We start from the raw sequence: 72,089 nt of genomic DNA on the forward strand, positions 1-72,089 counted from the left end.
CCTGGATACACGTGATCTCCTTCGGTTGGCGGTGTCGATTACGCAACGAGGACGACGATGCTAGTGAAACAGATAGGGTGGCTGCCTCCGTAGGCCCATCTGGCAGTCAACGCAGCGCACGCGAGCGTGGTGTCTTGGTACGCGACGGAGAGAGGCTGAGGCGTGGGGTGAATTGGGCCGGCGAGGTGAGAGGGTACGGTGGGCCAAGGAGGTAGTTTCGGCCTAGAGCAACCTTTTCTTTTTCATTTATGTTTTTTCTGTTTTTTATTTTCTATTTTAAATTTCAAATCCAAATTCACATTCAAGTATGGTTTTGAATTTCAAACTTCAAAGTAGATGCAACAACAAAAGAATTCCAGCATTGATGGACCAGAAGCGTTGGGATGGGAGGGAAGTTACTCCTGCTTTGTCGCTCTTGTTTATTTTTGTCGATGTGGAAACAATTATGTTGTCGAACCTAATGACTATGCACGACTGGCGTTTATTTTACTACCTTGATGTTGATCCGTGCTGGCATTTTGCCTTGCATTTTATCTGGTTTTCCCTTTACCATCTTCGGATTTCTTGGGGTGAGCACCACTTGAAGCCTTGTTCAGTTATTTCCGTTACATATGGATTGAATGTGATTGAAAAAATTAAGAAAGAGTTTGACTTATTTGAGATTTAAACTCATCCAATCTCACTCAATCCACATGGATTGAGAGCGAACCGAACAAAAATGTGTCATTCATGTGCGGGATGGTTTATGCTACCAAATATTGGTGTGAATGGATCACAATTCAAGAAGCTGGAATGTGTTGAACTAGAATATCAAGGGGCTGAACGATGATTCTAGGCTGCGTTTGGTTGCAATGACATGACAGGATGGGACGAGACGATCTCTCAAATAAGGTTGTTTGGTTCAGGGTCAAGTGTTGGGACAGGACTATCCTAGTGTTGTCTTCAATTATCCCTCAAAATTGGAGGGACGAGAGAGGACACCAGAGGACGTCTCTGTCCTATCTGTCCCGCAACCAAACACATAATAAATGTCTCGCGGTTAGGCAAAAAATTGATGAGAGCTGCTGTTCAATTTTTTCCATCCAAGAAACTAAACTGGAAAGTGTTACCCTTATCCTTTTGAACAAAATTGCTCCCGAACAATTTAACAAATTCGCTTTTATTCCATCCAGGGGTGCTTCGGGTGGAATTCTAGTTGCTTGGATGGATTCTCTTTTCCAAGGATCCATTTGTGAGATTAACCCCTTCTAAGTCACAATTGAATCCCGGAGGTTGGATTCTACTTACCAGGGCCCTGCTACATAGAAATTCGCTAATTGGCTTCGCAATATGTAACACCTCAAATCCATCAATTAAAATAATATATTAATAGTCATTTAAAACTTAGGAGAGAGTAAAGTAAAATTTAAATCTAGTACTTGATCTCATTTATCTTTAGAGAATGATTTTTGTTTGCCCATAATTGATTGATGATTTTATTCATAAAATAATTTTTCCTTTGTGTGGAACCCAATTAATTAACATGGTAACTTTGGTCCAAAAATAAATACTTTAATGATAAATATTTTTGGTATAATTATTATGAATTTATAGAAATATCTAAAAATATATTTATTTATTTTTATGGGATATAAGGATAAAAGAAAAAGAAAAAAAATGAAACCCTAGCTAGAGGGCCGAACTGGTGCATTAACCAGCCCAGCTGCAATCCCACTCTCTCTCTCTCACTTCCACGCGGACCCCACATGCGGCCCCTTCCCCTACCTCTAGTCGCGTCCGCGCCTGGCGGACCGTCCGCGCGCGCCCGCGCCGTGCACCCACGCTGGCCGAGCCACCCGACACGCTCGTGCCTCCTCGCCTCCCTCGGACCCAAAACCGACGGCCACCCCTCCCTCTTCCTCTCCCCCACTCACTCTCCACTCACTCCAAGTAACGACCACCATTAATGGCCGTTGATGGCCGCCAACCTCTCCTCTCCCCGGCTCTTCCCCTCCCCCTCTCTCCTTCTATAAAAGTCGGCCCCTGTCGGAGCTCTCTCCCTCCCCTCGTCCACTCTCTCCCTCTCTTCGTCTCACTCGTCGTTCGTCGCCGTGATCTTGCCCAGCCGCGCTGTGCCCCGCCGGACCGTCCGACCATCCGCGCCCTCCCAGCCACGCCCCACCTCGCCGTGACCGAATCCCTCCGTTCATCGTAAGGTTGAAGACAAACCAACTATTTTTATTAATATCTTCAAAATCATGTTTTGAATTAGTTAATGAATTTTGTAATTATTTGTTTTATTTTGGGAATATTATGATTTAGAATTCATGTGTATGTAAACGATTGATTTTGAGTATATATGCGATGAATTAGTAAAGTATTACCAGTCATGATATTAGTTTACAATTACTTTAAAATTCGGGATTAGAAAGAAGGATGGTAGAATTTGGTAGACCATGTGTTAGTGATGAAAACTGAAAGTCGCCTCGAGGGGGGGGGGGTGAATAGGGCGAATCTAAAATTTATAAACTTAAGCACAACTACAAGCCGGGTTAGCGTTAGAAATATGAACGAGTCCGAGAGAGAGGGTGAAAAACAAATCACAAGCAAATAAAGAGTGAGACACAAGGATTTGTTTTACCGAGGTTCGGTTCTTGCAAACCTACTCCCCGTTGAGGTGGTCACAAAGACCGGGTCTCTTTCAACCCTTTCCCTCTCTCAAACGGTCACTTAGACCGAGTGAGCTTCTCTTCTCAATCAAACGGGACACTAAGTACCCGCAAGGACCACCACACAATTGGTGTCTCTTGCCTCGGTTACAATTGAGTTTGATCACAAGAAAGAATGAGAAAAAGAAGCAATCCAAGCGCAAGAGCTCAAATGAACACAAGTCACTCTCTCACTAGTCACTATTGAATTGGGAATGATCTATGGACTTGGGAGATGATTTGATCTCTTTGGTGTGTCTTGTATTGAATGCTATAGCTCTTGTAAGGTGTGGGAAGTTGGAAAACTTGGATGCAATGAATGGTGGGTGGTTAGGAGTATTTATAGCCCCAACCACCAAACTAGCCATTTGGTGAAGGCTGATGTAGCATGGCGCACCGGACACTGTCCGGTGTGCCTGCCACGTCACCAAATCGTTGGATTCAGACCGTTGGAGCTTCTGTCTTCTGGGCCACCGGACAGTCCGGTGGTGCACCGGACAGGCACTGTTCAGTGTCCGGTGCGCCATCTGCCTCTGCTCTGACTCTGGCGCGCACTGTAGCGCATTTAATGCCTTCTGTAGACGACCGTTGGCGCGAAGTAGCCGTTGCTCTGCTGACACACCGGACAGTCCGGTGCGTCACCGGACACTGTCCGGTGTTTCACCGGACAGTCCGGTGAATTATAGCGGAGAGCCTCCCAGAATTCCCTAAGGTGAGCAGTTCGGAGTTGGAGTCCCTGGTGCACCGGACACTGTCCAGTGGCACACCGGACAGTCCGGTGCGCCAGACCAGGGCACACTTTGGCTGACTTAACTCCCTTGTATTTGAATCCTTTTTCGGTCCTTTTATTGGTTTGTTGTGAACCTTTGGCACCTGTAGAACTCATAATCTAGAGCAAACTAGTTAGTCCAATTATTTGTGTTGGCCAATTCAACCACCAAAATCAATTAGGAAAAGGTGTAAGCCTATTTCCCTTTCAGTCTCCCCCTTTTTGGTGATTGATGCCAACACAAACCAAAGCAAATATAGAAGTGCATAATTGAACTAGTTTGCATAATGTAAGTGCAAAGGTTACTAAGAATTGAACCAATAAATCCTCATAAGATGTGCATGGATTGATTTCTTTATTTTTAACATTTTGGACCACGCTTGCACCACATGTTTTGTTTTTGCAAATTCTTTTCAAAGTCCTTTTGCAAATAGTCAAAGGTAAATGAATAATATTTTGAGAAGCATTTTTGAGATTTGGAAATTTTCTCCCCCTATTTCAAATGCTTTTCCTTTGACTAAACAAAACTCCCCTCAATCAAATCCTCCTCTTAGTATTCAAGAGGGTTTTAGATATTAGTTTTGAAAGGGTTGTACCAATATTAAATTTTATTAAAAATAAGATATCGATTGAAAAATCTTTTCTTAACTCAAATTTTTGAAATTTTTTGAAAATTGGTGGTGCGGTCCTTTTGCTTTGGGCTAATACTTTCTCCCCTTTTGGCATGAATCGCCAAAAACGGATGCTTGAGTTAAATATAAGCCCTTATATAACTACTTTCTCCCCTTTGGCAAACAAAATATGAGTGAAGATTATACCAAAGACGGAGAGCGGCGTAGAGCAACGGCGAAGGGTGAGTAATTCAATGGAGTGGAGTGGAAGCCTTTGTCTTCGCCAAAGACTCCAATTCCCTTTCAATCTATGACTTAGTTTTAAAATGCACTTGAAAACACATTAGTCATAGCACATGAAAGAGATATGATCAAAGGTATATTAATGAGCTATGTGTGCAAAACATCAAAAGAAATTCCTAGAATCAAGAATATTTAGCTCATGCCTAAGTTTGGTAAATGTTTGTTCATCTAATGGCTTGGTAAAGATATCGGATAATTGTTCTTTGGTGTTAATATATGCAATCTTGATATCCCCCTTTTGTTGGTGATCCCTTAAGAAATGATATTGAATGGCTATGTGTTTAGTGCGGCTATGCTCAACGGGATTATCCGCCATGCGGATTGCACTCTCATTATCACATAGAAGAGGAACTTTGGTTAATTTGTAACCATAGTCCCTGAGGGTTTGCCTCATCCAAAGCAATTGCGTGCAACAATGTCCTGCGACAATATACTCGGCTTCGACGGTAGAAAGAGCTACAGAATTATGCTTCTTTGAAGCCCAAGACACCAGAGACCTTCCCAAGAACTGGCAAGTCCTCGATGTGCTCTTTCTATTAATCTTACACCCCGCCCAATCAGCATCGGAATAACCAATTAAATCAAATGTGGATCCCCTGGGGTACCAAAGGCCAAACTTAGGAGTATAAACTAAATATCTCAAGATTCGTTTTATGGCCCTAAGGTGAGCTTCCTTAGGATCGGCTTGGAATCTTGCACACATGCATACGGAAAGCATAATCTCCGGTCGAGATGCACATAAATAGAGTAAGGAACCTATCATCGACCGATATACCTTTTGATCTATGGATTTTCCTCCCGTGTCGCGGTCGAGATGCCCATTGGTTCCCATGGGTGTCTTGATGGGCTTGGCATCTGAAAGGGAATTAGGCTTACACCTAGTTCCTAAATAATTTTGGTGGTTGAATTGCCCAACACAAATAATCGGACTAACTAGTTTGCCCAAGTGTATAGATTATACAGGTGTAAAAGGTTCACACTCAGCCGATAAAAAGACCAAGTTTTGGATTCAACAAAGGAGCAAAAGGTGCAACCGAAGGCACCCCTGGTCTGGCACACCGGACTGTCCGGTGCGCCACCGGACATGTCCGGTGCACCAGGGCGACTCAGTCTCAAACTCGCCACCTTCGGGAATTCCCTGAGGCGACTCGGCTATAATTCACCGGACTGTCCGGTGTACACCGGACAGTGTCCGGTGCGCCAAAGGAGGTCAGCCTCAGGAACTCGCCTGCTTCGGGAAACTCCAACGGCTAGTCCGCTAAAATTCACCGGACTGTCCGGTGTGCACCGGACTGTCCGGTGCGACTCCGGAGCAACGGTCATCTCCGCGCCAACGGCTCTCTGCCGCGCATTTAATGCGCGCTCTGCGCGCGCAGGAGTCAGAATCGCCCATGCTGGCACACCGGACAGCAAACAGTACATGTCCGGTGTGCACCGGACACCCAGGCGGGCCCACAAGTCAGAAGCTCCAACGGTCAGAATCCAACGGCAGTGATGACGTGGCAGGGGGCACCGGACTGTCCGGTGTGCACCGGACTGTCCGGTGCGCCATCGAGCAGACAGCCTCCCAACGGCCACTTTTGGTGGTTGGGGCTATAAATACCCCAACCACCCCACCATTCATTGCATCCAAGTTTTCCCACTTCTCAACCACTTACAAGAGCTAGGCATTCAATTCTAGACACATTCAAAGAGATCAAATCCTCTCCAATTCCACACAAAACCATAGTGACTAGTGAGAGTGATTTGCCGTGTTCATTTGAGCTCTTGCGCTTGGATTGCTTCTTTTCTTTCTCACTTGTTCTTGTGATCAAAACTCCATTGTAATCAAGGCAAGAGGCACCAATTGTGTGGTGGCCCTTGCGGGGAAGTTTTGTTCCCGGCTTTGATTTGAGAAGAGAAGCTCACTCGGTCCGAGGGACCGTTTGGGAGAGGGAAGGGTTGAAAGAGACCCGGCCTTTGTGGCCTCCTCAACGGGGAGTAGGTTTGAGAGAACCGAACCTCGGTAAAACAAATCCGTGTGTCACACTTCATTATTTGCTCGCGATTTGTTTTGCGCCCTCTCTCGCGGACTCGTTTATATTTCTAACGCTAACCCGGCTTGCAGTTGTGTTTATATTTGTAAATTTCAGTTTCGCCCTATTCACCCCCCCTCTAGGCGACTATCAATTGGTATCAAAGCCCGGTGCTTCATTAGAGCCTAACCGCTCGAAGTGATGTCGGGAGATCACGCCAAGAAGGAGATGGAGACCGGCGAAAAGCCCACTACAAGCCACGGGAGCACTTCATCGGAAGAGTCCCGCACCAAGAGGAAGGAGAAGAAGAAGGACTCCTCCAAACGGAAGGAGAAAAAGTCTTCCTCTTCTCACCACAAAGAGAAGAAGGAAAAATCTTCTTCCCACAAGCCGCATCGGAAAGGCGACAAGCACAAGAGGATGAGGAAAGTGGTCTACTACGAGACCGACACTTCATCAACATCGACCTCCGACTCCGATGCGCCCTCCGTCACTTCTAAGCGCCAAGAGTGCAAGAAGTATAGTAAGATCCCCCTACACTACGCTCGCATTTCCAAACATACACCTTTACTTTCCGTCCCATTAGGCAAACCACCAACTTTTGATGGTGAAGATTACACTAGGTGGAGCGATTTAATGCGATTTCATCTAACCTCGCTCCACAAAAGTATATGGGATGTTGTTGAGTTTGGTGCACAGGTACCGTCGGTAGGGGATGAGGACTATGATGAGGATGAGGTGGCCCAAATCGAGCACTTCAACTCTCAGGCAACAACAATACTCCTCGCCTCTCTAAGTAGAGAGGAGTATAACAAAGTACAAGGGTTGAAGAGCGCCAAGGAGATTTGGGATGTGCTCAAAACCGCGCACGAAGGAGACGAGCTCACCAAGATCACCAAGCGGGAAACGATCGAGGGGGAGCTCGGTCGGTTCCGGCTTCGCAAAGGGGAGGAGCCACAACACATGTACAACCGGCTCAAGACCTTGGTGAATCAAGTGCGCAACCTCGGGAGCGTAAAGTGGGATGACCACGAGATGGTTAAGGTTATTCTAAGATCTCTTATTTTCCTTAACCCTACTCAAGTTCAATTAATCCGTGGTAATCCTAGATATACTAAAATGACCCCCGAGGAAGTTATCGGGAATTTTGTGAGTTTTGAGTGCATGATCGAAGGCTCGAGGAAGATCAACGAGCTTGATGATGCCACCACATCCGAAGCTCAACCCGTTGCATTCAAGGCAACAGAGGAGAAGAAGGAGGAGTCTACACCAAGTCGACAACCAATAGACGCCTCCAAGCTCGATAATGAGGAAATGGCGCTCGTCATCAAGAGCTTCCGCCAAATCCTCAAGCAAAGGAGGGGGAAGGATTACAAGTCCCGCTCCAAGAAGGTTTGCTACAAGTGTGGTAAGCCCGGTCATTTTATTGCTAAATGTCCTATATCTAGTGACAGTGACCGAGGTGACGACAAGAAGGGGAGGCGAAAGGAGAAGAAGAGATACTACAAGAAGAAGGGCGGCGATGCACATGTTTGTCGGGAGTGGGACTCCGACGAAAGCTCAAGCGACTCCTCCGACGACGAGGACGCCGCCAACATCGCCGTCACCAAGGGACTTCTCTTCCCCAACGTCAGCCACAAGTGCCTCATGGCAAAGGACGGCAAAAAGAAGAAGGTTAAATCCAACTCCTCCACTAAATATGAGTCTTCCAGTGATGATAATGCTGGTGGTGAGGAAGATAATTTGCGTACTCTTTTTGCCAACCTTAACATGGAACAAAAGGAGAAACTAAATGAACTAATTAGTGCTATTCATGAAAAGGATGATCTTTTGGATTCCCAAGAGGATTGTCTAATTAAAGAAAACAAGAAACATGTTAAGGTTAAAAAGGCTTATGCTCTAGAAATTGAGAAATGTGAAAAATTATCTAGTGAGCTAAGCACTTGCCGTGAGATGATTGACAACCTTAGAAATGAAAATGCTAATTTAAATGCTAAGGTTGATTCTCATGTTTGTAATGTTTCAATTCCCAATCATAGAGATAATAATGATGATTTACTTGCTAGGATTGAAGAATTAAACATTTCCCTTGCTAGCCTTAGATTAGAGAATGAAAATTTGATTGCTAAGGCTAAAGATTTTGATGTTTGCAAAGTTACAATTACCAATCTTAGAGATAAGAATGATATACTTCGTGCTAAGATTGTTGAACTTAATTCTTGCAAACCATCTACATCTACCATTGAACATGTCACTATTTGTACTAGATGTAGAAATGTTGATATTGATGCTATTCATGATCACATGATTTTAATTAAGCAACAAAATGATCATATAGCTAAACTAGATGCTAAAATTGCCGAGCACAACTTAGAAAATGAGAAATTTAAATTTGCTCGTAGCATGCTTTATAATGGGAGACGCCCTGGCATCAAGGATGGCATTGGCTTCCAAAGGGGAGACAATGTCAAACTTAATGCCCCTCCAAAGAACTTATCCAACTTTGTTAAGGGCAAGGCTCCCATGCCTCAGGATAACGAGGGTTACATTTTGTACCCAGCCGGCTATCCTGAGAGCAAAATTAGGAAAATTCCTTCTAGGAAGTCTCACTCTGGCCCTAATCATGCTTATATGTATAAGGGTGAGACATCTAGTTCTAGGCAACCAACCAATGCTAAGTTGCCTAAGAAGAAAATTCCTAATGCATCAAATGAACATAGCATTTCATTTAAAACTTTTGATGCATCCTATGTTTTGACTAACAAATCCGGCAAGGTCGTTGCCAAGTTTGTTGGGGGCAAACACAAGGGGTCAAAGACTTGTGTTTGGGTACCCAAAGTTCTTGTTTCTAATGCCAAAGGACCCAAAACTGTTTGGGTACCTAAAGTCAAGAACTAAATTTGTTTTGTAGGTTTATGCATCCGGGGGCTCAAGTTGGATACTCGACAGCGGGTGCACAAACCACATGACAGGGGAGAAGAAGATGTTCTCCTCATATGAGAAAAACCAAGATCCCCAACGAGCTATCACATTCGGGGATGGAAATCAAAGTTTGGTCAAAGGATTGGGTAAAATTGCTATATCTCCTGACCATTCTATTTCCAATGTTTTTCTTGTAGATTCTTTAGATTACAATTTGCTTTCCGTTTCTCAATTATGTCAAATGGGCTACAACTGTCTATTCAATGATGTAGGTGTCACTGTCTTTAGAAGAAGTGATGATTCAATAGCATTTAAGGGAGTGTTAGAGGGTCAGCTATACTTGGTAGATTTTGATAGAGCTGAACTCGACACTTGCTTAATTGCTAAGACTAACATGGGTTGGCTCTGGCACCGCCGACTAGCCCATGTTGGGATGAAGAATCTTCACAAGCTTCTAAAGGGAGAACACATTTTAGGATTAACAAATGTTCATTTTGAGAAAGACAGGGTTTGTAGCGCATGCCAGGCGGGAAAGCAAGTTGGAGTTCATCATCCACACAAGAACATCATGACGACCGAAAGGCCGCTTGAGCTACTCCACATGGATCTATTCGGCCCGATTGCTTACATCAGCATCGGCGGGAGTAAGTATTGTCTTGTAATAGTGGATGATTATTCTCGCTTCACTTGGGTATTCTTCTTACAGGAAAAATCTCAAACCCAAGAAACCTTAAAGGGATTCTTGAGACGGGCTCAAAATGAGTTCGGCTTAAGGATCAAGAAAATAAGAAGCGACAACGGGACGGAGTTCAAGAACTCTCAAATTGAAGGCTTTCTTGAGGAGGAGGGCATCAAGCATGAGTTCTCTTCTCCCTACACCCCTCAACAAAATGGTGTAGTGGAGAGGAAAAATCGAACTCTATTGGACATGGCAAGGACCATGCTTGATGAGTACAAGACTTCGGACCGGTTTTGGGCCGAAGCGGTCAACACCGCCTGCTACGCCATCAACCGGTTATATCTTCACCGAATCCTCAAGAAGACATCATATGAACTCCTAACCGGTAAAAAGCCCAACATTTCATACTTTAGAGTTTTTGGTAGCAAATGCTTTATTCTTGTTAAAAGAGGTAGAAAATCTAAATTTGCTCCTAAAACTGTAGAAGGCTTTTTACTTGGTTATGACTCAAACACAAGGGCATATAGGGTCTTTAACAAGTCCACTGGACTAGTTGAAGTCTCATGTGACGTTGTGTTTGATGAAACTAACGGCTCTCAAGTAGAGCAAGTTGATCTTGATGAGATAGGTGAAGAACAGGCTCCATGCATAGCGCTAAGGAACATGTCCATTGGGGATGTGTGTCCTAAGGAATCCGAAGAGCCTCCACATGCACAAGATCAACCATCCTCCTCCACGCAAGCATCTCCACCAACTCAAAATAAGGAAGAGGCTCAAGTTGATGAAGTAGAAGATCAAGCAAATGAGCCACCTCAAGATGATGGCAATAATCAAGGGGGAGATGCAAATGATCAAGACAAGGAGGATGAAGAGCAAAGACCGCCACACCCAAGAGTCCACCAAGCAATCCAACGAGATCACCCCGTCGACACTATCCTCGGCGACATTCATAAGGGGGTAACTACTAGATCTCGGGTTGCTCATTTTTGTGAACATTACTCTTTTGTTTCCTCTATTGAGCCACACAGGGTAGAGGAAGCTCTCCAAGATTCGGATTGGGTGGTGGCGATGCAAGAGGAGCTCAACAACTTCACTAGAAATGAGGTATGGCATTTAGTTCCACGTCCTAACCAAAATGTTGTAGGAACCAAATGGGTCTTCCGCAACAAGCAAGATGAGCATGGTGTGGTGACAAGGAACAAAGCTCGACTTGTGGCCAAGGGATACTCCCAAGTCGAAGGATTGGATTTCGGTGAAACCTATGCACCCGTAGCTAGGCTTGAGTCAATTCGCATATTATTAGCCTATGCTACTTACCATGGCTTTAAGCTTTATCAAATGGACGTGAAAAGTGCCTTCCTCAATGGACCAATCAAGGAAGAGGTCTATGTTGAGCAACCTCCCGGCTTTGAAGACAGTAAGTATCCTAACCATGTTTATAGGCTCTCTAAGGCGCTTTATGGGCTCAAGCAAGCCCCAAGAGCATGGTATGAATGCCTTAGAGATTTCCTTATTGCAAATGGCTTCAAAGTCGGTAAGGCCGATCCTACTTTGTTCACTAAAACTCTTGACAATGATTTGTTCGTATGCCAAATTTATGTTGATGATATCATATTTGGGTCTACTAATGAATCTACATGTGAAGAATTTAGTAGGATCATGACAAAGAAATTTGAGATGTCTATGATGGGGGAGTTGAAGTACTTTCTAGGATTCCAAGTAAAGCAACTCCAAGAGGGCACTTTCATTAGCCAAACAAAGTATACTCAAGACATTCTAAGCAAGTTTGGAATGAAGGATGCCAAGCCCATCAAGACACCCATGGGAACAAATGGACATCTCGACCTCGACACGGGAGGTAAGTCCGTGGATCAAAAGGTATACCGGTCGATGATTGGTTCATTGCTTTATTTATGTGCATCTCGACCGGACATTATGCTTTCCGTATGCATGTGTGCAAGATTCCAATCCGACCCTAAGGAATCCCACCTTACGGCCGTAAAACGAATCTTGAGATATTTGGCTTATACTCCTAAGTTTGGGCTTTGGTACCCTCGGGGATCCACTTTTGATTTAATTGGTTATTCGGATGCCGATTGGGCGGGGTGCAAAATTAATAGGAAGAGCACATCGGGGACTTGCCAGTTCTTGGGAAGATCCTTGGTGTCTTGGGCTTCAAAGAAGCAAAATTCGGTCGCTCTTTCCACCGCCGAAGCCGAGTACATTGCCGCAGGCATTGTTGCGCGCAATTGCTTTGGATGAGGCAAACCCTGCGGGACTACGGCTACAAATTAACCAAAGTCCCTTTGCTATGTGATAATGAGAGTGCAATCAAAATGGCCGACAACCCCGTCGAGCATAGCCGCACTAAGCACATAGCCATACGGTATCATTTTCTTAGGGATCACCAACAAAAGGGAGATATCGAGATTTCTTATATTAACACTAAAGATCAATTAGCCGATATCTTTACCAAGCCTCTTGATGAACAAACTTTTACCAAACTTAGGCATGAGCTCAATATTCTTGATTCGCGCAATTTCTTTTGCTAGATTGCACATAGCTCTTTGATATACCTTTGATCATATCTCTTTCATATGCTATGACTAATGTGTTCTCAAGTCTATTTCAAACCAAGTCATAGGTGTATTGAAAGGAAATTGGAGTCTTCGGCGAAGACAAAGGCTTCCACTACGTAACTCATACTTCGCCATCACTCCAAGCAACTCTCTATTCTTTGGGGAGAAATGAGCATTAAAGAAAAGGACTTCGTCTTTGGTATAATCTTAACTCATTTACTTATGACCAAAGGGGAAGAAATTACTTTGAGGGCTCTAATGATTCCGTTTTTGGCGATTCATGCCAAAAAGGGGGAGAAATGAGAGCCCAAAGCAAAAGGACCGCACCACCACCAATTTCAAAAACTTAGTACTTTCCAAAAGTATTTTTCAATTGGTATCCTATTGTGTTCAAAAGGGGGAGAAAGTAGTATTTCAAAAATGGTATATCAAAACCCTCTTGAACACTAAGAGGAGTATCTCATTTAGGGGGAGTTTTGTTAAGTCAAAGGAAAAGCATTTGAAACGAGGGGAGAAAATTTCAAATCTTGAAAATGCTTTGCAAACTCTTATTCATTTACCTTTGACTATTTGCAAAAGATCTTTGAAATGGATTTACAAAAGGATTTGCAAAAACAAAACATGTGGTGCAAACGTGGTCCAAAATGCTAAATATAGAAAGAAACATTCCATGCATATCTTGTAAGTAGTTTTATTGGCTCAATTCCAAGCAACCTTTACACTTACATTATGCAAACTAGTTCAATTATGCACTTCTATATTTGCTTTGGTTTGTGTTGGCATCAATCACCAAAAAGGGGGAGATTGAAAGGGAATTAGGCTTACACCTAGTTCCTAAATAATTTTGGTGGTTGAATTGCCCAACACAAATAATCGGACTAACTAGTTTGCCCAAGTGTATAGATTATACAGGTGTAAAAGGTTCACACTCAGCCGATAAAAAGACCAAGTTTTGGATTCAACAAAGGAGCAAAAGGTGCAACCGAAGGCACCCCTGGTCTGGCGCACCGGACTGTCCGGTGCGCCACCGGACATGTCCGGTGCACCAGGGCGACTCAGTCTCAAACTCGCCACCTTCGGGAATTCCCTGAGGCGACTCGGCTATAATTCACCGGACTGTCCGGTGTACACCAGACAGTGTCCGGTGCGCCAAAGGAGGTCGGCCTCAGGAACTCGCCTGCTTCGGGAAACTCCAACGGCTAGTCCGCTAAAATTCACCGGACTGTCCGGTGTGCACCGGACTGTCCGGTGCGACTCCGGAGCAACGGTCATCTCCGCGCCAACGGCTCTCTGCCGCGCATTTAATGCGCGCTCTGCGCGCGCAGGAGTCAGAATCGCCCATGCTGGCACACCGGACAGCAAACAGTACATGTCCGGTGTGCACCGGACACCCAGGCGGGCCCACAAGTCAGAAGCTCCAACGGTCAGAATCCAACGGCAGTGATGACGTGGCAGGGGGCACCGGACTGTCCGGTGTGCACCGGACTGTCCGGTGCGCCATCGAGCAGACAGCCTCCCAACGGCCACTTTTGGTGGTTGGGGCTATAAATACCCCAACCACCCCACCATTCATTGCATCCAAGTTTTCCCACTTCTCAACCACTTACAAGAGCTAGGCATTCAATTCTAGACACATTCAAAGAGATCAAATCCTCTCCAATTCCACACAAAACCATAGTGACTAGTGAGAGTGATTTGCCGTGTTCATTTGAGCTCTTGCGCTTGGATTGCTTCTTTTCTTTCTCACTTGTTCTTGTGATCAAAACTCCATTGTAATCAAGGCAAGAGGCACCAATTGTGTGGTGGCCCTTGCGGGGAAGTTTTGTTCCCGGCTTTGATTTGAGAAGAGAAGCTCACTCGGTCCGAGGGACCGTTTGGGAGAGGGAAGGGTTGAAAGAGACCCGGCCTTTGTGGCCTCCTCAACGGGGAGTAGGTTTGAGAGAACCGACCCTCGGTAAAACAAATCCGTGTGTCACACTTCATTATTTGCTCGCGATTTGTTTTGCGCCCTCTCTCGCGGACTCGTTTATATTTCTAACGCTAACCCGGCTTGCAGTTGTGTTTATATTTGTAAATTTCAGTTTCGCCCTATTCACCCCCCCCTCTAGGCGACTATCAGCATCCTTCATCCCAAACTTGTTGAGTATATCTTGAATGTACTTGGTTTGGCTAATGAAGGTGCCCTCTTGGAGTTGCTTCACTTGAAATCCTAAGAAGTACTTCAACTCCCCCATCATCGACATCTCGAATTTCTGTGTCTTGATCCTACTAAATTCCTCACATGTAGATTCGTTAGTAGACCCAAATATAATATCATCAACATAAATTTGGCATACAAACAAATCATTTGCAAGTGTTTTAGTAAATAAAGTAGGATCGACTTTTCCGACTTTGAAGCCATTAGTGATAAGAAAATCTCTTAGGCATTCATACCATGCTCTTGGGGCTTGCTTGAGCCCATAAAGCGCCTTAGAGAGTTTGTAAACATAGTTAGGGTACTCACTATCTTCAAAGCCGGGAGGTTGCTCAACATAGACCTCCTCCTTGATCGGTCCATTGAGGAAGGCACTCTTCACGTCCATTTGGTAAAGCTTGAAGCCATGGTAAGTAGCATAGGCAAGTAATATGCGAATTGACTCAAGCCTAGCTACGGATGCATAGGTTTCACCGAAATCCAAACCTTCGACTTGTGAGTATCCCTTGGCCACAAGTCGGGCTTTGTTCCTTGTCACCACACCATGCTCATCTTGCTTGTTGCGGAAGACCCACTTGGTTCCTACAACATTTTGGTTAGGATGTGGAACTAAATGCCATACCTCATTCCTAGTGAAGTTGTTGAGCTCCTCTTGCATCGCCACCACCCAATCCAAATCTTGAAGTGCTTCCTCTACCTTGTGTGGCTCAATAAAGGAAACAAAAGAGTAATGTTCACAAAAGTGAGCAACACGAGATCGAGTAGTTACCCCCTTTTGAATATAGCAAAGGATGGTGTTCACGGGGTGATCTCGTTGTATTGCTTGGTGGACTCTTGGGTGTGGCGGTCTTGGGACTTGTTTATCTTCCTCATCTTGATCATGAGCATCTCCCCCTTGATCATTGCCCTCCTCTTGAGGTGGCTCATCTTCTTGATCTTCCTTTTCATCATCTTGAGCCTCAACCTCATCTTGAGTTAGTGGAGATGCTTGCATCGAGGAAGATGGTTGATCTTGTGCTTGTGGAGGCTCTTCGAATTCTTTAGGACACACATCCCCAATGGACATGTTCCTTAGCGCGACGCACAGAGCCTCTTCATCATCTAGCTCATCAAGATCAACTTGCTCTACTTGAGAGCCGTTAGTCTCATCAAACACAATGTCACAAGAAACTTCAACTAGTCCAGAGGACTTGTTAAAGACTCTATATGCCCTTGTATTTGAATCATATCCTAGTAAAACGCCTTCTATAGCCTTAGGAGCAAATTTGGATTTTCTACCTCTTTTAACAAGAATAAAGCATTTGCTACCAAAGACTCTAAAATATGAAACATTGGGCTTTTTACTGGTTAGGAGTTCATACGATGTCTTCTTGAGGATTCGGTGTAGATACAACCGGTTGATGGCGTAGCATGCGGTGTTGACCGCCTCCGCCCAAAACCGATCTGAAGTCTTGTACTCATCAAGCATGGTCCTTGCCATGTCCAATAGAGTTCTATTCTTCCTCTCCACTACACCATTTTGTTGTGGCGTGTAGGGAGAAGAGAACTCATGCTTGATGCCCTCCTCCTCAAGGAAGCCTTTGATTTGTGAGTTCTTGAACTCCGTTCCGTTATCGTCTAATCTTTTTGATCCTTAAGCCGAACTCATTTTGAGCCCGTCTCAAGAATCCCTTTAAGGTCTCTTGGGTATGAAATTTTTCCTGCAAAAAGAACACCCAAGTGAAGCGAGAATAATCATCCACAATAACCAGACAGTACTTACTCCCGCCGATGCTTATGTAAGCTATCGGGCCGAATAGATCCATGTGTAGGAGCTCGAGTGGCCTGTTAGTCGTCATGATGTTCTTATGTGGATGATGAACACCAACTTGCTTCCCTGCCTGACATGCGCTACAAATCCTGTCTTTCTCAAAATGAACATTTGTTAGTCCCAAAATGTGCTCTCCCTTTAGAAGCTTATGAAGATTCTTCATCCCAACATGGGCTAGTCGACGGTGCCAGAGCCAACCCATGTTAGTCTTAGCAATTAAGCAAGTGTCGAGTTCAGCTCTATCAAAATCTACCAAGTATAGCTGACCCTCTAACACTCCTTTAAATGCTATTGAATCATCACTTCTTCTAAAGACAGCGACACCTGTATCCGTAAAAAGACAGTTGTAGCCCATTTTACATAATTGAGAAACAGAAAGCAAATTGTAATCTAAAGAATCTACAAGAAAAACATTGGAAATGGAATGGTCAGGTGATATAACAATTTTACCCAATCCTTTGACCAAACCTTGATTTCCATCCCTGAATGTGATAGCTCTTTGGGAATCTTGGTTTTTCTCGTAGGAGGAGAACATCTTCTTCTCCCCTGTCATGTGGTTTGTGCACCCGCTGTCGATGATCCAACTTGAGCCCCCAGATGCATAAACCTATAAAACAAATTTAGTTCTTGATTTTAGGTACCCAAACGGTTTTGGGCCTTTGACATTAGATACAAGAACTTTGGGTACCCAAACACAAGTCTTTGACCCCTTGTGTTTGCCCCCAACATACTTGGCAACTACTTTGCCGGATTTGTTAGTCAAAACATAAGATGCATCAAAAGTTTTAAATGAAATGTTAGAATCATTTGATGCAATAGGAGTTTTCTTCTTAGGCAATTTGGCACGGGTTGATTGCCTAGAGCTAGATGTCTCACCCTTATACATAAAAGCATGATTAGGGCCAGAGTGAGACTTCCTAGAGTGAATTCTCCTAATTTTGTGCTCGGGATAACCGACAGGGTACAAAATGTAACCCTCGTTATCCTGAGGCATGGGAGCCTTGCCCTTAAAAAAGTTAGACAATCTTTTAGGAGGGGCATTAAGTTTGACATTCTCTCCCTTTTGGAAGCCAATGCCATCCTTGATGCCAGGGCGTCTCCCACTGTAGAGCATGCTTCTAGCAAATTTAAATTTTTCATTTTCTAAGTCATGCTCATTAATTTTGGCATTAAGTTGAGCTATGTGATCATTTTGTTTTTAACTAAAGCTATGTGATCATGAATAGCATCAACATTAATGTCTCTACATCTAGTGCAAATAGAAACATGCTCAACGGTAGATGTAGAGGGTTTGCAAGATTTTAGTTCAACAATCTTAGCATGTAAAATGTCATTTTCACTCCTAAGATTGGAAATGGAAGCATTACAAACATCTAAGTCTTTAGCCTTAGCAATCAATTTCTCATTTTCAATCCTAAGGCTAGTAAGAGAAGCATTCAATTTTTCAATCTTAGCAAGTAAATTAGCATTATCATCTCTAAGATTGGAAATTGAATCATCAAATACATTTGAATAAACCTTAGCAATTAATCTAGCATTCTCATATATAAGGTTGGCAATGATATCATGACAAGTGCTTAGCTCACTAGTTAATTTCTCACATTTTTCAACTTCTAGAGCGTAAGCATTTTTAACCTTAACATGTTTCTTGTTTTCCTTAATTAGAAAGTCCTCTTGGCTATCCAAGAGTTCATCCTTCTCATGAATAGCACTAATTAATTCATTCAACTTTTCCTTTTGTTGCATGTTTAGGTTGGCAAAAAGGGTGCGCAAATTATCCTCCTCATCACTAGAATTATCTTCATCACTAGAGGATGCATATTTAGTGGAGGATCTTGATTTTACCTTCTTCCTTTTGCCGTCCTTGGCCATAAGGCACTTGTGGCCGACGTTTGGGAAGAGGAGCCCTTTGTTGACGGCGATGTTGGCGGCGTCCTCATCGGAGGAGGAGTCGGTGGAGCTCTCGTCGGAGTCTCATTCCCGGCAAACATGGGCATCGCCGCCCTTCTTCTTGTAGTACCTCTTCTTCTCCTTTCTTCTCCCCTTCTTGTCGTCGCCCCTGTCACTGTCACTAGATAGTAGACATTTTGCAATAAAATGACCGGGCTTACCACACTTGTAGCAAACTTTCTTGGAGCGGGGCTTGTAATCCTTCCCCCTCCTTTGCTTGAGGATTTGGCGGAAGATCTTGATGATGAGCGCCATTTCCTTGTTGTCGAGCTTGGAGGCGTCGATGGGTATTCTACTTGGAGTAGAATCTTCTTTCTTCTCCTCCGTTGCTTTGAATGCAACGGGTTGTGCTTCGGGCATGGAGGAGTCGCCTTGCTCGATGATCTTTTTGGAGCCTTTGATCATTAGCTCAAAGCTCACAAATTTACCTATGACTTCCTCGGGAGACATTAGCGTGTATCTAGGATCACCTCGAATTAATTGAACTTGCGTAGGGTTAAGGAAAATGAGTGATCTTAGAATAACCTTGACCATCTCATGGTCATCCCATTTGGTGCTCCCGAGGTTGCGCACTTGGTTCACCAAGGTCTTCAAGCGGTTGTACATGGCTTGTGGGTCCTCCTCTTGGTGAAGTCTAAATCGACCGAGCTCCCCCTCGATCGTCTCCCTCTTGGCGATCTTGGTCACCTCGTCTCCTTCGTGCGCGGTCTTGAGCACGTCCCAAATCTCCTTGGCACTCTTTAACCCTTGCACCTTGTTATACTCCTCTAGACTTAGAGAGGCGAGGAGTATAGTGGTGGCTTGGGAGTTGAAGTGTCGGATTTGGGCGACCTTGTCCGAATCATAGTCTTCATCCCCCGGTGATGGTACCTGTACTCCAATCTCAACAACATCCCAAATGCTAGTGTGGAGTGAGGTTAGATGATGCCTCATTTTATCACTCCATATATTATAATCTTCACCATCAAACATAGGTGGTTTGCCTAATGGGACAGAAAGTAATGGAGTACGTTTGGAAATGCGAGGGTAGCGTAGGGGGATCTTACTAAACTTCTTGCGCTTATGGCGCTTAGAAGTTACGGATGGCGTGTCGGAGCCGGAGGTGGATGGTGACGAAGAGTCGGTCTCGTAGTAGACCACCTTCTTCATCTTCTTCTTCTTGTCACCGCTTCGACGTGACTTGTCGTGTGAAGGGGATCCCTTCACCTTGTTGGCGGACTCCCTGGATGGAGCCTTTCCATGGCTTGTGGCGGGCTTCTCGCCGGTCCCGATCTCCCTCTTGGCGGATGCTCCCGACATCACTTCGAGCGGTTAGGCTCTACTGAAGCATCGGGCTTCGATACCAATTGAAAGTCGCCTAGAGGGGGGTGAATAGGGCGAATATGAAATTTATAAACTTAAGCACAACTACAAGGCGGGTTAGCGTTCGAAATATGAACGAGTCCGAGAGAGAGGGTGAAAAACAAATCGCAAGCAAATAAAGAGTGAGACACAAGGATTTGTTTTACCTAGGTTTGGTTCTTGCAAACCTACTCCCCGTTGAGGTGGTCACAAAGACCGGATCTCTTTCAACCCTTTCCCTCTCTCAAACGGTCACTTAGACCGAGTGAGCTTCTCTTCTCAATCAAATGGGACACTAAGTCCCCGCAAGGACCACCACACAATTGGTGTCTCTTGCCTCGGTTACAATTGAGTTTGATCACAAGAAAGAATGAGAAAAAGAAGCAATCCAAGCGCAAGAGCTCAAATGAACACAAGTCACTCTCTCACTAGTCACTATTGAATTGGGAATGATCTATGGACTTGGGAGAGGATTTGATCTCTTTGGTGTGTCTTGTATTGAATGCTATAACTCTTGTAAGGTGTGGGAAGTTGGAAAACTTGGATGCAATGAATGGTGGGTGGTTGGGGGTATTTATAGCCCCAACCACCAAACTAGCCGTTTGGTGAAGGCTGCTGTCGCATGGCGCACCGAACAGTCCGGTGCGCCATCGGACACTGTCCGGTGCGCCTGCCACGTCACCAAACCGTTGGATTCAGACCGTTGGAGCTTCTGTCTTCTAGGCCACCGGACATGCACTGTTCAGTGTCCGGTGCGCCATCTGCCTCTGCTCTGACTCTGGCGCGCACTGTAGCGCATTTAATGCCTTCTGCAGACGACCGTTGGCGCGAAGTAGCTGTTGCTCTGCTGACACATCGGACAGTCCGGTGCATCACCGGACACTGTCCGGTGCTTCACCGGACAATCCGGTGAATTATAGCGGAGAGCCTCCCAGAATTCCCGAAGGTGAGCAGTTCGGAGTTGGAGTCCCTGGTGCACCGGACACTGTCTGGTGGCACACCGGACAGTCCGGTGCGCCAGACCAGGGCACACTTTGGCTGACTTAACTCCCTTGTATTTGAATCCTTTTTCGGTCCTTTTATTGGTTTGTTGTGAACCTTTGGCACCAGTAGAACTCATAATCTAGAGCAAACTAGTTAGTCCAATTATTTGTGTTGGCCAATTCAACCACCAAAATCAATTAGGAAAAGGTGTAAGCCTATTTCTTTTTCAAAAACACTAGATAAGTAATTTCATGGTTAACTTTGTTTATGATGAATTTTAGAATCTATACTACTCTATAAGACAGTAGTGTAGACGTCCACACCCGTGGTGCACGGTTCTGCCCCTCTGCTCCCCGATCCTCCCCTCCCCCGCATCGCGTGTTGCCCGCCGTGACTCCCGCCGGCGTGATGGCCATGCTTGCCCTCAGCTCCTTCGTACCGCGATTCTAGGACCCGCCATCAGCTCCTTCCTACTGCGATTTCAGCAGTCAGATGCATGGTGCCTTCCAAACCTAACGCCTTCTATCGCCGAGGTTCCATCCCTCCCCGTCTTGCTCCCCCAGGCTTCGGCCTCCCGAATATCAAACCCTAACCCTGAATTGCTCGAGTGAGGGGTGGGGTTTCGGCGCCCGTTGCTTGAGGATGGAGGAGAGGCCATCGCCCGAGGCAAGCGCGGGCAACTCGAGGGCCGAGGATGACTTCAGGAGCTGCTGCGGGGACGAGGAAGAGTGGGAGGACACGGAGGAGTCGTTCACGGCCGGCGTCGCCAAGGGGGAGCTGGACGAGGCCTCGGTGCGCCTCTTCTTCAAGGGCGTGTCGAGCCCTGAGGCGGAGGGGAAGAAACTGTCTAGCATCGGAGTCAGAATCGTCCCCGGGGTGCCTGTTCTGCCTCGGTCCCCACCATCAACGCCCGCGGATCCGCCCCCGCCATCCTCCCCACCGCCCGTCATGGAAGGCGTTGCGGATCCACCGTGCCCCTGCCCTGGCGCCTCCGGCCTCCACCTGCGCGTCCGCGCCCGAGCCCTGAAATCTCGCATCCACATCAATGGAAGGTCCGCGCGTCCGTGCCCCTACGCCACCTCCTCCTCCTCCTCCTCCTCCTCTCCCCCTCACTGTGCCGCCTGCCCTCCACCGCGTCCGCGTCGTCCATGTCCATAGAATCGATCCACCCCTTCCGCCCCTCTCTTTTGGCGGATCCAATAATGAGCCCCCTTGCACTATCAGATCTTCCTGCCCTCGATCTTCTCTCTAACGGCTGCGTGGATTGGGCAAATCACGCGCTATGATTCACGTCCATCGTATGGTAGACTTGGGGTGAGCTCCGAGCGGAATGATCAACGGTTGGCGATTCTGCAGGTGGTGAAGGAAGTGGGTGCGAAGGAAGTTGGGGCTCGAGTTCGGAAAGCTTTTCAGCCTCTCTTCGCCAAGAAGGAGATTTCGATTTTTGGCTCCCACACGCATGTTGTACAATGGCTTGTTCGTTCTGGTACGCATGGATTTGATTGAGTTCGGTTAGTCGGCTCCTATTTTAGACTCAGTTAATTGGTTTGTTCATTTGGTGATGATTTTGGAGCCAGTTGCAGTATCTTATTCTTGCGGTTTCGGAATGTAATCCAGCTCTGATTCAAGATTTATTAGGTATGGCTTCTTGTTTAATGAGAATTACCTTGCCATATATGAATAGTGAATATTATACTCAAGGATATTGAAGTATGAATGTAATTACTTCTGGTTTGTTTGTTTCTATATATGTGAATTTGCTTACAAATAATTGCTACTCCAGTGGATGATACTGTAATGTGCAGCTTAGGTGGAATTTTGTTGGCATTGTAATTCCAAAATTTCTTTTTTGGATTAATTTGATAGCTTTTGAGATTATTTTATCGTAATATTGTATTGGTGAGCCATGGTTGTATGGTCAAACAACTTGTCCAATGGATCAAATTATAGAAATGAAGTTGTGCTCTAAATGTATGCAAGCATATTGTTTGTACAAACCATCATTTCATTCAAATGGTTATTGGTTTCTACCTTTCAATGCTTCTTGGGTATTTGGATTGGCAAGCTGGATCATTTATGCAGATAATACCACTCATTGCCTTTTTTAGCACCCAACTCTTGCCGCACTTTAAAAAGCTACATGTGGCTACACAAAGCTTATTCTGTTAAATTTTAGCTTACAACTAGAATGAGTTGATGCCTGAACCATATATTTCTTTTTCTTCGAATGACTGCCATTTCTATTCTTTTTGTACTAATTGTTGATAACAACATTCCCTACATATCTCTTCTTCATCATTAGCTTAACACTCTCATATTTTTATTAACATTTCCTAGGCTGGAGAGATTATTTCTCGCTTTGAGAAGACAAAGTTTTTGTTGAAATGCTAAAAACTTTTCCAGTGCACCAAAGACTTGGCTCAGGTTTGCTTTCCAAAACACATCAATACAATTTCTTTGAAGGAATAGAAATGAAGTTGTGCTCTCCTTTAACTGGAGAGATTATTTCTCGCTTTGAGAAGACAAAGTTTTTGTTGAAATGCTAAAAACTTTTCCAGTGCACCAAAGACTTGGCTCAGGTTTGCTTTCCAAAACACATCAATACAATTTCTTTGAAGGAATAGAATGTATATAATCTATGCAATATATTGCCCTTGAGATTAAGTTGGTATTATCACAACTCCAAAACCCTACTCCCCATAATCTAGGTACCATTATCCTAAAACGTTTACTACACCTTATACTAGGCTGCGGGCAAGCATTTATTTACCAAATTGTAGGCATGATATATGGTGCACCTGTGTTGATCAGTTAACAATTCAAATGCTTGACATTTTTTACTGAAAGATAAAAACAAGGAATGAAACATATACTACTCAAACATACAAACAAGGAATGAAACTAATACTGTTATATTGGGAAATATTGAAATAGAGTTTATTTTTCTCATATGCGATGATAAAGGTGTTCATTATTAAAAATAGTTCCATTGTCATATGCAAGAGGTTTGGTATCCTCACAGTTAGTAGCAGTGGGAGATGATTAAAGGAGATGCAGTTGATGACCTTAACCATTCTAGATCCTATATCAGTCTTGATATCCTCAGTTAGCCATTTTCTAAATTGCACTATGCAAATAGGTTAACTATTATTTTCTAAATTGCAATATGTTATTTCTATTTTTTTCATCCTATGTTAGTTCAGAAGCAGCTGCACAGTCAGCTACTACTACCACCCGAGGGATTTGGGGTCACTTCAGTTGCTTTTGATTCGACTCATGGAGTATCAATTATTACAGTTGTAATAGTTGAAGGTGAGAGTACAACTTTATTTAGGAGTTTCTGGTGCTATATGTTTTCGTGTGTTAAGTCATAGTAATAACATATTTTTTGTGAAAGATGACATAAATGTGATATCATTAGTGTTCTCCTACATATCATGTCTACCCTAACCAAACATGGTTGAGGTAAAAGGCTTTGTTGTTCTTGTATATCATTGATAACAAGATATCTCAGTGACATCTAACATACAAGTTTAATACAACAGAGACTTTTCGATATATCTAAAAAGATTAGATTAGTGTACAAGGTGTCGGCATTTGTTTATGATTAAACATTCTATATTTACTCTTTATAAATAATTTATGTGATATTGATAATGTTTTTTGACCAAGAAATGTCAGATTGTTCGATGACTGTTCAGTGACTACTTCTCTTCCCAGATTTATGTGGTACTAGATGGGAATGGATGTTTCTAACAGTCTGTTAACCCTCCTCTTCAGTTCAAGATTGTGATGATTTGTAGTACTGAATTGGAGGCTTTAATCCCCTGCAATTTATGTGGTACAAGTAAGGGTGTTGTGTGATAATGCGAAAGAGATTCTAATGAAGGAAAGAAATGTTCAGGTTTGCTATTTTGATCACTTTGACTTAAAATTATCAGCAATTCCATTCTATGACCATTTGAGATAGCATCTTGTTTGGGTCCGCCTAACATTCCTTCTATTAGACTGGCAATTATATTTTTGTACTGACAATCCAGTATATTTTTGTACTGGATAAATCCTTCTATTAGCCTGGCAATTATAATTACTGGGATGGTACTGGTATATTTTTCTTCCTTTCAAAATTCATATGTTGTTAGTATCTAATAATGGATAAATCTGACCTTCTGCTATTTATTTTGTAGGATAGTTCTGACATCATTGCCATAGTGCTGGTTTACTGCATGGTAAGGCATCAGTCGATTATGAACCTTTTGCTATGCATGAATAATTTTCAATTTGTCTTGACAATATTTTTCAGGCTAATAACAACATTATTCGTTTCCATCCCACAAGAAGGAATATCAATGGTCTTCTACGAAGGTAGAGTTTACCACATTTTGTACACAAAAATTGGCACTGATTACAATAAGCCTATACTAGATTGGCTTGAGAATTCCAATGATGAGGTATCAGAGAAGTGTGATGCCATAACATCTGGTGTTCTGAAAGAAGCGGCAAAAGAACTTGCTAGCCGTTTGAGTATTTCTAACGTGCTTGAATTTTAATCTAAAAAATGCAAATCAGAGACAAGGCTGCTACTATGAGGGATAAGTGAGTCATTCATATCTTACTTACTCACACAACATGGTATTCTTTGCAGAAATCTCATCTTTGCATGGATCATATGTGTATCTAATTTGGATCGTCACTTAGAAGTTTTAGACATCTCTGTGTTCGTCCGAGCCTCTTAATCTATTATGTTCATTGTGCCATGCACTTGGAGTTCTTATGGGCAGACTTGTGAAAGCTGCAGATTCAGTTTCGGTATGTTACAATTTTCAGAGCACTATGCTTAGCTACACTGCTCAGTACTTACATATGAATGGAATACAAACACATGTATGGTGATGCTTCTATTTCTCTTTGAAACTGAAACTTCAGATGTGCCTATCTAAAGGTTTAGGTGTCCCTATTGGATTCAAAGGCTCTTGTTGACAAGGTCTATCCATGTGTGTTTCTAAGTCTAAATTGTAGTGTTGTATTACTGCAAAATGAAAAGAACTGTATATTATAATGGAAATATGACCAATACCTTCAGACCAAAAAATCTTCGAAAGATCCTAGGTGGTGGAATGAGGCAGGTTGGATTTCTGTGTGCTGGTGCTCATACAATATGGGAAAGCTTGCTGGTGAGGATAGAAAGGCTAAAGTTGTGGCAGGTTTATTTTTTCCCTCTTTTCTAAAAAATTTAGAATTGGTTGTATGTTATTTAAGGCAAAATGTTTTTCTATTGTCTAAAAAATGATTAATTTTTTCCCAGAATATTTATTTCCTAGCTTTTTATCCTACTTAAAACAAATCGAAACTGTCATTGGCTTGAAGTCCTGAACTTGTCACTCTTGTCCATTTTCCTAGAAGGGCCAAATAGAATTGAACAGTTCACAGTGGATTCAACTTTAGTCGTGCCCAATATGGTTAGCCTCCTACATTTATTTTCTCATTGTCTACTATATGTGTAACTATAAATGTCCCATTTGTAACATACCTATACTTTCTAAGTCATTCTTGGATATTGTGGATTCACACATATCATATGACAAGCTGTGCCAAGTCTTGGGAACACACAATGTGCTTGCAAGGAGTTCAAAAACATGAAGCTCCTTTGATGTTCAATAAGATTTAGCATGTTAAGTAATTTTCTAATAACATTTAGCATGTTGAAAAAGGTGAAGTTCCACACAGTAGTTTAGGATTTAGCGTCTACATTATTTTTAAAATGTGATTTGACATTTTCAATATCCTTGTTGATGCTACCTTATTATCATTCTTCTAGACTTTCTGGAGTATTACCATTACTAACTTAACTAAGGCTACCAAAATTAGCAATGCCAGTTTTTTTTGAACCTAGACAACATCATTATACTATATCCATTCTAGCTGTTCATATGACCTCCTTTACTTACGCAGTGTGAGGCTTGTCCTTCATTGCCAAATTTTAGATACCGATGTTGAATATGAAGTGGCACCGTTTTTTACTATTATTGTTCGGGCTCGTGTAACAAAGGTATGCAGTAATGGTACACAAGGCATTACATCTTCATTCTTCTTTAAGTATGCAATAATGGTGTTTGACATTTGCTCTTCATTATTATTGAAGTTACCACAACTATTGTCTGACTGAAATATGCTACAGACACAATTTTGAAGAAATATTCGTCAACTCTTGCCACAATATTGACTGGTCTAGCTTCTGCTGTATTTTTGGGACATTCCTTGACCATTAATTTTCTCCTAGGCATATCAGTGGTGTTTATTTCAATGCACCAGGTAAACTGACCTTTTTATTAGTATTTATTTTGTTGAACAAGTTTTGTTGTATTTCATGTATCTTACCATTGTATGTCCTTAGTTCTTCTCTCCACTTGCAAAAGTCGAAGATGACAAATCAGCCGACTCAATAGAGTTGGAAGACACAAAATGACCGGTAAGTTTTTATCATGCTTCAAACGGTATTGAAATGTTACTTGGCTTAGGTTCCACTTAGCTTTAGCCTTTGAAGAAGTGTTGTTTTGCAATGCGTCCATGATCTCATTTCCGCCCTTTATAGCTCTAGCATGTGCCTTGGGATGACTGTTAATGTTGTTATAGAAATAGCGCACTATTTATTAAGTTCCTTTTAATGTGTGGCCTCATGGTGCTTTTTACAGTCCATCTGAATCTTCTTTTGTAAATATAACTGTTGGTGCTGCTGATGATGTAAGTATCTCATCTTCCATTTTAGATTTGTACATCATGAAGCTATTTGCTAAATGTTAGGATAGTTTATCTGTACATCATGAAGCCATTTGCTCAATCAGCTTTCTTAAAAGAATCTACAAGTTTTTCAGCTTCACTAAATGTGTCGCGAATGGCTTAGTTTATTTGTAAGTTGGAAAGCTAAACAATGTTGTAAAAAATAATCTGCAAGTTTTTTTAGCTTCACTAAATGTTAGGATAGTTTATCTGTACATCATGAAGCCATTTGCTGAATCAGCTTTCGTAGGGTGAGAATGAGATGTTATTTACTTGACATTGTTGTGCCAATGGTTGTACCATCTTTATAGTAAAAACATCATCTCTCTATTTTCTCTCATTACTGATTTTTATGTCTTCACTTTGTTCAGGAGTTTGACACATGGACAAATACCTAACAGTCGGTGGATTTTTACTCACCTGCTAACTCTGATGTGGAGTCTAAACTGAGAACTGCTTGAGTTGGGAAGCGACAAAATTTTAGGAATACAAGTAGGACCAACCTGATAATCTATGATTCAACTACGCTTGCAGAATTATGTACAAAATATAGTAGTTGTGTGTAACACTTACATTTGTTTCTTCCCTAGGTCTGCGCTTATAAAGATGGAAATGTCATAATAGATATTGCTGTCGGTATGTTGGGGAAGTATGATTGCCGACCTGTTCAACTTGATTCTCTCTTTCCTATTTTCTCAGTGACTAAGGCCCTAGAAATTAGATTCTCAGTTTCTTAAAAACCATTTCTTAAAAACCAAGAAGCTGGCCTCTCCTAGCTAAAAAATAAAAATTGGTTTCTTAAAAAGCTTCCAAACAGGGCTTAAGGGTATCCCTTATGGGATGGTATATTGGCTTGTGGACAAAGGGTGAGTATTAATTTAGTGTCAGGGTTCTTTTAACCTTGCCAGTTTAAATGTGTTTAAATGTCAGCATGATATTAGTATACACTATATTATAGGATTTAGTGTGCTCATAAATTGTTTCTCACCTTTACATATACCATTGTCATGGATTTTTACCTTACGGGAGGGGGCTGTAACATCATATCATTTCACTCCTTTATAACACCCAACTGGTTTGTTCGTTTTTTATATGCTTAGATGGAAAATTGCTCGCTCAATGTACCTAGGACTATTTTAAGAAAAATGGTCAAACAACCATTTCTAACTTGTTTGTTGTTGTGAGTGTAATGGAGACTTGCCAAAATAGATGTAAGAATTCTAACTGTGCATTTTAACTACCTTTATGTTTGTTATTATTGTAGGTTGCCAATAAATTTGTGAGATATGGACCTTTTAGATTTGTCGTATACTTAGCACGAGCACCTTATTATATGATTTATGTCATCGCGACGTATAGGCATTGTACTCACTTCGTAGACTTAGTTTTTTTTCTAATATTCACATTGTAGTATAAATTGATTTGTATCAGATTAGTTCTATATTGGTTGTTGCCAACGAAAATGAGAGACATTCAGGTCAATAATATATATAGTGCCTGTTTTTCTGTAATCGTTGTGCACTAATATTCTGTTCAATATTTTGTATGTCGTTGCAACGCACGAGCACCTAAAAGAACCCACTCACCTAAATTCAGTTGGGAAGTTTTGTCCTTATGCCTTCACTAATTGAGTAGGTTCCAACGCGAGTAGAACTCGACTAGGTGAGTGCTCATGCGTTGCAACGGGGACATATAATATCACAATAACTTATGTATTATATGTCTCCGTTGCAACGCACGGGCACTCACCTAGTTAGTCTAGAAGTTTATAATCATAGGTTCATTTAGACCCACTAAATAAATATTAAAATCTTTATTAACATTGAAGTGATAAGTAGTACCCGTGTTCATAATAATTCAAATATTGTAGGCCAATCAGTGGTTTAATTTAATATTAAAATGATTTGACCTCTAATTATCACAATGACATTTCCTTTTAGAAAGAAAAGATAAAACAAAAAAATGAGACCCATGTTCATAGTAGAAATAATTAATTAATGATTAATTTATTTCTGTAGAATTGGTTAAATCATTACATCTAAGTTATGTTATGCAAAACACTTTCGTAGTCGAATGTCCATATAACTTTCACTAGTGACAATCCAAAGTAGAGTTATAGTTTATAGATGTCAATACGTGTGGACTAATAAAATGAATATGAAATAGGTTTTATTCTCGGCACTATTATAAGTATGGTTTGTATGGTGTATTTTTGTTCATGTAATGTTGAATGTTATTCATGTAATGGTGTATGTTTATTTATTTGGTGAATGTTTTCTTTTGTATGTAGGATATGCGAATCTATATTAGAAGCTGATTTCATGGTAGAAGACCAAAATATGTTTAAAGACGATCCACATGACACCTTTGAGCAAGGCAAGTGTATTCTCCCTCTGCATTTCTGTTTGTACCCAAATAATGCATATAATAATTGTTGGGGACCTTCGGCATCCGAAGGTCCTCAAAAACAGGATTTAACAGTATTTCTGGAGTACAATGTGTGAACAGGTATCTTCGGACTAAAGTCGGCATTGCTGTAGACCGGAATAATACGAAGGTCGATACAGAGCCGAAGGTGCGAGCAGGAAAGCTTCGGCGTGACAGCAAAGAGTGGAACCGACTTAAAGATGAAAAGGCTATTCAGACCTCGATAGACTACTACAGAATTATTATCAAATGTAAAGGGCATGTATGTAATTTTGTAAGGGCTGTGTCCCGTGCCTATAAATAGGTGAACAGTATCCCCGTACTGTTCACGCTGACTGGGCATTCACCTTTTGCGTCACGCTTATATTGTCATCTTCTCTCGATTGAAGGTACACTTATAATTCAATAATATTTCTATTTATGCCTGATAATAATATATAATCGTTCATATTGTCTTTTATATCCTTTACATTTTCTCCTTCGTCATCGTTTAATGATTTTATGGAGTACTTGAGAACAAGTCCCCAACATTGGCGCCCACCTCCGGTGAACTCACTTCCATTTCTTGAGCTTTTCAACACCTTCGGCAAGCATCACCTTCGTCATGCCGCCGAAGAAGGCTTCAGCACCAGGGGCTGGCACGCTGCAGCCGCTGGACCCCAATCAAGACGTCCTTTCTCTTAGAGAGGCACGAAGCCAGAAGAGGAAGGCTACCAGTCCAACACCTCCGGAGGATGATCTAGATCAGGAGATTCAAAATCTGGAAATCCTTCAGCAGCAGGTTCAACGCAAGAAGGAAAAGATGGCCAGGCTAGCTGAACTGCAGAGGCAGATAGACGAAGCCTCTGAAGAAGTTCGTCATCTTGCTCAGGATGAGCAACACCGAAGGCCTCAGCATCAAGACCTTCATCAGGAGGGTTTTCCCAATGAAGATGACTGGTATGACAATTTCCATCATGGGAATTTTGTTTTTGATGATGCTTCTCCTCTGTCCGCTGAGCTGCAGGCTACACCTTGGCCCCCGTCCTACAAGCCGCCTCAGCTCCCCGTATTCGATGGCCACTCAGACCCGAAGCAGTTTTTGATGAGCTACGAAGCAACAGTGTCTTCGTATGGTGGCAATGCTTCAGTCATGGCCAAATCTTTCGTCATGGCTGTCAGAAGTGTTGCTCAAACCTGGTATTCCTCCCTTCGACCAGGAACGATCACTTCATGGCAGAAGCTGAAGGATTTGTTGTTAACCAGCTTTCAAGGATTTCAGACGAAGCCGGTCACTGCTCAGGCTCTGTTCCAGTGCACTCAGGATCACGAAGAATACCTTCAGGCATATGTCCGAAGGTTCTTGCGTTTAAGGGCACAGGCACCAACGGTGCCCAATGAAATTGTCATCGAGGCCATGATCAAGGGGCTTCGGCCAGGTCCGTCAGCTCAGTACTTCGCCAGGAAGCCTCCTCAAACTTTGGAAAAGCTTCTCCAAAAAATGGATGAATACATTCGGGCCGACAATGATTTTCGCCAAAGAAGGGAGGAGGCTTTCAGGTTTTCTGAAATGACCAGGGGCTTCGGAGGGAGGTTTTACCCGAGGCATGTGAGATCAATTCACAATTCTACACAAAATGATGACAGAGGAAGCCAACAGCAAAGGCCACAATGCTCCTCACAGACTTCTGGACAACAGCAAAGCTCCTTCCGACCACCAGCTCCAAGAGGCAGAGGCGCCAGGGGCTTCGGAGGAAGATTTGGTGATCAACCGAGAAGAATCTTTTGCTTATTCTGCGGTGAGAACAAAGGCCATACTACCAGGATGTGCCATGTTACTATTCAGAAGCAAAAGGAAATAGCTGAAGCAGCAGCACAACAAGCCCAGCCGAAGCAGGTCATGCATACAGCTTCGTATCATTCGCCCTACATCCTAGAATATGTGGGCAACCATCCTGCAGTCTCTGCTGCTTCGGCGAGTCAGCCTCAAGTTTCCTGGCAACAGCCTCCGCCTCCACCTCCGTTGCAACAAGGCCAGCAGCCAGAAGGGAGCCAATATGCTCCGCATCAAAGGGACTTCAGAGAACAGTCCGAAGCTCGCACGGTCAAACAGCACTGTGCCAGAATCAAAGCACATCTATTGACAAATATCCTACCTTGATAGTAATCTTTTTCATTCAGTTTTATTTTTTGTGTAATAAAGGACATTGTTTAGATTTCATGAAAATAGTTCCCACAAGGAAAATATATTTTCTTCACAGGCTTCAATTGTTGAAGTTTAAGGATTTGTCATAATAAAGAGGACCTTCGGATTATCGAAAAAGTTCTTCGAAGCAACGAAAAGTCGTTCCAAGGAACGCAGAGTAAGTTTGACGAAGTCACAAAAAGTCGTTCCGAAGGGAGCGCAGTGTAAGTTTTCTGCTCCAAAGTCGTTCCAAAGGGAATGCAGAGCTTACAGCGAAAAGTCAACGCTGATACCGCCTAAGTAAAAGGCGAAGAAGCTCCAAAGACGTTCCTAAGGGAATGCAGAGCTTACAGCAAAAAGTCAACGCTGATACCGCCTAAGTAAAAGGCGAAGAAGCTCCAAAGACGTTCCTAAGGGAATGCAGAGCTTACAGCGAAAAGTCAACACTGATTCCGCTGAAGTAAAAGGCGAAGAAGCTCCTAAGGGAGGCTTATAGCGAAAAGTTAACGCTGATTCACAAAAAGATTGTGTTTTATCGCGCAGATATACGTGTATCTTCGGAATATCACCTTACATAGCATAACATCATCACATCATCTTTGCATAACATAAGCATCATACATCATACTGCATGTGGCATAAGAAAGAAATATGATATCAATCTTCGGGAAAACGCTTTGAAAAAGGGGCAAATCATGCCAAGTCACAAGGAGAAACAATATTGACCTCTGAAGTATAGCCTTGACGAATGTTTCTACAAAGCTTCAACACTTTTCAGGATACTTCGGATATTATTGTGATAAATGGTAATTCTTCTTCACGAAGCATGAAAAGAAGGGAAGGTGTTTTTTTCGTCAAAGACTCAAAAACGGTACGTATGTAAAGTTTCATGCATCGTAAAGAATTGAACCATAAAGAAAAATAAAACAAATATATTACATACAGGATTACAAGATATTACACATGCTACATTTAAAATGTTTTTACAATAGCATTTAGTCTTCCCTAAGTACCACTTCTGCAGCTTCGTTCAACAGTCGATCGACAACTTCATCCATAATAGCTTCAGCCATCTTTTTAATCTCATCGTCACCCTTAGGCCGTGCACCCGGAGATACTTCAGTAGGATCTGAGGAAGAACAGGACACGGCTACATTGCTATTACAAATCGCAAACAAATTTTAAAGCCTAAGATTACAACACGATAAAAACCATTATTTAATACCTAATTGACCTTCGGCCCCTGCGCTCTTTTCAGCAGCCTCAGCTACTTCTCTAGCATCATGAATCCCCTTTTCACTTCTTCGAATAATTTCTCCGGCCAATTCTCGGCCACTATTATCCCAGATATCGGTAAAAAACTTTCCACCAATTATGCTAGCTTCGGCCGAAGGATCTCTTGTATTTTCAAAAGACAAGGCAGCTTCGGACTGTGCTAAAATTTTTATATGTTCACAGCCCTTCTTCTCTAAGATGGTGGCAATCCCCCTGGCGCCAGAGAAGGCACATATATCTCCTCGGCTATTTAAAATTTCTTCGAAGGCTTCAGCTTCGTGGCCAATCCATTCGATAACACCTTCGGGATTGCCTCTCGAAAAGTTTTCTTCGCTTGAGAACGCTCCAACCTTGGCAAAGCTAGCCTTTAATTTCTTAACACAATCTATAGATTTGTTGTAGCATCTCTTTTTGGACGAACGAAGCTCTTCAACAGTCACTTCTAGGTGATCTGCCCATTGATCGCTGAGTTCACGTTTTGTTTCTTCAAGTATGCGTTCTTCCTTGGCTCTGACCAGTTGTTTCCGAAGGTCTTCAATTTCGCGTTTCTGAACTTCAGCTTGACTTTTAAAAGCAGCTTCGTCTTCCTTTATTTTATTTATCAATGAGTATAATATTTTATCTTTTTCGAGACCTTCGTTCCTCAGTTCAATTACTTCGGAACGAAGGTTGCTCAGGGCTATAGTACATCCTTCGTCCTCAGCATCCTTCTGCGCCCTGAGGGCATTGCTGAGTATCAGGCCCTGCAAAGAGGAATATGTCTGTGTCAATAGGTTTAAACAAATAAAAAATTTTGAAAAAAATACAAGAATTTCATTTGTCGCACCTTTAAGCTATTGTAAGCTAGGCTGTCAGCCAGATCGTTCTTTGACAGCACCGAAAGTCCGTCTTCTAAAGTTGGGAATCCGAAGCTCCTGCTCATCTCCCGACAGACAGAAATTTCCTTGCTGTCGGGGAGACAATACAAGAAGTCTTCTTCTCCACTGCCATTGAATATTAATGCCCCCTTTGTATATTTCAGTTTTTGGGCATAGTGCTGGGCCTCTTGTTCTTCTTTTTCTGATAGTTTTTTCCCCGAAGCATGACGAACAATATAATCACGAATTTTGGAGGATGCTTCGGGGGCAATAACACCGGTTTCTTCAACGAGAGTTGGCTTTGTTATTTTTTCTGTCTCACTTTCCAAGGGTTTTATCTTTGCGGGCTCTGAGGGTCCAGCTTCGGCTTCAGTCTCTTGCTCTGGAGTTTTGGAAACAGAAGTTTCAACTGTTGTTTCAGGACTGACAGCAGCCTTCTTCGGAGGTGTGCTTGAAGACTTGATCGTTTCCAGCACATCTAGTACATTAGCCATTCTCTTTCTTTTCGGAGTGACGGCTGGCACTTTTTCATTTTTTGCTGTCTCAATGATTGCTGCAGGACTCAAAACTTCCGATGTTTTGGAGCCCTCAGTTGCTTCCTTTACCTTTTCCATTTTTTCTGTGGATGGCGCTTCGGCCTTCTCTTTCGTTTCTGGCAACAAAATCTTTGATTGCTCTAATTTTGTCTTTTTTGGCACTTCGGCCGTTTCTGCGACTTCTGGCAGCACAGTTGGCTCGGTTGGTTGTTCAGCTTCGGTGGCCGAAGGAGTTTCTCCGGCAAACTCAGGCACCGAAGCTGGTTCAATATAACGCGGCCGATGCGTAAGGACCTTTATCTTCTTCCTTTTCGGTCCTGGCTCGCTAGGAGCAGCTACAGCTTCTTCTTTTGCAGAGATTGTGCTTTTTCTCTTCTACCTTCGAACGGGATAACAATAGTCAGGGTAGACAAACCCGATGGCATCAAATACCCGATTCAGTCTTTTCTTTTTTCGGCCTCCGAAGGCTGCTGACATTGCAGTATCTTCGGCCTTCGAATAAGCCCCAAGCAGTTCATCGCTTAAATTTTCAATACTTTTCAACCAATCATCATCTGGCTCAACGAATTTATCTCCAAATTTAAAAGTGTACTTTAACCTGATAAGTCCACCTTCGTCGGTTTCTTTTACGGTTTCTTGTGGCATTTCCCATTTCTCCGCAAGTGGCCATACCCTGAAGGCAATATGCTCTTGAACTAAGTCTCTTGTTCCAATGAAAGAGCACACTGCGCCGAAGGCCCTCTGGCATTCTTCGGCAGTTTCATTCATTTCAACCTTCGGCCTCCGAAGGCCGAAGCTTTGCCAAATAGGGCGCATGATTATACCCTTGATATCTTCTCGTATTGTCAGATCATTCTTCACATAGAACCATTCTGTCATCCAGTCTCCAGGCCATCTCTTCCGAAAGGTTGGCACGGGGCAGCTTGACCCGGACCGAGAAACAAAACTGTAGCAGCCAAAATTGTTATGATATTGTTCCTTACCCCAAGGTTTTGTTTCATATGATAATTCATGTATATTGCAGAAGCTTTTTGCATCAGGTTTCAGACCTTGGCTTCTCACGGCCCATACGAAGATATTTAGCCTTATAATTGCCTCGGGGGTAAGTTGATGGAGATAGACTTCGAATATTTTCAGTACCTCCACAACGAAGCTGCTCAAAGGAAATCGCAGTCCAGCTTTCAAAAAGCTTCGGTACACTACGACCTCATTTTCTTCAGGGTGTGGGCAAGTTTTTTCCCCTTCGTCGGCCCTCACAATGGATAAATCCCGGAAATACCTCCCTCTCATGTTGACAAGATGATTCTCTTTGATAGTTGATTTACCATAAACTGAATGACTTGGTCGCCATGGACGATCTTCGGAGTCCTCGCCACCACTGTCCACATCATAGCTGTCGCTGTCACCAGTATCTTCGGACAAACCTTCCAGAATCTCCTTGGTAATCTTTTCCGTGTTGATCTTCGACATCGCTATAAGAAACCCCAAGTTTTTCTCTTCGTCGAGGCTCAGCCTCGTCTCAGCAACAGTCTTCTTATCCTCGGACATCTTCGGAAACACTAAAAAACTGTTTTCAAATCTGAAGCTTCAAAGCTAAAAGCTTAGCAAATCACAGTGCACAAGAGCTAAAAATTGAGTGAGCGGGAGTGGTTGGCCAGAAAGCGTGTCAAATGAGTTTGCGGTATGCCCGTATTTATACGCCAAGAGCGTTGAAAATTCAGAGACCCCGCTTGTCAGTGATTGTTGCTATTCTAGCAAAGGGAAGGTGTTTTTTCGGACCTTCGGCGTAAAGCCTTCGTCCAGATCGCAATCTGAATTCGTTATTATAAACAAATTAATATTGCAAGGGGCTACTGTTGGGGACCTTCGGCATCCGAAGGTCCTCAAAAACAGGATTTAACAGTATTTCTGGAGTACAATGTGTGAACAGGTATCTTCGGACTAAAGTCGGCATTGCTGTAGACCGGAATAATACGAAGGTCGATACAGAGCCGAAGGTGCGAGCAGGAAAGCTTCGGCGTGACAGCAAAGAGTGGAACCGACTTAAAGATGAAAAGGCTATTCAGACCTCGATAGACTACTACAGAATTATTATCAAATGTAAAGGGCATGTATGTAATTTTGTAAGGGCTGTGTCCCGTGCCTATAAATAGGTGAACAGTATCCCCGTACTGTTCACGCTGACTGGGCATTCACCTTTTGCGTCACGCTTATATTGTCATCTTCTCTCGATTGAAGGTACACTTATAATTCAATAATATTTCTATTTATGCCTGATAATAATATATAATCGTTCATATTGTCTTTTATATCCTTTACATTTTCTCCTTCGTCATCGTTTAATGATTTTATGGAGTACTTGAGAACAAGTCCCCAACAATAATGTTTGCTTTTGGATATTTTCATAAATTTGATGGGATTTGCCTAAATAGGATTTCCTAGTAATACCAACCCTATTCCTTGATTAACCTAGGATAAATACTATGCTTAGCAATTTGTGCTACTGCTCAACTTGATAATTATGATGTCACTCTTTAATGAAACTATTGTTCCAAAAATGAAAATTGTATTATTATGTTAACGCGATGGTTAAACAAGATCATTTCGTATTAAAAAAACATGGAGTGACCACCCATGATAACAGTGCAACCACGAGTGCTATCATGGCTCTGGCTTTGGTAAATAGCTTTATAGACTTAGTGCTTAACAACCCTACCTGAAAGATGGGTAAGAGGGGGCGGCAGTGGTTTGGTGGCAACTCATGTTAACATAGAGTGGTAGTCTTGGCTAAGTTACCTCACACAAATGGCCATCAATACCAAAGTGGAAACCTTAGCGGGTGGCTTTGTACTAAGGATATTTTGTGAAAGCCTCATAATGGATCCCTAGCCATTCATCTCGGCAGTGTTTACGGGTCCATACAACCCAAGCTACATGAGATACATGGCTTGTGGGTAAAGTTGTACCACCTCTGCAGAGTGTAAAACTGATATGTCAGCCGTGCTCACATGGTTAAGAGCAACCTAGACCCTCACATAATAACTGAACTTAAAGATGGAGAATAAATCGTGATCCGATGATTTATAAATGGTTTGCTTAAGTGGTTTCACTTAAGTGTTTTTGAGATATAATCATATGCTTACGATTAGTTGGGATATTTTGGGATACACTTACAATTAGTAAGTTAGGCGTTTATAATAAAATATTGACCAACTAAAATGCTTACCGCTTATCCATATCCTACCTTGTTAACCTTGCATAACTCCTCCCACTTGTTGAGCCCCCACCATAAGTGAGCTCACCCTTTGCTAATATTTTGATTAGAGCTGATGAGGAAGACTATGACAATGGTGACGCCGAGTACTGAGTCTAGCGATGCGCCAGTCATCTTCCTGTGGAAGATTGCCCATGTTATATTCGTTGTACTTGATGATGATACTATTTGAGACATTTATGTCTAGATGATGTAATAAAGTTATAATACTCTCTTTACGTCTTTATTTCATTGTCTTTTGATATATTACATTTGTGACGTCAACATATATATGGAAAATGGATCCTGGCACACATATTCTATGCATTCGGTTTTGCCCCTAAAATCGGGTGTGATAGAAGTGGTATCAGAGGTATGCTAACTCTAGGTCGTTAGACTAGTTATAAACGGAAAGCCCAGCCTGTTCAAAATATGCTTATTTTGCTCTTACAGACTTATTTTATTAACCTTGCCTCTTTAAAAATTCAACTAAGGTGACACTTTCTCTTGTAGATGGTGCGTACTGTTTAGACCACCCGTGTGAACAACAACTATATCCCTCCACCACGGTAGGCTCCTTTCTACCCAATGGTAGTAGAGGAGGTCCCTGTGGAGCTTCACCACCTTCGTGTCGAGAATGGAGTGATCTTCGAAGATAGTTCTGAAGAGATTTTGGAAACACCCACTACGTTGTCAGAATCGGATGCCTTTGCTGCGGGAGCTTCATCTTCAGCACCACATGTACCAGCAGCTCAAGCCTCGGCTCCTGGAGGTGATGACTCGGATGATTCCGGTGATGATGAAGACGATGAGGAAGAAGAAGAAGAAAATAATGACAACATTGAGGATGCCAACATTGGACAAGAAGACAACTTTGATGGATTACGGACTGTCGCAGAACATTAGACTTCAATGTTCAAGATGAGACAGTTTCCAAACTTGCTGCAGGATGTGCTGCATGCACTAGGAACCTATGTTGACCTCTCTATGACACAAGGAGAGTGTCTGAGCCTCCTCGGGTTTGTTACTACCTCACTTGCGTGCATATCAGAGTGTTGGATGCAGGAGATCAAGGTTTCAGGACTCTATCATCACGAGTCTCTGACGTTGCTATCCACCTACGCTGCTTCGGTCAGCAATGCTGCTCAAAGAGCTTTGTGGTCCCTCAGCCATACCTATTAGCAGCAGTTGCATGACACGACGTACATGCATCTTCCCCCGCGTCCTCGTGGAGAGAGCCAGACAAGTGTTGTTCCAGGTGAAGCTGGAGAAGATCGCCTCAACACCCTTGTAGGTGTGGTGGCAGGTCTTAACACTGATCTGGACAGTGCTACCCTGGACCTCTCAAGGGTACATGAAGAACTTGAAGATACACATGCTAGGATTGCAGCCCATGAAGCTCAGTTCGAAGGAAGAAATCCACCCGAACCTCAAGTCCCTGCCATAGCTGTGTCCCCGCCCCGCAAGCGCATTCGCTATGGAGCCCCAGGATCTATTACCAGACTACTCTAGATTTATAAGTCATATTGTAATAAGTTCAATTTTGCGATTAGACGATGAAACTCTCTATGATATTATTATTATTATTATTATTATTATTATTATTATTATTATTATTATTATTATTATTATTATTATTATTATAACAACCATGTGATGGTGATGTTTGCATAATGTTTGATTTGGATTTTTTCTTGAGTGTAATGGACATAAGAACATTTAAAATTAACAAATAAGCTTAACTTTAGTTAAAAGCTATTCCCCATAGAAACTTTCTCTACTCTTCACTATTCTAAAGGATGCACTTTCTAACCAACCAGATGGTGAACACTCTCTCAGGTCACGGACAGACACAAAATCAACGTACTGGTCAACAGTTGCCACCACTACCACCACTACTAAAAAATCACCCTAATGCCACGACAGATATTGCAACAACAATATTTTTGTTGCATTAGATGTTATTTATTGCCACGACCTTTAAAAGTGGTTGCAATATATGGACCGTTTTGCCACTTTTTTGTGCATTGCGATAACCATGACTTTCGTTGCAAGAGAAAGGTGTTATTGCGACCACTAGAACAGTTGTAGCAAAATCACCCTAATGCCACGACAGATATTGCAACAATAATATTTTTGTTGCATTAGATATTATTTATTGCCATGACCTTTAAAAGTGGTTGCAATATATGGACCGTTTCGCCACTTTTTTTGTACATTGCGATAACCATGACTTTCGTTGCAAGAGAAAGGTGTTATTGCGACCACTAGAACAGTTGTTGCAAAATTACTCTAGTGTCACACGGATATTGCAACAACAATAAAGTTGTAGCATTAGGTGTTACTTATTGCCACAGCTTTAAAAGTGGTTGCAATTTATGCACCTTTTTTGCCACTTTAGTTGTGCGTTGCAATAATCATGAAGATGTTATTGCTACCACTAGAATAGTTGTTGCAAAATGTCCCTAGTGGCTCACCAGATATTACAACATCAGTAAAGTTGTAGCATTACGTGTTAGTTATTGCCACAGCCTTTAAAAGTGGTTGCAATATATGCACATTTTTGCCACTTTATTTGTGCGTTGCAATTATTATGACTTTCGTTGCAAGAGAAAGATGTTATTGCTATCACTAGAAGAGTTGTTGCAAAATATCCCTAGTGGCTCACTGGATATTACAACATCAGTAAAGTGGTAGCATTAGTAGCAGTGTAAAGCAAGACGCGGCATGTGCGTAGAATTCTTTTTTTCATCCAAACCGACCGGGCGTGCAGGGAGGGTGAGGCCACCCTATGTCATATACTCTCATGTCTGCGTAAGGCCAAGGAAATCGTAGTATATACGGACCTGCCGCGCGCAACATGTCTAAGCCATGATCCAACTTTGCGTTCTGTGTCTGGATCGCGATGGGAAATATATTCAATTTATTGATACGTTACAAGAAAAATACAAAGAACAATCTAGAAGTTTCTGTTCTCTGAGACACACATCAATAAAACACGCAGGTGAATAAAATACAAGGAAAAAGATCACATGAATCTTCTAAAATCTGATATATAACCAACAATAGAAAAGAATACAAGGAAAAGGATCACAAGAATCTTCTAAAATCTGATATATAACCAACAATAGAAAAGAATACAAGGAAAAGGATCACAAGAATCTTCTAAAATCTGATATATAACCAACAATAGAAAAGAATACAAGGAAAATGATCACATGAATCATACAATTTCCAATTGTTGTCTGCATGCCTATACTAATACATATTACAGCCGCCACTGCCTGCAGGGGACTCAAACTGCCGCCCTCCAGGACACACAACAACCAGCAGCCAGGGACTCCACGCCTTCAGGTGATCCTTATTCAAGCACACCTTCGCCAACCCCATCCAACAGTCAGCTTTAGACGGTTTGCACTACAACAGAAAATAGGAGACAACCATCAGGTAATCCTTATTCTTAATCACAACGATGTAACTAGTTTAGACAAGTGATCTATGCACGGTTGCACCATGATTCCTGAGAGTTTCCGCCATTTCAGGTTCTAGCCAAATAATATTCAGTTTTATGGCTGTTGTACCTGCAAAAAAATTACACATCGTGTCCGTTAGAGTCAAAATAAATGTGAACTAATGGTGATAATAGGGAAGGATGGCATAGAAGAGATTAAAGCATTTACGATAATATATAAAGTAAATGGACAACATTGCAGTGGCTAGCGTGTGGAAGTTGTGCCAAACCATTGTCCTGTATTTCTCGATGTTCTCATATGCCCAGTTAATATGAATAACCAACTAAGAAAGCAATATCCTTGACAAAAAAAAACCTGGTTTTGTTGTCTCAGTTGCTTGCGTAGCTTGGGTTCTTATGACTGTGATAGATAACAGCAATATCAATCAAGAAACTGAATATGCTCCCTACTCATTTTTTCTCAATTGGTACAATCAGTAACTTGGCAAGTGTTTTTTTAAATAACTCTTGCGTTTACTCTAAACTTAAAGTATCTTCCAGCTGCGAGTTGGGTCCTAAATCAATATGCTCCATTTATAACAAGATTGTTGTAAGAAAATACTTTCAGTGATGTAAGCATGTAGCACATGTGTATAACAAGATTGTTGTCATGTGGAAAAGTTTGTTACTACGAGGTTTGGCGTACATGACTGGTATGTAAAAAAATAAAATGGAAGTAGTATTGTCCTCATATAGAAAAAAATTATAATGGAGAAAATTATAATGGAGGTACTAGGAGGCTATTTAAGAGGGACTGCAATTGTTGTGTATGACTATTCTTCTATCAATTCAATGATACGCGTTGGTAGTAACTAGTAATGCCACATTTTTCTTCCTCCTATAAAAGAACCCTAACCACACATCAAAGGTACATTGCACTCATGAATCATGTACCTTGGTAAAGAAGCATGCTCTCTTTGCAGTGTAGAACCTCTTTCTCCTTCTCACTATGATGCTCCTCAAGATGTGCAAACTGCCTTTTGAACTGATGAACTACACTGCACAAAGATATTAGTATTAACGATCCTTTTTTAAAAAAATGGATGTGAAACTGTGATTCTGAAACTACAATTATGCAAAGGGAAAATTCTGAAACTGTTATTAGCGTCGGCACCAAAATAATTCTAGGCATGTCGGCACCAAAATGTTTTCAAGTGTGACTGATAGCAAGAATTGTTGTGATGTGCACATTGCTTCAAACAAATGCCTATGCACAACACACTTAATTATTTTCTCTCAATGCAATTCAGCACACATTACCTTGTAACAAATATATGGAATTAGATAGTATTACATTGCGTTATTAAACATCACAGGCCTTGTCACCAATTGTAATGTTTTCTATGGCTTCAGTTTCCCTCTGTATATATGCATGTCAATAACATTTGAATGGCTGGAAATCACTTAGCAGCTACACATCAAGATATCTACATATATACCACAAACATCTCATGTCAACTTGCTAACAGGAGAGTAAATAGGATTTTGAAAACTATGTTGTTGCTAGTGACTACATATTGCATGAATTAATAACTTATCATTAAACTTTAAAGCTCAATACTGGTTATGACTGAAAATCAGTTTAACTTTGTTTTTTTTGTTATAGGTCCTGGCTAGTGATTCCTATCTTATACTAGAAAGCCATGTCTCAGAATAATAGGAGTTGGATGCGCATGCACTTCACGACAAATGAGTGGCAAACAAATTTCAGAAAGTTCATACAAACTACATTTGGTGGCACTGCTAGAGGAGAAACTGCACCATGTCCATGTTCAAGATGTCGATGCATGTCCTACAGAACACAATCTCAGGTTCAGAGTCACTTGGTTATTAGAGGGTTTGATGAGAGCTTCATCGAAGAAGGAAACCAAGCAAATGATTCAGATGAGGGCAATGCTGCAGCAGTTGTCAATGATGATGAAACAGGTGACAGTGGTTCTGTGACCGAACTAGTTTCAACGCTAATCAGTGGTGCTATACACGAAGACATCATAGGAAATATTAATGAAGAGCCAAATGCAAAAGCAAAGGCATTCTTTAATCTATTAACAGAGGCAAAGAAGGAATTGTATCCAGGTTGCAAGGAGGTCACTAAGGTATCTGAAAGCCTGGTCGACATGAGACAAGGAGAAAAGGGCAGTGGAGAAAAAGAAAAAAATGGCTTTTTCCTCTTCAAGTTTTGCTTTTAACAATAGCAAATATATTATTAGACAATCTAAATTATTTTAGTGGATTATATAATCTGAGGAGTCTTATTTGTTTACCTAGATTATTTGAGTTGGTGGTTGCTGCTGATGGTGCCACGAATGAACGCCGCAGCCTGGCGTCGACTGTTCCGAGCCACCGCGACACGAGACGGCCTCTGACGGCGGCGATTCATGGGGTTCGGAGTCCATGATTATTGGGCGGCGGTGGCAGTTCCTAAGTGTGGCGGCAGCAGTTCTTGAGGGAGGCGTCGAGTGTGTATGGTGAGACGGCGTCGGGGGATGGAAACAAAAGGATAGTGATTCGTATATATCATCAACTTAAGGTGATTTCACTATTTGCTACGTTTTTCATATAAGTCTTGTCAGACTATCATGTGAAGATGGTTCCATATTTATAAGTGTCTAGTATACTCACTAACATCTACAATGTTTCTTATAGTCTAGACGACTTCATATGATATAAGACACTTCTATAAAATATACTTATATTAGTCTTTAATGGTGTGTCTTAAATAGTCATATATGTAGTAGTGATTGTTGCACGTATACACATATATACTCTCTCGTTCCCATCGTTTAATTTTTCTAAACAAATGCCATATAGTATTTGAACATGTACCATTAACAATTATTCACCTGAGGCTTCTAATTAAGGCTTCTAAGGCATGTTCGTTATGGCAAACCTCTTTTTGTACTATGAACAATTATTCACATTGGCGGATCCAGAATTGATCAAGAGGGGACTACTAAGCTAAGGCTATAAATTTTTTACCGAAGAGCAGAGGGTCAGCGAGGAGCTGAGGAGCGACATCTTGTTCCTTCGTCAGCAAGGAGGTGAGGAGCCAAGTAAGTCAAACATTCTGTAATGAGTAGCATCGTTTAATTTTCCCCATTCCTGGCGCCCAATGTCCCTTCAGACAGTATGCACTATGCTTGTAAAATTCCCATTCACTTCAGATGCTGAACTTGCATGGTTCTTTGACGAGGATACATGACTAGCATCGTTTAATCACAACATTATTATTCTGTTCTCAGATGGTGACAGTCAGGGGCGGAGCCAGAACTATGATATAAGGGGGGCCGATCAATTGATAAAAATATTATATAATGTTACTAATTTTAAGCACTCGCTATGAAATAAGAATTCTAAACCTTTATAAATTATCTTAGTCCATGAGTCTCTTTTATAGCTAATTAATATATTGAACTAAAGTTGTGACGCAAGAACAATACCAAAAAAATAAAGACGATAAAACGATGAATATGTGACCGATGAGATTCAACTTTTATATAATGATCTAGTATTCATGAGGCAGCTAACAAATTTATGAGAGAGTTCAAAAATCCAACTAGACTCGAGAATCCATGAAAATTCGTCAACCTACATAGGTACATGTCAAATTTGTTGTGTACACACCAACTATCAGGTGACAACTTTAGTTGAAATTTATAGGTTTTATTATCCACGAGATCTAATGTAGTATGTATATAAGTTGCTGGCACTCATTCTACTGCTTCGTGTGATCACCTTCTTTGGACTTTGGTTGTGAGGCTATGGCAGTGGCAAGTCAAGTGGTCAGCGGCAATCGGCGGCTGCCTAGCGAAATGATAGGATGAATCATAAGTGGGTGAGGTTCAGATATCAGCGTCTGCAAGCGAATTAGGTTTGACGTTTCATGCATCGATTGGTCGTTCAACGAATATTTTATCTTATATTCTTTGTCTCTTTTAGACTTCGGTTGGCATACTACAACAGAGTTATGGATCATATATTACCAACCACTATATTAAACCTTTGATTAATTATGCTGCATAAAATTTAGAGTATATAGATTTAAACACACAAAATTTAGACTATATATACTCTTGTCTATGTGGCAGCCTTGGGAGGGGCCATGGCCCCTGCCGGCCCCCCCTTGGCTCCGCCCCTGGTGACTAGGGATGAAAGTAGGATGGGAAAATCCCGTACCGACCGTTATCGTATAACCGATTTTGTTAGTTTTGTCCCGATCATTTTCGAACCCGTCTAAAAAACAAAAACGGTACGAAAACGGGATATACAAAACGGTAAACGAAAACGGAAACGGTAGAGTTGTTTTTCCGACCGTTTAACCGGGATCCCGTTTTTAATCGGGATGATCCCGTTTTTCTTACCGTATTTTTAGTTCGGGAATAATTCAATAGAGCCTGCTCCAGAGTCCAGACATCAGTGCAACTTTGAGGCCCAGTCCATCTAAGCGCCGGCCACAGGGCCACGGGCTAATTGGCTAAAGCGTCCAGAAACCTAGCGCTCACTCCTCTGACTTCTCCACGCCGCCGCTGCCAGAGTCCAAAATCCTGCTTCTCCTTCCTCCGTCCGACTAGCCGAATCGTGGTTCCTCCGTCCGGCCGTCCCTCGACAACTCTTCGCTGCGCGGCTGAGCCACCCTCGACACCGGCCGTGGGTCGCCCGAGGCCCGACCATATCCACGCGCGTACGGCGTACGCGCCCGACCAATCACCAGTTCACCATCGCGTCCGCCGCGGCGCCTCTGGCCTCCCGAGTCCTGACACTGCAGTTGAGCTGTTCACGTCACCAATCACCACCGCTTCGGGCTACTGTACGCCTGCTCTCCACGCTGCGCGCCCTCCCCACGTTCACCAATCACCACCGCTTCAAGCTGGCTTGCTTTTTACTGCTGCTGCACTTCGTATTATTCTACATGAGCATATGCAGAGAATATGATGCTAGTACTTCGTATTATTCTACATGAGCAACAGTGCTATTGTACTTGGTATTATTCTACATGGCGTGCATGATGCTAGTGTGTCTTCATTATACTTAGAAAATTCTAGTGCATTACTACTCGAGCTTGTGAACACAACCAAGGTGGCAAGTTGTAAGGGATTATTTGATCATTAACAGTTAGCTAGAACCACAGCAAAATGACAGCTCCAGCAAATATAAATATATATATATAATTATGGTGTTTCTTGTTTGGTGTCTCTCTTATCTGCAGATGAAAAGTAAAGTAGAAGGAAAAGCACCGTCAGCATCTATTACTGCACATAATTCCATAAACCAATCTATTGTTATACTTACATGATTTTTTCGTTCCCTGCCCTGTCAGCATCTATTTTCCTGACCTATGATGACGACTCAAGGAGGTTTGCAGCCGACAAGCAATGAAGCTAATATGTGCACCAACGACAATGGTAGCCAACTTGGTACACGGATTGTGGACGAGATTATGGCCGGGAAGAACGTCTTCTTTGATCTTCCTGACAAGTAAAAATCTATCTACCCATATTGTTCTCTACTGCTTTGGCCTTGGCGCAGATCATAATTATAGTATATTGTTTTCATACCTCTTAATTGTTGAATGAAATCTTTTTACAACACTATTTTAGTCATTGTTTGCATAAAATATATTTGTGTGGCAGGTTGACTGGTGAGATATGGACCTTGAAATTCCATTGCATTGGAGCACAACCTGGAAAAGAAATTGTCACAGTAAATATTGATAAAGCTTATGTTGCCTTTTACAACGTGGTGTACATAAAATCGAAACTTGGATATTCTGGGAGGGACTTCTTGTTTTACAAGAAACGATGTGGCATTGATCGATCCAGGCTATTGGCACTTGATTACATCCACCAAGAAGAGGCCATGCTGTATGATAACATGGATGAGAGAAAAATAAGTTTTGTGCTCACAAAAGATCCACCCAGTGATCTAGAGGTAAGCATAACTCCCATCAAGCGTCCAAGACAGCGAACAAATGTTGATGAAGAAACTATAGAAGTGTCGATTGATGCATATAAGGAGTGGCTTGCAATACTACAACATGATAATCCAGAAACGGGTAAGTTAAGATGTCAAACTCATTACATTAAATACATGATATGTTATAGTTTCCACAGTTAAACTTACATATTGTTTAAGTGCAGATTTAATGGATGACTTCAGGGAGGATACGATCAAAACATATAAAGAATGGTTAAGGCATCAAGGCGATCTTCCAGATATCTGTAATTTCTTTTATTTACAGCCTACTAACATATAGTGTATATTTTCGCAAATTGTTAGAGATGTAACTGATGCCTATGCTATCCGCAGTATTGTATGAACGACAAAGCAATGATGACCTAATATTATCAGATGAAGAAATTCATGGCAGCAACAAACCTACTACTAATTGGCCATCTCATGCTAGACGTCATAGGAAAAGAGATTCTGGTATTTTTTACTAAGAGTGTTTTTTATTCAAATGTTGCAATCTTCTACTTTGAATATTTCTACCCATTCAGATGTTATTGGTATATATGTAGATAACGATGGAGTCTTTAAAAAGGAGGGGCGTGGTACCCTTAAGGGTATAGCAGCAGCCACCAAGCGGATCAAGAACGGTGATCACAAACTTAAGATTGAATTTTCATCTAAGCTTGGAGGTCCTGTAGGACCAAACGCTCGCACTTTTGTGGATGAAATCGTATTGTTTACAAAGAAAAAGGCACCACTCATTGGAGTGAAAAAGTGGAAAGATATAGAGCTCAATGTTAGATCTTCTATAGCCTCTGATGTACTGGTATGTGAAATTTCTTTACTTGAGCCCTAACAGTTAGCTAGAACTATTAGTGGTCTACTATTCCCAAATTACTAGACAATTAACCTTCTCTTTATATCAAAACTGAAACAGCGAAGGTGGGAGTTTCTAACCAATGAGGACGCGCATGAAAAGATCTAGTCTATTGCTAAGGAGAGATACAAAGGATGGCGATCAACGTTAAGCTCAACATACAAGGCATACAATAGTTATGCTGAAAGGATGAAAAACAAGCCTGAAGATGTAGACATCGTCGAGTGGCATTACATGGTGTTGTATTTTGGATCTGAGAAATTCCAGGTTTGCTATTTCATTTCCTTTACTTTAACGATTGGCACTTGCATAATATGGATGATTCTAGCGATTTATTTATTAATTCATTTCCAACTATTATTATTTTCTAGAAAATAAGCAGCCGGAACTCGGAAAACCGTCAGAAACAAAGAACGAAGCATATAATGGGTTCTAGAACTTTTTCCCAAATAAGCTTTCAACAGGTAATGATATGACCACTACTTTATTTTCCATGATTAATGACAAACTTGTATGATACATTCTTCACATTACAGAGAGATCCAGAAACTGGTATAGAACCAACCGATCTATCCCTTTGGATGATTACTCATTGTAAAAATGATGAATGGTCGGAAGAGGCTTCACGTGGCATTTATGTGAGTAAATCACAAAGCTTACTACTAAAACATACTTTAAAATACTCGGCATCAATTCTTATTTGAATTGAGCTAACTTGAACTATATTGTTTTTTCAGGAGAACGCAGCTGAGAAAATTGCTGAGAAAATATATCAAACAGAAAAATTTTATCTAACAAGAGAAGAGGAAAATGCTATTTTCCAAACAACATTCAAGGAAACAACAGGATGTAAGGCAAACAGACTTCATGGTCATGGGTACCTATCAAGATATCCAACAAGAAGTCAAGTGATGGAATCAAAGTTCCTCGAACAAGCTCGTGCCACGGTTGCAACCAACCAAAAAAACATTGAACTCGAAAGTCAGGTCCAGTTGTTAAATGAAAAACTTGCGTGTGAGGTTGCAGAACGAGAAAGAATACTCCAGGAAAAAATGCAAGCACTGCAAGAAGAAGAAGAAAAAAAAAGACAAGTGCTTAGAGAAGAAATGAGGCAAGAAATGGTTGCTGCCCTTGCTGTTGTAGCACAACAGGTATAAAATTTGATATTTGTATTTTTACCATCATTGCTATTAGAAACTTTTGCAACATAAATTGTTTGATCAATTGTTTAATGCAGAGCAACCGTGAAAGCACCACTCCAATCGATCCTTCTTCCGTTGTCCCTACTAAACCTCCTGAATTCATCCCAGCTGATTCTCCTGCACCTGCACCAAGTAGTGCAAACAACGTTCGTACACCAGACACAAACAATAAGAAAGACAATATGCCAGCAAACTATATTAGCTCTTACACTCTAAGGAATGCTGTGACAAGACGTGTGCAGGCAAGGGGCAACAAAAGAAGCGAATGTGTATGGAATGCAAATGTTCTTGTATTATGATCATATAAACTGTTTTACAACATTTTTTGATAGTTTTGTTTTTGTAATCCTGGATATGATAATAGGTACAATCCGCAAGTGCAAGCGAGAAGCAAGGTAGATCAACTTAAGAAGCTCTATCAAAGTGTGTTTAAGGTATGTCCACAATCTTTTTTTATTTCTTTTGTAGTTGTGCATGCAATGGATTTTAGTAGCCTAAACAGATTTTAGTTAACCATATGAGCAGTACACATGTTTGTGGCTCTGTGCAGCATGCTTATTTGGTAGCCTGTTTTCGCTCTTGTTAGGCTGGTGCTGCAGCTGCCTTCTCTGGTAGAGATAGAGTAGAACGCTTGCTGTTGCGTGCTTCCTGTTTGCTGCGTGCTACTGTTTGTTGCTTGCCGCTGCTAGCTGCGTGCTGCTGCGTGTTGTTGTTGCTGCTTGCTGCATGCTGCGTGTTGCTACTTGCTGCTTGCTGATGGTTGCTACTGTTTGTTGCTTGCCGCTGCTAGCTGCGTGCTGCTACATGTTGTTGCTGTTGCATGCTGCATGTTGCTGCTTGCTGCTTGCTGCTGCTGATGCTGCTTGCTAGGAGTTGTGTTGTAGCTGTAGCTGTAGGCACTACAGTTGTAGTCTTTCACTAATGATTAACCAAGTTATTGTAGCTTTACTAATTATTGTTTTTAACACTTCCAACAGGTTCCTTGTCGTCGTGATATCATCGTCAGCCTAGCTAACCATCGCTTGCATCAATGGAGGGGATGGAGGGGTACACGATGACAAAAAAAACTTCCAATAATTTGCTAGTCCTGAGTAGTTTATTATCTATGTTATCACAATCCAAGCTAGTATGAGGATGTTGTGACTGTGAGCTATGTTATCAAATTAATTTGTATTTGGCCACTATTTATTTGGTGCAACCTATTTGTTACAACTTATGGTATGGATGTAGTTAATATATGAGATAAGAGACAAATATTATGGTTGTCAATTTTGGTTCTTACGTTACTGATGTAAAATATAATTCTTTTGCATAACATTTTCTACCCAATACAAATGCAAAATGCATTGTCGTATAAATTGTGGGTTTGAATATATGTAAATGCAACGGTTTTATTGGTTGTTGTATGGTTCAGTTGCAATGATTTTTTTGTTGCAATAAGATGTAATTACCATGGATCTATTTCGTTGGGACTTCGGTAGTCGCAACCTTTTCTTCTTGTTGCAACATCATTTGTTACGATATTTTTTGTTGTTATATCGGTTCTTACCACAGATAATTTTATAGCAAAAAGGTCATGTAGCCACGAGACACATTATGTTGCAAAATGATCAAATGCAACGAAATTATTTGCATGGCAATACATCTTGTTGCCACGAGTCACTGGTGTGGCACTAGTGTTTTGTTGCCACACAGCATCTTGTGGTAACAAAGCCATTTGCAACAGATTTAAACGTGGCATTAACACTTATTACCATGAAATATGTTGTGGCAATAGAGTTTTTGGCAACTATCGTAAATGTTGCAATATAACTTATTGCAACAGAATAGTCCATTGTAACAACGAACTGCTGCAACACTTGAATACGTTGCAAAAGATGTAGTAATTGCAACAGAACGTAAAATTGTTGCTATAGCCTATTGCCACTCTGTTTTCTGCAACAGCAGGCAACGACAGTTGTTCTATCGCAATTGGTGCCTATCGCAACGATTTATGGTCTATCGCAACGATTTTTGCCCATTGCAAGAAGGTGATTTTTTAGTAGTGCACCCAACCCAACAATGGAGCAGTTCATTGCCGTACAGATGCAACTTCTCCAAGGCCTCACTACTTCAGTACAACAAACTTCTTGATTAATCAAGACATCTTCTTTTGCATCTAGCTCATCTTTTACACTAGCTAGCTCACCTAAGAGCTTAGTTATAAATGTCTTTGTTTTACCATCTAGTTTTCCATGATAGCATTCATTTCATCATCACTAGATTCATTGTCACTTGATTCACTACTAGAAGAACTAGAAAGAGAGGTGGATTTGGATTTTACCTTCTCATGTTTGGCCATGAGACAAATGTGAGGAGTAGGACCGTCACCATTGGATAGATTTTTGAATAACCTCAATGCTTTGGATGATTCTTGTATTTCTATGGTTGCAACCTTTTCATCCTCTTCACTTGAGCTATCTCCATTGATGACCAATATGTGCCTCTGTCAAATCCATTTCTTCCCTCTTCCTTGTATTGCTTGTTCTCTTTTTTCATGTGGACATAAGTCAATGAAATGTTCCGTGCTTCCACAATTGTAGCAAGTTCTCTTTTTCTTGTTTGGAAATCTTCTCTTCACTACCTTGCATCCTTCTTTCTTTAACCCTTTGTGATACTTCTTGACAAACAATGCAATGTCACCAATCTCTTCATGTGACTCATCTTCACTATCACTCTCATTAGAATTATTGGTTGTCTTGTTAGCCTTTAGAGCAATATCCTTAATTTTCATTCCATCCAACTTGGCTTGCAATTCTCCAATTTTCCTTCTCTCTAAAGCCTCTTCCCTTTGCATGTCAAAGGTTAATATTCTTCCAAGAACATCACTAGGTGTAAGCATGTTAAATCTCTTATTATCTCTAATCAAAGTGGCCACAATGTCATTTCTTGGAGACTAGACCTCTAGCATAATTTTGACTACTTTGTGATCATTGATGTCTTGTCCACCAAGACCTCTAATTTTTCCCACAATAACCATCAATCTATTAAACATCTCTTGTGGCCCCTTATTTTCCAATATGACAAATCAATTAAGCTTGGCCATTAAGAGATCGATTTTGGATTTTCTAACTTTGTCAACTCCTTCATGAGCAATGTGTAAAGTATCCTAATTATCTTTTATCACTTCTATCCCAATCACTTTGTTGTACTCATCTCCACTAAGTACACTCAACAAGGCACTAGTTGCTTGAGCATTTATATGGATCCTTTGGTACTCAAAGGGAGTGAGACTGCTAGGATCTTGTGGTTCTTCCATCCCACTTCTAACAATTTCCCAAAGCTCCAGATGTAGCTAAATGAGATAAGTGTTCATCATATGCTTCCCCTTTGCAAAGTTGGTTCCATAAAACTGAGGTTCCCTTCAGGCACATTTATAAGAGATTTATGGTCAAGGTGAGGAACATAAGCACTGTAGAGGAACATTTCCATAGCCATTCTTGCTGCCCTTGCTATCTTTTTTACTCTTGTTAGTTTGATAGGATTTGTCATCATCTCCATCATCACTGCTCATCTAACTTCAAGATTTTCTTTCCTTTCTTATTTTCTTCTTTCTTTTGCCTCTCTTCTTCTTCCAATCTCAGTTTCTCTTGTCTTTTGAGTCTCCTTGCTGCTCTGCTAAGAAGCTTTTCTTCTTCTTCCAACTATTTTGCTTGCTTTCTTGCTTCTCTTCTCAAACATCACTCTTCTTTCCTTCTTTCTCTTTCTCCTTTAGATATCTCAGCATAGAGAGTTGCATAGCTTGTTGCTGATATACTCTCATTCTCTAATTCTTCACCAAAGAGATTAATCCCATCATTTTCTTGCCTAGATGTAGCCATACCTCACGCGGTTAAGTGTTGTAGAGGAACAAGTCTTTGATACCACTTGTAAGGATCTAGTATACCTAGAGGGGGGGTGAATAAGCTACCTATATATTTTTAGCTCATGAAACTATCAAATTCCAGCGCAGCAGTGCCGCTCTCAGCCCAACACTCCTGTGGTCCAGCACTGCTGAACAGTAATAAATGATCCAAACACTATCAAACTATTACAGAATCTGATAAATATGATTTCTTACTTCTATCTAGATTATGATACTGAAATGAGCAATGCACATTAATAAGACAGAAAACGGTAGAGAGGTATTCAAATGTAAAACACTTAGACTATCTTTAGCAGCTTACCCATCCCCATACCTCTATTCAAACTCCACTCTGTGAACGGTACAGTCTATAGTGCAGAACAGTGCAAAACAATGTTTTTGGGTAAACTATGGGTAGACTACTGCAGGCGGCCTTAATCCCTAACTACTCAAATCATCAGATCAGATCAACACTTGGACACATCATTTATCCCATCGTTCAGCTTGCCACAAAGGCTTGCCTACCTCCACATTGTTGAGGAGATCCATAAAGGCTAAGGGTCGCACACCCTTCCTCGATCTCAAGCCAAGAGCTCTTGCTCTTAGTATGAGAGGGTTTTCACTATGAATAATGGTAACTTACAGCAATCCAAGGCTACAACAATCTTGTAGCTCGACAGGAATGTCACACGTCGGCTAGGAGCAAGCTCCCATAATAGGTGAGTGAATGTCGACTTTGAGATGCTCCAATTGTCACACCCGGTTTTAGAAGGTAAACCGAATGCGAACCATGTACGTGCCAGGATCAGTAATTCACGTACACAACGATTACATAAATGACTCATCATAGCACAATGCTTTGAATTACATAAAGAGTAAGTAATACTATTACAGACTAGAGCCATTTACATTATGTAAATCAAAGTACATAGAATCGAAACGTAGCCAACGTAAACAACCCACCACAGGTAGCTGACTGGGGGAGGTCGCTAGCCTAATCCTAGAACTTGTCGAAGTCCTGGAACTCCTGGAGATCCGCCTCGACACCGTTCTCCTTCTTCTTTACCTGAGCATAGATTGCACCAAAGGCAACCTAGTGTTTTGTGAAAGCAAGGGTGAGTACACATCAACATACTCAGCAAATGTCCTGTTTGGCTGAGGTGGACTAGCTTTATGTGGAGTTAAGTCAAGCAGTTGCTTTTAGTTGGTCAGGTTATTATTACTAGTAGAAAGCCAGGTTTTAGCATTAACCCAAGTTCTTAACCCAAAGTACCCTTTCCAAACGGAAAGAATACCACTTACCATTACCATAATCATAAACATCATCCTTGTCACCACCTGTAAACCAACCATCTCTGATCAAAGTATCTCTAATCAATGGAGCTCCCTTGGCTGCTCATAACCGCGAGCACGACTGATATATCAGTTTTCAAACACTCTGCAGAGGTTGCGCACTTTACCCACAAGCCGTGATTCCCTCTCTAGCACGGGCTTGCAAGACCCTTATTCACTCCCAAGGTGAATGGCCAGGGATTCACTACGAAGCCTTTACAAAGATTCCCTGAGGCTGTAGCCGCCCGTTAGGTTTCCTAAATACACCGCACTCCTCCCCAAGGGGCGAACCAACCTTAGCAGAGCGAGCCGCATACACCGAGCCCCATTAACGGCACGACGGCGAAGCGAACTACACCTCAGTTCCTCTAATTATTCAGCTAAGGGCGTCCCATTCCATCCTCATGGTTGCACAGTTTTCCTGGGCAGTCATCCAACGAACAGGTCCTTACAGAGAGGCACTCGAGAAACCACTCGAGACCCCTAAAGTATCACCAGTCCAACATCATAATAATAATGACAACATCGTATCATAAGTGTTCACATCATGTTCATTGATTAAAGTAAAGCAATAGCATGAATCTAACCATAGTAGCCCAAAAGGTAATCAAGGACCAAGTAAATAGAAAGCTAGTCAATCCTTAGGTTGTTCAGAGTATGCGGGACATTGAATTATAAAGTAAATGGGACATAATGGGTCAGTGGACACTTGCCTTCACCAAACAGATGCTCAGGGTCTTCGATCTCGTAAAACTTGAAGAAATGGATCATTTGGTCGCCGAAGCTTGAGCGTCGATTCCTCGAAGCCCAGAAATGAGTCGCGATCTAGTTGCAACGCAAAGCGGAGACGAACATGCACAAGCAAACAAATATATATATATATATATATATATATATATATATATATATATATATGCATAAGTACATTACACCATTCAAAGAAAAACATGATAAAACATGCAAAATGAAACAGTGCGTGTTACTATGGTCACACGAGGAAAAAGAATCGTCGAACTCGAAGCTACGGTCGAGAAGATAACGGATTTACGCTAGACAAATACTAGTTACAACATTTGATTCGACCTGATTATATTAACCGATATTTATTATGTAAGCCTAAGTGGAACGTTACACATTTAATCTAGTTAGAGTATTAATCTAATAAATATTAGTCGAGTGACCCCTAAGTTAATTATCTAGAATATATGACTTGACGAATTAATATTATTTACATGAGTGATTATAGGCGAAAACAATTTATTATAACCCACAGACGTCGCGCGACACATGTGATCGGCACGCGAGATACGCGTGGGAGAGGAACCAAGGCGATCGACGCATCGGTCGAGAGATATCGTGTGCATGTTAAGCTGATATTAGTTACAATAATTTAACACGACTTAGTCATACTAACAGATAATTATTACATAGATACCATTGACGCTTAGCTTTGATGGGTTTGCTACTCGGTTACCCATCGTTTAAATTACGTAAATTAATTAACGTGAGCGATTCTAGGCGAAACATCTCAAGCGATAGGGCGCGTCAATACGTGTGAACGACACACATGACACGCGCGAACGACACACGCGACTTCAACGCGCTATGCGCGGACACCGGCGAGGATAGACTACTACGTCTAGCGGTAGACGAGGGGTAGAAGCACGCTGTCATCGAGCGAAGGCACTGGTGCGACTCGACGAACGATACGCACGGGAGCTGTACCGAGGCCGCACGAAGCACGTCGGGGCACCGGGCCATGCACGGACATGCTAGGAACGCGCGAGGGCCACGGACGACCATGCAGGGACGTCGGCCGTGCATGGGCGAGCCGCACAGGGCACGCCGGGCTGGCCGCGCAGACCACGAGCCGCGCCAGGACGCTGCGCACAGGGCGGGGCCATGCCGAGCATTGCGCGCCGCGCTGGGACGCGCCGTGGGCACTGCGTGCCGCGTCAGGCTGTGTCGGGGGCACTGCGTGTGCGCCGGGACTCCGCACGCCGCGCCGTGCCACGCCAGGTCGCGCATGCGCAGGCCATCGCGCCGTGCTCGCTGGCCGCCACGGGATGCCGGGCCGTCACGCCTGGCCACGCCGCGCTGCCGGGGGTAGGGGCGGGAGCTCGGCCAGAGGGGTAGAAGAGAGGGGGGGGGCAGGAGGGACCTACCTCGACGGCGGCAACAGATCCAGGCTCGGCAGGTGCGTCGAGGTGGGAGAGAAGAGGCTCGGGGGGGGGGGGGGTTGGCGGCTCCACGAGGCGAGCTCGGACGCCGACGAGGATGGGGCGCTGGGCAGCGCTGCGGCCGCCAGGGGAATCACGGCTGGGTGGGAGAGACGGTTTCTCCTGGGAGGGATGACGTGTGGGGCCCGCACGTAGGCGGCACGACGGCTGGGCACGCCCGCGCGCTAGGGTTTGGGGAGGGGGCGCCGGCGCTGGGTGGGACGCGCGCGGGAGTGGGCCGGGGGGGGGGGGGTGGCTGGGCCGCACGCGTCACTAGCCAGGTGGGCCGAGGGGGGGGGGGAGAAGCGCGTCGCGCTAGGCCGCGCCGGGGAAGCGGGATGGGTCAGGCCGAGGGGGGAGAAGGAAAGGTGTTTTTATCTACTTTCCAATCCTTTTCTCTATTTGTTCTTTTTTCCAATTAAGTTTATTCATAAGAATGATCGATGAATCAAATGGATGCACACTCAGGGCAACACGTCCGACCAAAATAACTCTGTTACCGCATGATGCAACAACCATTATTCTCTTAAGGTTTTGTTAATACATCCAACAGTTATATAAGAAAACCAAAATATTCCTCCACTATTTTGAAAAGATAAAGAAGGGCAACAGGAAAAGAGAGAGTAACACCTGAATTTGGCAGATATTAGAAAAGAAATTTTATACCCCCAAATTCAGGGTGTTATAAATCTAACCCCCTTAACAGAATCTCATCCTCGAGATTCAAGAAGAGGCTAGCAAGAAAATGAGATTGGTTTATTGGTTTTCATAGCTTCTCCTCACTCAACTTTGACCCCGCCGGCTTGACTTGTGGATTGGTTGCTTTGACCATCAGGTGCTTGAGACTGATTGATGCAATTCTTGAGGATCTCCTGGACCTGTGGGTTAGGACCCACACACGCTTCCACTGCGCCACTCTGATCTTGTCAGTTGATGTTGATCGCATTGTCTTCATTAGGGTTAGCGACTAACCCCCTTAATAGGAGCGTTGATATGTGCTTGGTGAAGATGCTGCCGACTCTGATCTTGACTGATTTGGAGGAGTTGGAGGTTGCCAAAAGGACAGGTGCAAGAGGAAAGAATAGAGAGAAAAGGTAAGTATAGACGGATTAGAGAGAGTAGGGGGAGAACCCAACTACTTAACTCTATGGCACTCACCTAGTAAACTGATGTCATTGAGGACCAAGGGTCATAACACATCAACACTCATCACGAAAAAGCAAATCAGTCATAACACAAAGACACACATCACAAGCATACAACAACAAACATATCGTGGCTACACATTAATGTTAACTAGATGGTGGTCTTTCCTTACAAAGGGGAAACTACTCTAAGGCCATCGAAAGGCAAGGGGAATGATAAGGCATGCATGATAGGGGCATGAGCATAATAAAGGATGTGGCTAAAGCAAGGATTAAAACTGACAGGGAGAGAATGCAGCCAAGGTCAGGATAGGTAAAACACCATTCTCAAATCGAGATGGGAAAGATGATATTTCAAAAGGTAGGCATAGGATAAGCATCATGGAAAGATCTAGATATTAGGAAGGTAAGGGTGATATCGAGCAAAAGCTAAGACTTGCAACTCGACAGAGGAAAAGGGAACGGACAAGAGCGAGATGGGTAAGACATCACTCTTGGAATGAAATGGGAGAGGCGGCTTTAAAATGCAGGTACAAGATAAGCATCAAGGTAAAGATCGAGGGATGACAAGGGTTACGGTGATAAGGGACAAACACACAACAAAGGATGTATTTTAGACAGAACTTGCAAGGTGTCTAAGAAGGGGGAGTAGTCAATCATGAACTAGATAAGGCATTATCCTCGAACAAGGATGGAAAAGAGGAGGCTTCAAAGGGTAGGTTCAAGGTCAGCAGGAAGGCAAGGGCATAGATATCACGAGGGTTTTAAAGGTAATAATGGACAAGGATGTAAGAGAGGAGGTAAATGGGCATAAGAACCAAGGATATAAGTACCACCAAGTGTGGAGTTAAGACAAGACCTGCAAGTTAAAAAGGAGAGGGCACGTCCAAGGGCCAGATAGGTAAGTTGCCGCTCTCAAATTAAGGTGGAAGTGAGGGGATTTTTAAAGAGTAGGAATAAAGATGAGTATCAAGGCGAGATTGATGGACGACAAGGTGAGGGTGATAGCAAATAAAAACACAACAAGGGATAGAATTAACACAAAATCTATAAGACGACAAGAAGTGAAAAGAAATCAAGGGAGAGATAGGTACCTCACAACTCTCAGACTGGGTTGAAAGAAAGGGGAGGCTTTTAAAGGATAAGTTCAAGGTGATCGTTTAGGTAGAAGACCTCAATATCGCAAGGGGTCAAAAGCGACAACAGACAAGGGTATGAGAGAAAAGATGAAGGCATTGGAGAGCTAGTGGTATGAGTACAACAAAGAATGGAGTTGCGCCCAAGCTTACACATGGTAAAGAAGAGGATATAGCCAAGGGTGCGGTAAGTAAAACACCGCTCTCAAATTGAGATAGAAGATTGGAGATTTTAGATAACAGACATAATGTAATCACAAGGTAGGATAGAGTGTTGAGAAGGGTAAAGTAAATAACAAACAAAAACACAACAAATGATAGAGTTAAAAACTCGCAGGTGACAAAGAAGAGGACACGACCAAGGGAAAAGTGGGCAAAGTACAATGCTTAGATTGAGATGGAAAAGAGAATATCTTAAAGGCCGGTATAAGATAAACATCAAGGTAAGATATAGAGGTGATAAGGATAAAGGTGGTAATGATGAAAAGCATAATCCATGGACAAAGTTAAGGCAAGACTCGTAGAGTGACGAATTGGAGAAAACAATCTATGATAAGATAAGTGAGGTTCCGACAAAAGAGTTGAAGTAAAAATTCATTACCGAAGGAAGTTACGAAGAATTAACGAGATCACCAAGGATGTGCGAAATAAAATGAATGCTCATGGATCATTGAGAAACAAGGGTGGTCAAGGGCTTGTAAAATGGAATATCTTAAACAGACCTCGTGATATAAAGGTAAGCATAAAAAGATGATAGTATGAAAGATTTCAAGGAGATGAGCATACCAATGCCAAGAGACAAGAAATTGCTGAAAGATAGTGACTCAACAACAGAAGAGGAAAGGGCCTCAAAAGACAGGAAGGTCATGGTCATATAATCTGAAATGTTTAAGTAGGTAGTAGAAATTTAGAGGCAAGTATTTGAAACAAGAGTATTGAAGAATTCAGGGATACGAGTATGTCAATACCAAAGGACTAGAGTTTTCCAGATGGTAGCAATTTATGACGAAAGAGAAAAGAATCCCAAAAGACAAGAAGGTTATGATCAGGGGGCATCTACAAAGATGTCGCAAGCACAAGGGTGAGATCATATCTAATAGAATGAATGAGTAAAGCATAAACAATACTGGAATAAAAAATACATTTAACAAGGTGATATATAGAAGCATAACATAGAATTAGTCGAGGTGACTAATATTTTGAAGCAGAATCAAGGATGGGGTGAAGTAATAGTCAATAAGTCCTTAAAACAGCCAATGCTACTCTAGGATAGCGGTCCTACAGTCAGCACGGCTTTGATACCACTTATGTCACACCCGGTTTTAGAAGGTAAACCAAATGCGAACCATGTACGTGCCAGGATCAGTAATTCACGTACACAACGATTACATAAATGACTCATCATAGCACAATGCTTCGAATTACAATAAAGAGTAAGTAATACTATTACAGACTAGAGCCATTTACATTATATAAATCAAAGTACACAGAATCGAAACGTAGCCAACGTAAACAACCCACCACAGGCAGCTGACTGGGGGAGGTCGCTAGCCTAATCCTCGAACTTGTCGAAGTCCTGGAACTCCTGGAGATCCGCCTCGACACCGTTCTCCTTCTTCTTTACCTGAGCATAGATTGCACCAAAGGCAACCTGGTGTTTTGTGAAAGCAAGGGTGAGTACACATCAACGTACTCAGCAAATGTCCTGTTTGGCTGAGGTGGACTAGCTTTATGTGGAGTTAAGTCAAGTAGTTGCTTTTAGTTGGTCAGGTTATTATTACTAGTAGAAAGCCAGGTTTTAGCATTAACCCAAGTTCTTAACCCAAAGTACCCTTTCCAAACGGAAAGAATACCACTTACCATTACCATAATCATAAACATCATCCTTGTCACCACCTGTAAACCAACCATCTCTGATCAAAGTATCTCTAATCAATGGAGCTCCCTTGGCCGCTCATAACCGCGAGCACGATTGATATATCAGTTTTCAAACACTCTACAGAGGTTGCACACTTTACCCACAAGTCGTGATTCCCTCTCTAGCCCGGGCTTGCAAGACCCTTATTCACTCCCAAGGTGAATGGCCAGGGATTCACTACGAAGCCTTTACAAAGATTCCCTGAGGCTGTAGCCACCCGTTTGGTTTCCTAAATGCACCGCACTCCTCTCCAAGGGGCAAACCAACCTTGGCAGAGCGAGCCGCATACACCAAGCCCCATTAACGGCACGACGGCGAAGCGAACTACACCTCAATTCCTCTAATTATTCAGCTAAGGGCGTCCCATTCCACCCTCATGGTTGCACTGTTTTCCTGGGCGGTCATCGAACGAACAGGTCCTTACGGAGAGGCACTCAAGAAACCACTCGAGCCCCCTAAAGTATCACTAGTCCAACATCATAATAAGAATGACAACATCGTATCATAAGCGTTCACATCATGTTCATTGATTAAAGTAAAGCAATAGCATGAATCTAACCATAGTAGCCCAAAAGGTAATCAAGGACCAAGTAAATAGAAAGCTAGTCAATCCTTAGGATGAATCTAACCATAGTAGCCCAAAAGGTAATCAAGGACCAAGTAAATAGAAAGCTAGTCAATCCTTAGGTTGTTCAGAGTATGCGGGACAGTGAATTATAAAGTAAATGGAACATAATGGGTCAGAGGACACTTGCCTTCACCAAACAGATGCTCAGGGTCTTCGATCTTGTAAAACTCGAAGAACTGGATCATTTGGTCTCCGAAGCTTGACCGTCGATTCCTCGAATCCCAGAAACGATTCGCGATCTAGTCGCAACGCGAAGCGGAGACGAACAGGCATAAGCAAACAAACATATATATATATATATATATATATATGCATAAGACCATTACACCATTCAAAGAAAAACATGATAAAACATGCAAAATGAAACAGAGCGCGTTACTACGGTCAAGCGAGGAAAAAAGAAACGTCGAACTCGAAGCTACGGTCGAGAAGATAATGGGTTTACACTAGACAAATACTACTTAAAACACTTGATTCGACCTGATTATATTAACCGATATTTATTATGTAAGCCTAAGTGGAACGCTACACATTTAATCTAGTTAGAGTATTAATCTAATAAATATTAGTTGAGTTACCCTTAAGTTAATTATCTAAAACATATGACTTGACGAATTAATCTTATTAACATGAGTGGTTATAGGCGAAAACAATTTATTATAACCCGCAGACATCGCGCGACACACTTGATCGGCACGCGAGATACGCGTGGGAGAGGAACCGAGGCGATCGACGCATCGGTCAAGAGATATCGCGTGCATGTTAAGCTGATATTAATTACAATATTTTAACATGACTTAGTCATACTAACAGATAATTATCACATAGATACCATTGACGCTTAGCTTTGATGGGTTTGCTACTCGGTTACCCGTCGTTTAAATTACGTAATTTAATTAACGTGAGCGATTCTAGACGAAACATCTCAAGCGATAGGGCGCGTCAATACGTGTGAACGACACGCATGGCACACGCGAACGGCACGCGCGACTTCAACGCGCTACGCGCGGATACGGGCGAGGATAGACTACTACGTCTAGCTGTAGACGAGGGGTAGAAGCACGCTGTCGTCCAGCGAGGGCACTGGTGCGACTCGATGAACGACACGCACGGGAGTTGTACCGGAGCAGCGCGAAGCACGTCGGGGCACTGGGCCGCACACGGACATGATAGGAACGCGCGGGGGCCGCGGACGACCGTGCAGGGACATCGGCCGTGCATGGGCGAGCCGCGCAGGCCGCGAGCCGCGCTAGGACGCTGCGCACAGGGCAGGGCCGTGCCGGGCATTGCGCGCACAGCGCTGGGGCACTGCACATGCGCAAGCCGCCGCGCCGCGCTCGCTGGCCGCCACGGGATGCCGGGCCGTCGCACCTGGCCACGCTGCCGGGGGCAGGGGCGGGAGCTCGGCCAGAGGGGTAGAAGAGAGGGGGGCAGGAGGGACCTACCTCTACGGCGACAACAGCTCCAGGCTCGGCGGGTGCGTCGAGGTGGGAGAGAAGAGGGTCGGGGGGGCGGGTTGGCGGCTCCACGAGGCGAGCTCGGACGCCGGCGAGGACGGGGCGCTGGGCAGCGCTGCGGCCGCCAAGGGAGTCGCGGCTGGGCAGGAGAGACGGTTTCTCCTGGGAGGGATGACGCGTGGGGCCCGCACGCAGGCGGCAGCGGCGGCTGGGCACGCCCGCGCGCTAGGGTTTGGGGAGGGGGCGCCAGCGCTGGGTGGGCCGCGCGGCCGCGCGCGGGAATGGGCCGGGGGGTGGCTGGGGCGCGGATAGGGGAGCGGGCTAGGTGGGCCACGCGCGTCACTAGCCAGGTGGGCCGAGGAGGGGGGAGAAGCGCGTGGCGCTGGGCCGTGCCGGGGAAGTGGGATGGGCCAGGCCGAGGGGGGAGAATGAAAGGTGTTTTATCTATTTTCCAATCCTTTTCTCTATTTGTTCTTTTTTTCCAATTAAGTTTATTCATAAGAATGATCCACGAATCAAATGGATGTACACTCAAGGCAACACGTCCGACCAAAATAACTCTGTTACCGCATGATGCTACAACCATTATTCTCTTAAGGTTTTGTTAATACATCCAACAGTTATATAAGAAAACCAAAATATTCCTCCACTATTTTGAAAAGATAAAGAAGGGCAACAGGAAAAGAGAGAGTAACACCTGAATTTGGCGGATATTAGAAAATAAATTTTATACCCCCAAATTTAGGGTGTTACACCAATGCTCAATGGGAAAACTGAGGAAAATCCTAAGGTTCTTGCTGTTCTTGGGGTTTTCTCTCAGTTTTGGAGAAGAACTAGAAATTTTGAGTCAAAGTGAGCAACTAAGGGAGATTCAAAGGGGACCAAGGGGTACTAGTAACATGTTTTGTTGTATCCCGGTGTCAGGATACACAACAGGTGACTATTGGAGACCAGGGAATTAAACAAATCAAGAAAATTTAGACTCCAACGGTTAATAAATGTTTAGCAGTGCTGGAGTTAAGTCCGGCAATGCCGGCAACACACACTGATCAGAATGATCTAAAATTTTGACACTAGCTAAATGTGTTTAGGAAGAGGTGGTTTATGGAGTTTGAGCATTGGAGAACCAAAGACACAGACAAACTCACTAAAACTTAATAGTACGAAAACTCTAAACTAGTGAAATGAATAAAATGCATAACATTTTTATTACTATTTGGTGTCCCTCCTTTGTCATAAACTTTCTCCCTTTTTGGTGCTTTTCCTGTCACATTACTTAGTAAACAGATTATTCCTCTAATTGTATGGTCATTATCACCAAAACCCACAATTAGGGCTTGATTGCACTTGCATACTCGCTCTCATCACCTGTCACACCCAGTTTTGGAAGGTAAACCGAATGCGAACCATGTACGTGCCAGGATCAGAACTCAGGTACACAGCGATTACATAATTGGACATCATCACACAATGCTTGAATTAAATAGCGGAAAGGTACTTAGTTACATCAAGATGTCTGAGACATCCACAGAGTCTAATACATATCCATAGTGTTTAACATTAAATCAAAGTGTGGAGTAACGAAATGTAGAATGTAAGCCTACACAGGCAGCTGACTGGAGGTTTGCCACTAAAGTAAACTAGAACTCGTCGTAGTCCTGGAACTCCTCAAGGTCCTCCATGTTACCAGCTTCACCTCCTGAGCACTGAGAACAGTGGGGACAACCTGGGGTGGGGTGGTTTGTAAAGCAAGGGTGAGTACACATCAACGTACTCAGCAAATGTCCCGTTTGGCTAAAGTGGACTAGCTGTATGTGGAGTTAAGGTTAAGCAATTGCTTTTAGTTGGTCAAGTTTTCTTACTATTAGTATAGCCAAATTTTAGTAATAACCCAGTTATTACCTAGAGGCACTCCCTCCAATAGGAAATACCAGAGATCAGATTTATAACCATCACTACTAATCATCATCATATAAGTAACCAAAGTTCTTCTAATCGAAGAGGATCCCAAGGCTGCTCATCATAACCGTGAGCACGTCTGATATACCAGTTTCTAACACTCTGCAGAGGTTGCACACTTTACCCACAAGCCGTGATTCCCATTCTGCCCGGGGTTCTAGCCTCCCCATTGATCACTACCAAGGTGACCTAGCTGGGTCTCACTACGTAGCCTTTACTGTAACACCCCTGGTGTTACTGCTACTAAAATTTGAGCATATCATCATGAGCATCAGCATATCATGTGATTGTTACACTTAGAGTGCATTCACTAGGCAAAAAATTTCAAACAAGTTGTATTGATGTGACTAGTCATGGGTGAAACCCTAGAATAGGGTACTTAACCCCAAATTAGGCTTGGGGTGATGATAGAGCCCAAACATGGGAAAACTTCAAAACTTATTAGAAATGGTCATAAGATATCAACTCTAATAGGAATCAATAACATCGAAACCCTAGAAGTGCCAAAAACCCTAAAAAGACCCTAAAAACCCTGGATTGAAACCCTAGGGGGTTATATGTAAATGTTTCCCCCTTTTGGACCCAAGTGCAAAAATCAAGGTATTAGGGCACCCCAAAGCACATGGTTCACACATTTGAGGATTTCCAAGTCAAAAGATGTGGATTGGACTTAATTGCAAAAAGCCACTCAATTCCTCTTATATGACTGAGTCTAAAAATAGTTGAACAGAGCTGACTTTAGAGCTCTATAGTTCTAAAAATACTAGGAATTTACCTAGGATCAATACATCAAAAGTCTAGAGCTACTCTAGGAGAACAACTTTGCTATAGGGATTAAGCCTTGGTGCCATGAAAATTTTTGAGAAAATTGGATCCAAAGTCGGGCTGTCAGGCAACCCTAAGTCTGAATCCTCACTAGCAGTAAAGTAGGATGAACTTAGAGCTTGATTTAGAGTTAGATTCATTGCTTGATTGAGGATAGTTGCCATAGTTGATTTGTAGCTGGATCATAGGGCCACAAGTTTGCTGCAGACGGATTGGCATGTTCTAGCACAAAAATCCGAGATCTAGGCGTTGCAAGTTGCTCTGTCAGGCGTCTGAAAGGAGTCTGATTGTACAGTGAACTGAACATGATCCTAGGTTCAGCCCCCCTCGCCACCGGCGGCCTTTGCGCCCGAAATTGCGCTGGCAATCGCGATTCGTGCCTCGGGCGAGTGGATTTCGCTCAGCCGTGAAAAGATCTCGTCGCGGATGGGTTTGGGTTACTATGGCCTCGCTGTCCCTCGACCACTTGCACCGGTGACGTGGCCTTGCGGCCGTCACTGGAGTTTGCATCCTTCACCGCTGTTATGCCATGCCTCAGGCCATTAACCACGTCGTAGTACATCGCCTTAGTATGTCTACTCGTCGTCGGTGGTCTTGCCACGGTAGCTTCCACGAATTGCTTGCGCCAGTGACCTCTTCCTTCTCCGGCCGCCACCGCACCATCCCAAATTCACAGGCCACCACCCTCGGAGCCTATAAATTGAGTGTGTCGTCGGGTCCGTAGGGTAGTCAAGCACCCAATCCACCAAGTTGTGCCTCCAATTGCTCACCAGAGCTCCCCAATTTCGGATTTCCCCCAAATTGGTCCAAAACACCACGCCTTATGACCTCGCCGTGGTCAGCGTGCTCCAGGTCCGCTCATGCCCCTGCTCTTTCGCTTCAGTATCCTTGTGTGTTCTTGATACTCTTTGACCCATCCAATGGAGCTAGAATCCTTTGGATCATCGGGAACATCTCGGTCGGTCCATTCCTCGCGCTGTCACCGTGGGCAGTATGATTAAGAGCTCGAACTCTACAATTGATGGAAGGGAAATGGTTGGGAGGGGTCAAATTTGGTGTCAACCGCATCGGAGCACCGGTAGTTGAGTGATCCGGCCGATGTAGGCTCGCCGGAGCTCGGTTCTCCGCCCCTCCCCGTCGTGGACCTCGGGATGTAAAGAAATAGAACTTGAAGGGGGGTTTTGTGAATGTCACTGACACAGGGAATAGTCCGTTGGACGCCTTTCAAGTTATTTAAAGCATCGAGGGCCTTTTTGCAAAACCAGCAGCGCAGGCGCGGGCGCGCGCGTGCTTTCCCCCTTCTGTAGGCCGGTTGGGCTGAAATCAGCCCAACACTATTCATTGTTTTTGCTTTTTCTTTTTCTGCCAAGATTAGAGAATTTATAAAAAATTATAGAAAAATTCTAAAATGCAAGACCAATTTTTCTAGGTTCCTAAGTTCCTATAGTATTTAATAAAAATAGTAGTATGATTTTTAGTCCAGATAAGGAAATTATAGAGTATTTAAAATGTCCAAAACCCCTACCCCTAGAATTTTAGAAATTTATTAATAATTCCAAAAATCACCAAACTTTTTGGATAAGCTTTAAATGTTATTTAGAAGCCTTGGGTGAAGTTTGGTATGATTTGGACCATGTTTGGTACCTAGAAACCAAAACCCTAGTCTTCTGCCCTATGAACTCCACTATTGATTCCAAAGACCCTAGTTTCCTAGAGTTCCGTGAAGGAAAATTGTATTCAAGACCTAAGACTATATACTATTATTATCTTAGCATTTTCATGAGCATTACATGAGCATTCATGATTATATATGGTTATATATAGAAAACAAAGAAGAGATAGAAGTTGTAGAAGCAAGGGATACACCACCACCTGAAGAACCACAGGCCAAAAACTGTTTTTATTTTGACATCTGTGGAGTAGAGCCTGACTCACCTATAACACAAGCCAAGCCCCAGTGCATTTGACACCTCCTTGCTATTTTAAAATCTTTCTCACTTGCTTGATGCATTAGGTTATAGGAGTTGTGTGCTAAACAAATGGTTGCATTTCCTTCCTTGAGAAGTTGATTACCTCTCCTTGACCCCTTGTTATATAAAAATGTTTTTCTTATGCTTAGCCTTGCTCTAGAAAAACAAAATGTTTTGTTTTGACAAAATATGATGCTTCAAGTGGGTGGGATGTTTTCAAAATAAAACTTGATGGTGAATCCATCATGGCCATGATGGGTTCAACATCAGAAAAGATGTACCTCTGCCAGGTACCAAACTTTGGGTTTGAAATGATAAAGTTGAGACCGGGCGGGTGACTTGCATGAGAAGAGAGTCTCGGTGTAGTGTCTCCGTCTCAGTCGATTAAGGACCGTCTCGATGTAGGCCTGATGATCGAGGACCTTTTAACTGGTCGCATGCCTCATCATGGGTAATATTTGCCTCGAGTAGACTAATACCAGAATAAGATAACACGCAATGGGAGTGGAGAGATGGCGAGAGTAGCGTGTACCCTCCGTGGCAAGAGGCTGGACGGTGGTGTATCTGTGCTCTCGGTTGGCGTGAACCTGATCTGGTCTTAAGAACCCCGGTGGCGAGTTGACATATGAAAGGGTTAAGTGCTACATATGTCGTGTGATTGGAGATCCTCAGCTGGGTATTAATCGATTCGGATCGCCGTTACTTCTCGGACATGAAGACTTGGTCACTGCCCTACACGTAGCAATCCAGTGAACAAGAAGGGCTGATGAGAAATTGGCTAGTATAGGTCAAGTGCTTGAACTAGGGTAGAAAGAACTCTAGAACTCAAATAATGATTTAACTTGCTAATAAAACTGGACTTTTAAGGATCCACTATTAGTAAGCATTTCTGCAAACAGAGTCTTTGATTATTGATAAGCCATACCTTGACTCCCAAAGGCCAGCATATCCTTGAGAGTCTTTTTTATTTTGACGGGTAAGTCTTGCGAAAGTACACTTCGTACTCAGGGCTTTGTCCCATGTTGTTTTAGGTGAGGAAGCAGCAAATTTTTGTTGCTTTTGTTCCAAGGTGGTGCCTAAGGAAGAAAGTCGAGACTGAAGCCTCGGGAGGAAGTGTCCTCCTTTAAAAACTTTTTACTGTTTATCAGGAGGGGTTTTTGCCTCCCAAGTTATGTAATAATATTACTCCAGCACTCTTATAATTACTGGTCTGTAATAATACTACTCTTTCTCCACTTTAATATAAAATAAAGTTATTGTAACTGCTTCCGCATTCTCGTACCTCCGATGTGTTGTAATATCTGCGTGACGGGTGAAACACTCTTGGGCAAGGTAAAGATTACAGATACCGAACTTGTCAAGTGATCAGGTGCACCTATGGGGTTGTCTGAGGTCCGATGGACAAGGACAACTGTAGGTGGGCCTAATAACTTGGGAGGTTCCGCCACAGCTGGTATTAGAGCGAAGCCCATCTCTGCAGATGTTATGAGACATTTTCAAAAAGAATTTTCAAAGACTTATCTAAGAAAATTTCTTTCCTTCTTATCTAACTACCTTCTGAAATACTTATATTAAGACCAGATAGTAGAGTGCAATGTATAGAAGGTTATGAATCAACTAAGGTTGATTCTGTAATTATGCATGCATCATGTTAAAAACTATACTAATAAGATTTCCCCCCTTATGGAGACATGCCACCGCGCACAAGGAAAACCGCGCGCAAGTCCACTGGACCGATTGGCGTGCCTCGCCATCAGCTGGCTCCAAGGCATGAGGATAGTAGCAGCGGCAGCAATGATCCCATTGGAGATCTAGAAGCGAGCATGCATTCAATACATTTGGAAGGTAAAAATGAACATCACACCAACCATGTACAAACATTGGCACACAACTCAAAAAGGTATAGTATTAAGTACAGGGGAATGAGGTCAAGTTATAAAATGGACTAATCCTAATTGGGGATTAATTACTCTCTAAGTGTTGGAAACATAACTCAAAAAATGTTAAGTAGTGATTAAACAAAGAAAAGATTAAATTATAAGATGAACTACTCTCATTTAGGAATTTGATTATCCTTTAAGTATTATCCATAATTACATACCTAATTCTATTTATTTCATTAAGACCTAAAGGTTAAACTAAAAATTAATTCATGTAATGCATGTCACTAATATCACAAGATTAAATATACTTTACTCCTAGGAATCTCCTTTTATTTATTTCATTAAATAAATAAATCAACATATACTTTAATTCTATATTCTAAGTGTAAAAATTAAAGTATACAAATTACAGTTGGTCATATTTTATTTCAAAAGGGAATAATCTTGTGAACATTTTGCAATTTGAACCACTAAATTTGGAGTTCATATGAAAAAGATATGAAATAAACAAGTTTTGAAGTTTGAAATATGAAATTAGGGCTAAATCTGTAATTAAATAAAAGTCCAGGGGGCTATTCTAAAGAAACCAGGGACCTATGCGCTAAAACAGAGGACAGCGGGTTGATTTCCTAAAACCAGGGGGTTCTTAAGCAAAACTCACACGCGAAAGGGTACGGGGTAACTTCAATCATCGGATGAGAGATCAACGACTAGGATTAGATTGCGTGGGCACGCGCAGGCGCGGTCGCGGCTGACAAGCGGGGCCAAGGTGCCAGCGGGTCAGGACGGACTGACTAGCTGGGCCCAGAGGCAGAGGCGTGGGTGAGGGGGAGAGAGGGGGGCGGTCATATCATGATCGGAGGGCTAGGGTCAGATCCGCACTGATGAAACCTAAACCGCCCAATCTCGGACGGACGTCCGAGATCTAACGGCTGGGGGCCGGACCTAAACGTGGTGCCGCCGCTCGGTCCCACGGCGAGAGTTCGCCGGAGACGAGCAGGCCGGCCACGACGGGGCTCCCGGGGCTTGGGGACTGCTCTGGGCGCAATCCGGGCTGGCGGACACGGCCATGGCCTTCACGCTGGCGAAGGGCACTAGAGGGCGCAGACCACGGCAGAGTGGGCTAACGGTGGCGCTGGATTGCTCCGGCGAGCAATCGCGCGAGCTATAGAGCAAGGATGACCAAATTAAGGGCACGTGCAGGTTGCTCACCTCGAGCAGAAGCGCTAGCATCGCGAAGCAACGACGGAGGCGCAGGGGTTCAACGGGGCGACGGTGGCGGACTCCAGCTGCGCAAGAAAATGCTCCGGTGAGCGCGGACTAGACGCAGCAGGGAGGAAGAGGGCACACCGAAGGGTGTCCCGAGCAGCTGACAGTAAGGCAAAGCTCACCGTGGCACTGGACGGGGCACGAGCACGACGGCAGCCACGGAACAGGCATTGGGCGTCGGCGGGCGGTGGCGGAGCTCCCTGGTTCACGTGGGCAGAGCGAGAGAGAGGGCGAGAGGGTTGGGCAGAGGGCGCAAATGAGAGAGGAGGGGTGGGCTAGCAGGGCGTGAGGCTCAAAAGGGGCGCGGGGGCTTGGACGTGGTCGGAGAACGTGCGGTCATGGGCGCGTCCACGGCGGGGAGATCGTGGGCGGGAGGCTGAGGACGACTGACAGGTGGGGACGGCGGGACAGAGAGAGAGAGTGGGCGCATGGGGGGGAGAACGACGCTAACAGCAATGGCCCACGGGGCAGAGAGAGAGAGATAGGGCGCGCTCAGACTTGCGCCGATAGGCGGGGCCCGCCTGTCAGGCACAGGGGGCAAGCGGACGCGGGCGCGCGCGGGCGCGGGCTAGGTTGACTTGGGCTGACTTGGGCCGAAATGGCCTGTTCCTTTTTCCTAGAATTTCTATTGCCTTTTCTATTTATTTTCTCTAGGGTTTTCAATTCAAATTCAAACCAAATCAAATATGTGTAACAATTCAAAGAATATTTAGGCTCAATATTACATGACTCATATGTTTTGGGAAAAATAAATTAAATAATCCCTCACTAATACAACTAACTCTAATTAAAA

General features: G+C 42.8%; 1 protein-coding gene and 2 long non-coding RNA genes across 3 annotated transcripts; 2 read left to right on the plus strand and 1 right to left on the minus strand.

Annotated features, from left to right (window-relative positions):
• Positions 1-24,595: 24,595 nt before the first annotated feature.
• On the plus strand, positions 24,596-27,262 carry LOC103647052 (uncharacterized). The gene is made up of 4 exons (XR_002267638.1): positions 24,596-25,073; positions 25,148-26,893; positions 27,023-27,156; positions 27,239-27,262. It is a non-coding gene; the product is annotated as an uncharacterized lncRNA (long non-coding RNA).
• Positions 27,263-41,168: 13,906 nt separating this feature from the next.
• Positions 41,169-43,746, minus strand: LOC103647054 (uncharacterized). Its single transcript, XR_004856341.1, has 3 exons — positions 42,539-43,746; positions 41,646-41,714; positions 41,169-41,550 (listed from the first exon to the last, which is right to left on the minus strand). It is a non-coding gene; the product is annotated as an uncharacterized lncRNA (long non-coding RNA).
• Positions 43,747-48,598: 4,852 nt separating this feature from the next.
• On the plus strand, positions 48,599-50,107 carry LOC103647055 (uncharacterized). The gene is made up of 6 exons (XM_020549331.1): positions 48,599-48,737; positions 48,842-48,934; positions 49,007-49,108; positions 49,208-49,621; positions 49,708-49,941; positions 50,037-50,107. Exons 1-6 carry the CDS (start codon positions 48,660-48,662, stop codon positions 50,079-50,081), a joined length of 966 nt encoding a protein of 321 aa, XP_020404920.1. The 5' UTR covers positions 48,599-48,659; the 3' UTR covers positions 50,082-50,107.
• Positions 50,108-72,089: the final 21,982 nt, after the last annotated feature.

Source organism: Zea mays, chromosome 2, assembly GCF_902167145.1.
Source record: "Zea mays cultivar B73 chromosome 2, Zm-B73-REFERENCE-NAM-5.0, whole genome shotgun sequence".
In the NCBI taxonomy this organism is placed as follows: Eukaryota; Viridiplantae; Streptophyta; class Magnoliopsida; order Poales; family Poaceae; genus Zea; species Zea mays.

Coding starts and splice junctions, on each gene's coding strand:
- LOC103647055 (XM_020549331.1), top strand. CDS start 48,660: ATGAAAAACAAGCCTGAAGATGTAGACATCGTCGAGTGGCATTACATG. Junction 49,109..49,207: donor AGGCTTCACGTGGCATTTAT/GTGAGTAAATCA, acceptor TTGTTTTTTCAG/GAGAACGCAGCTGAGAAAAT. Junction 49,942..50,036: donor GCAACAAAAGAAGCGAATGT/GTATGGAATGCA, acceptor ATATGATAATAG/GTACAATCCGCAAGTGCAAG.